At 43.7% G+C, this 72089-nt stretch overlaps 2 protein-coding genes and 1 long non-coding RNA gene across 5 annotated transcripts; all 3 read left to right on the top strand.

Annotated features, from left to right (window-relative positions):
* The first annotated feature begins 16359 nt into the window (after nucleotides 1-16359).
* Nucleotides 16360-20853, top strand: LOC125544699 (protein VTE6, chloroplastic). 2 transcript variants are annotated; one of them, XM_048708443.1, is made up of 5 exons: nucleotides 16360-16825; nucleotides 18007-18260; nucleotides 18414-18537; nucleotides 18858-18962; nucleotides 20429-20853. In XM_048708443.1, exons 1-5 carry the CDS (start codon nucleotides 16421-16423, stop codon nucleotides 20519-20521), a joined length of 981 nt encoding a protein of 326 aa, XP_048564400.1. In that variant the 5' UTR covers nucleotides 16360-16420; the 3' UTR covers nucleotides 20522-20853. The 2 variants fall into 2 exon arrangements, with proteins under 2 accessions (XP_048564400.1, XP_048564401.1); XM_048708444.1 differs by lacking the exon at nucleotides 20429-20853 and adding an exon at nucleotides 19041-20389.
* Nucleotides 20854-22657: 1804 nt separating this feature from the next.
* On the top strand, nucleotides 22658-24329 carry LOC125548595 (receptor like protein 29). The gene has a single exon (XM_048712161.1). It carries the CDS (start codon nucleotides 22857-22859, stop codon nucleotides 24210-24212), a length of 1356 nt encoding a protein of 451 aa, XP_048568118.1. The 5' UTR covers nucleotides 22658-22856; the 3' UTR covers nucleotides 24213-24329.
* Nucleotides 24330-55994: 31665 nt separating this feature from the next.
* Nucleotides 55995-58633, top strand: LOC125548594. 2 transcript variants are annotated; one of them, XR_007301130.1, is made up of 4 exons: nucleotides 55995-56366; nucleotides 56761-57500; nucleotides 57828-57905; nucleotides 58317-58633. It is a non-coding gene; the product is annotated as an uncharacterized LOC125548594 (long non-coding RNA). The 2 variants fall into 2 exon arrangements; XR_007301129.1 differs by having other exon boundaries at nucleotides 56001-57500.
* The last annotated feature ends 13456 nt before the right edge of the window (nucleotides 58634-72089 follow it).

Genomic DNA, 72089 nt, shown 5'->3' with positions numbered 1-72089 from the left:
AAAAACTAGGCCACAATAACCATGGGATAATATTTACTGTAGTGACACTGGGCCTCCTACGGGCTGTAGAAACAGTGGGCCTTCTACGGGTCGTATAAACAGTGGGTCTTCTACGGGCCATAGAAATAGTGGGCCTTCTACGGGCCGTAGAAACGATGGGCCTTCTACGAGCCGTAGAAACAATGGGCCTTCTACGGGTCGTATCATCAATGGGCCTTCTACGGGCCGTATGATCGATTGGCCAAACATGGGCCAAACAGCTCGCATTCTGGCCGTAAACGGGCTAGAGTTGGAATCATCCGTTCATGGGCCGACCATAACGGGCCATCGTTAATAGGCCGTATTTGATGACGCTATGGAAACAGCCCAACGTATTAACGGACCACAAACGGGCCGACTGTAACCACGGGCTGAATTTGGCCCACAAGCAGAAAATGACAGTAACGGGCCGTAAGTAAAAGAATGCTGGAAAATAGCCCAACAATAAATGGGCTCTGAGAAGGCTGAAAGATAACATGGGCTGGAAACGGTCCAACAGAATAACGGGCCGTTAATGGGTATAAAGTGATACACTGTTCTTTACGGGCCGGTTTCACCACGGGCCGTTAATGGGTGTAAAGTGATACACTGTTCATTACGGGCCAGTTTCACCATGGGCCGTTAATAGGCCAAGAGTTACATAGGGCCTCATATGGGCCGAAAGACGTCATGGGCCATACATCGGCCAGAAGTGAAAACGGGCTGGAATCATATTGGATGGCCCAGATGACGCTACTGGGCCTAATTTGAATAGGGCGTAATGGGCCTTGGGTTAGCAGGCTGTAAATGGGCTATATGCGAACAGGCCGTTAACAGGCTTTCCATGGGCTGGCCCGCCACCTTTTGACCAAGTTAAACGGGTCGGCCTTTTCACAGGAATGGGCCTCTATTGGGCCGTGCCATGTGTCGACGTATCATAGGCGCCTTCTGTCCAATGAGTGGATGACATCTGTCTGACACGTGTTTCCTCCAGCCAATGATGATTTTACACGTGGAAAATCCCCATTGGTCGGGGCTGTTAACGGGTTATCGGATCCAAAACCCGACCTAATAGCTAAACGGCGTTCCGTTACGGTGGATGCCACGTGTCGGTCACCCTTGACGAAAGCACTTCTGTGACGCGCGATTTATCGTCATGGAAGTGGACACTTTTGTGATGATAATTTTGGTAATGTCATGGAACACTTCTACGACAGCACAGGTATGACTATCTTGATTCTGTCATAAATTTGTCATGGATGTACATGTATGACAGAAAATGTGACCTACTGTGACAAACACGTATCATCACGGAAGTGTATTTTTTTGTAGTGAATGGCACCAGTATTGTCACAAAAGATTTTCATTAAACCCGATGCACTAGGTATTACACCTAGATCGGATATGAACTCCTTCATCCAGACTCCTTCATTTGTTGCTTCTGAAGAAGCTATGTACTCCGCTTCACCCGTAGATCCCGCCACGATGCTCTGCTTGGAACTACACCAACCGACAACTCCACCATTCAATGAAAATACGTATCCGGTTTATGACTTCGAGTCATCCGGATCAGTGTCAAAGCTTGCATCGACGTAACCGTTTACGACGAGCTCTTTGTCACCTCCATAAACGAGAAACATATCCTCAGTCCTTTTCAGGTATTTCAGAATGTTCTTGACCGCTGTCCAGTGATCCACTTCTGGATTACTTTGGTACCGCCCTGCTAAACTAATAGTAAGACACACATCCGGTCTGGTACATAGCATTGCATACATGATAGATCCTATGGCTAAGGCATAGGGAATGCCTTTCATTTTCTCTCTATCTTCTGCAGTGGTCGGGCATTGAGTCTGACTCAACTTCACACCTTGCAACACAGGTAAGAACCCTTTCTTTGACTGATCCATTTTGAACTTCTTCAAAACTTTATCAAGGTATGTGCTTTGTGAAAGTCCAATTAAGCGTCTTGATCTATCTCTATAGATCTTGATGCCCAATATATAAGCAGCTTCACCGAGGTCTTTCATTGATTTTTTTATTCAAGTATCCTTTTATGCTATTCAGAAATTCAGTATCATTTCCGATCAACAATATGTCATCCACATATAATATCATAAATGCTACAGAGCTCCCACTCACTTTCTTGTAAATACAAACTTCTCCAAAAGTCTCTATAAAACCATATGCTTTGATCACACTATCAAAGCGTATATTCTAACTCCGAGAGGCTTGCACCAGTCCATAAATGGATCACCGGAGCATGCACACTTGTGTTAGCACCTTTTGGATTGACAAAACTTTCTGGTTGCATCATATACAACTCTTCTTTGAGATATCCATTAAGGAATGCAGTTTTGACATCCATTTGCCAAATTTCATAATCATAAAATGCGGCAATTGCTAGCATGATTCAGACAGACTTAAGCATCGCTATGGGTGAGAAGGTATCATCATAGTCAACTCCTTGAACTTGTCGAAAACCTTTCGCAACAAGTCGAGCTTTGTAGACAGTAACATTACCGTTAGCGTCAGTCTTCTTCTTGAAGATCCATTTATTCTCTATTGTTTGTCGATCATCGGGCAAGTCAACCAAAGTCTATACTTTGTTCTCATACATGGATCCCCACTCAGATTTCATGGCCTCAAGCCATTTCGCGAAATCTGGGCTCATCATCGCTTCCTCATAGTTCGTAGGTTCGTCATGGTCAAGTAACATGACCTCCGGAACAGGATTACCGTACCACTCTGGTGCAGATCTTGCTCTGGTTGACCTACGAGGTTCAGTAGTAACTTGATCAGAAGTTTCATGATCATTATCATTAGCTTCCTCACTAATTGGTGTAGGAATCACTGGAACTCATTTCTGTGATGAACTACTTTCCAATTAGGTAGAAGTTACAATTACCTCATCAAGTTCTACTTTCCTCCCACTCACTTCTTTCGAGAGAAACTCCTTTCTCTAGAAAGGATCCATTCTTAGCAACGAATATCTTGCCTTCGGATCTGTGATAGAAGGCGTACCCAACAGTCTCCTTTGGGTATCCTATGAAGACACATTTCTCCGATTTGGGTTCGAGCTTATCAGGTTGAAGCTTTTTCACATAAGCATCGCAGCCCCAAACTTTAAGAAACAACAACTTGGGTTTCTTGCCAAACCATAGTTCATATGGTGTCGTCTCAACGGATTTTGATGGTGCCCTATTTAACGTGAATGCAGCCGTATCTAAAGCATAACCCCAAAACGATAGCGGTAAATCAGTAAGAGACATTATAGATGGCACCATATCTAATAAAGTGCGGTTACGACGTTCGTACACACCATTACGCTGTGGTGTTCCAGGTGGCGTGAGTTGCAAAACTATTCCACATTGTTTCAAATGAAGACCAAACTCATAACTCAAATATTCACCTCCACGATTAGATTGTAGAAACTTAATTTTCTTGTTACGATGATTTTCCACTTCACTCTGAAATTTTTTGAACTTTTCAAATGTTTCAGACTTATGTTTCATTAAGTAGATATACCCATATCTGCTCAAACCATATGTGAAGGTTAGAAAATAACGATACCCGCCGCGAGCATCAACACTCATCGGACCACATACATTAGTATGTATTATTTCCAATAAGTCTGTTGCTCGCTCCATTGTTCCGGAGAACGGAGTCTTAGTCATCTTGCCCATGAGGCATGGTTCGCAAGCATCAAGTGATTCATAATCAAGTGATTCTAAAAGCCCATCAGCATGGAGTTTCTTCATGCGCTTTACACCAATATGACCTAAACGGCAGTGCCACAAATAAGATGCAATATCATTATTAAACTTATATCTTTTGGCTTTAATACTATGAATATGTGTATCACTACTATCGAGATTCAATAAAAATAGACCACTCATCAAGGGTGCATGACCATAAAAGATATTACTCATATAAATAGAACAACCATTATTCTCTGATTTAAATGAATAACCGTCTCGCATCAAACAAGATCCAGATATAATATGTTCATGCTTAACGCTGGAACCAAATAACAATTATTCAGGTCTAATACTAATCCCGAAGGTAGATGTAGAGGTAGCGTGCCGATGGCGATCACATCGACTTTGGAATCATTTCCCACGTGCATCGTTACCTCGTCCTTAGCCAATCTTCTTTAATCCGTAGCCCCTGTTTCGAGTTGCAAATATGAGCAACAAAACCAGTATCAAATACCCAGGCGCTACTACGAGTATTAGTAAGGTACACATCAATAACACGTATAAAATAATCTTTCACTTTGCCATCCTTCTTATCCGCCAAATACTTGGGGCAGTTCCGCTTCCAGTGACCAGTCCCTTTGCAGTAGAAGCACTCAGTCTCAGGCTTAGATCCATACTTGGGCTTCTTCACTTGAGCAGTAACTTGCTTTTCGTTCTTCTTGAAGTTCCCCTTCTTCCCTTTTCCCTTCTTCTTGAAACTAGTGGTCTTGTTGACCATCAACACTTGAAGCTCCTTCTTGATTTCTACCTCCGCGGCCTTTAGCATTGCGAAGAGCTTGGGAATTATCTTATCCATCCCTTGCATATTATAGTTCATCATGAAGCTTTTGTAGCTTGGTGGCAGTAATTGAAGAACTCTGTCAATGACACTATCATCAGGAAGATTAACTCCCAGTTGAGTCAAGAGGTTGTGGTACCCAGACATTCTGAGTATATGTTCACTGACAGAACTATTCTCCTCCATCTTGCAGCTATAGAACTTATTGGAGACTTCATATCTCTCAATTTGGGTATTTGCTTGAAATATTAACTTCAACTCTTGGAACATCTCATATGCTCCATGACGTTCAAAACATCGTTGAAGTCCCGATTCTAAGCCGTAAAGCACGCCACACTGAACTATCGAGTAGTCATCAGCTTTGCTCTGCTAGACATTCATAACATCTGGTGTTGCTCCTGCAGCGGGCTTTGCACCTAGCGGTGCTTCCATGACGTAATTCTTCTGTGCAGCAATGAGGATAATCCTCAAGTTACGGACCCAGTCCGTGTAGTTGCAACCATCATCTTTCAACTCAGCTTTCTCTAGGAACGCATTAAAATTCAAAGGAACAGTAGCACGGGCCATTTATCTACAACAACATAGACATGCAAAATACTATCAGGTACTAAGTTCATGATAAATTAAAGTTCAATTAATCATATTACTTAAGAAGTCCCACTTAGATAGACATCTCTCTAGTCATCTAAATGATCACGTGATCCATATCAACTCAACCATATCCGATCATCACGTGAGATGGAGTAGTTTTCAATGGTGAACATCATGATGTTGATCATATCTACTATATGATTCACACTCGACCTTCAAGTCTCAGTGTTCCGAGGCCATATCTGCATATGCTATGCTTGTCAATTTTAACCCGAGTATTATGCGTGTGCAAAACTAGCTTGCACTCGTTGTATGTGAACGTAGAGCTTATCACACCCGATCATCACGTGGTGTCTCGGCACGACGAACTGTAGCAATGGTGCATACTCAGGGAGAACACTTATATCTCGAAATTTAGTGAGAGATCATCTTATAATGCTATCGCCGTACTAAGCAAAATAAGATGCATAAAGGATAAACATCACCTGCAATCAAAATAAGTGATATGATATGGCCATTGTCATCTTGTGCCTTTGATATCCATCTCCAAAGCACCGTCATGATCACCATCATCACCGGCTTGACACCTTGATCTCCATCGTAGTATCGTTGTCGTCTCGCCAACTATTGCTTCTACGACTATCGCTACTGCTTAGTGATAAAGTAAAGCAATTACATGGTGATTGCATTTCATACAATAAAGAGACAACCATATGGCTCCTGCTAGTTGTCGATAACTTTTCAAAACATGATCATCTCATATAACAATTTATATCTCATCACGTCGTGATCATATCACATCACAACATGCCCTGCAAAAACAAGTTAGACATCCTCTACTTTGTTGTTGCAAGTTTTACGTGGCTGCTACGGGCTTCTAGCAAGAACCGTTCTTACCTACACATCAAAACCACAACGATTTTTCATCAAGTGTGCCATTTTAACCTTCAACAAGGACCGGGCGTAGTCAAACTTGATTCAACTAAAGCTGGAGAAACAGACACCCACTAGCCATCTGTGTGCGAAGCACGTCGGTAGAACCAGTCTCATGAACGCGGTCATGTAATGTCGGTTTGGGCCACTTCATCCAACAATACCGCTAAATCAAAGTAAGACATTGCTGGTAAGCAGTATAACCATTATCACCCACAACTCTTTGTGTTCTACTTGTACATATAACATCTACGCATAGACCTGGCTCGGATCCACTGTTGGGGAACGTAGTATTTCAAAAAAATTGCCTACGATCACGCAAGATCTATCTAGTAGAATCATAGCAACGAGCGGGGAGAGTGTGTCTACGTACCCTCGTAGACCGAAAGCAGAAGCGTTTAGTAACGCGGTTGATGTAGTCAAACGTCTTTGCGATCCAACCGATCCAAGTACCAAACGTACGGCACCTCCGTGTTCAGCACACGTTCAGCTCGATGACGTCCCTCGAACTCTTGATCCAGTTGAGGCCGAGGGAGAGTTCCGTCAGCACAATGGCGTGCTGACGGTGATGATGACGTTACTGGCGCAGGGCTTCGCCTAAGCACTACGACGATATGACCGAGGTGTGTAACTGTGGAGGGGGGCACCGCGCACGGCTAAAAGATCAACTTGTGTGTTCTAGGGTGCCCCCGTCCCCACGTATATAAAGGAGGGAGGAGGGGAGGGCCGGCCGGCCCCTAGGGCGCGCCCAAGAGGGGAGTCCTACAAGGACTCCTAGTCCTAGTAGGATTCCACCAAAAGGGAGAGAGGGGGAAGGAAGGAGAGGGAGAGGGAGTAGGAAAGGGGGCGCCGCCCCCCTTCCCTTGTCCAATTCGGACTGCTAAGGGGGGGGCTGCCCTGGCGGCCCTCCTCTCTCTCTCGAATAAGGCCCATGGTGGCCCATTAGTTCCCCCGGGGGGTTCCGGTAATCCCTCAAGCACTCTGCTTTTACCCGAAACTATTAGGAACACTTCCGGTGTCTGAATAACATGGTCCAATATATCAATCTTTATGTCTCGACCATTTCAAGACTCCTCGTCATGTCCATGATCTCATCAGGGACTCCGAACAAACTTCGGTACATCAAATCACATAACTCATAATACAAATCATCATCGAACGTTAAGCGTGCGGACCCTACGGGTTCGAGAACTATGTAGACATGACCAAGACACATCTCCGGTCAATAACCAATAGCGGAACCTGGATGCTCATATTGGCTCATACATATTCTACGAAGGTCTTTATCGATCAAACCGCATAACAACATACGTTGTTCCCTTTGTCATCGGTATGTTACTTGCCCGAGATTCGATCGTCGATATCATAATACCTAGTTCAATCTCGTTACCGACAAGTCTCTTTACTCATTCCGTAATGTATCATCTTGCAACTAATTCATTAGTCACATTGCTTGCAAGGCTTATAGTGATGTGCATTACCGAGAGGGCCTAGAGATACCTCTCCGAAACACGGAGTGACAAATCCTAATCTCGATCTATGCCAACTCAACAAACACCATCGGAGACATGTAGAGCATCTTTATAATCACCTAGTTACGTTGTGACGTTTGATAGCACACTAAGTGTTCCTCCGATATTCGGGAGTTGCATAATCTCATAGTCATAGGAACATGTATAAGTCATGAAGAAAGCAATAGCAATAAACTAAACGATCATAGTGCTAAGCTAATGGATGGGTCTTGTCCATCACATCATTATCTAATGATGTGATCATGTTCATCAAATGACAACACATGTCTATGGCTAGGAAACTTAACCATCTTTGATTAACAAGCTAATCTAGTAGAGGCATAGTAGGGACACTCTGTTTGTCTATGTATTCACACATGTACTATTTTCAGTTAATATAATTCTAGCATGAATAATAAACATTTATCATGATATAAGCAAATACAAATAACAACTTTATTATTGCCTCTAGGGCATATTTCCTTCAGTGATAATGTTGGAGATTGTGCTGCCCGAGGTGCTGATCTTTTTGAGAGCATAGCAGCAGAAATTATCGGTGCGGTGATACTAGGTGCAACGATGGCGCAACGTTGCAAAATTGAAGGTAAGACTCTTGCAAAATCTCTGACTGGAATGTCGAGTAACATTGTTTCCATTTTGCTTCACTAGATGTTCTTTGGTCAACAAGAAATTAGGAACACTAGCCATAGATCTTTGCTAATATAAATGATATATTACAACAACAACAACAACAACAACAAAGCCTTTTACTCCCAAATAAGTCGGGGTAGGCTAGAGTTGAAACCCATAAAATCTCGAAACCAACTCGTGGTCCTGGAACATAGATAGCTAACTTCGACACATCCTTGTCCATGGCTAGTTCTTTGTGGGTCATTTCATTCCTTGCAGTTGCACTGTATTATAATCAGCATTCTTTACTATTGCAGACCCCTTTGGATTTATTTCGTTTCCTCTTGTGGTCCATTCTTTTGATCGGGTGGTGTCATCGGTTGGAATACTCTCACTTAGTGGCACACGTGAATCTGGATTAATATCTCCTCTTGAAGACCCCATGGAAATTATGCAGAAAGGCTATTCTATTACTATACTGCTTGATGTTGTTACCTTTGGAGTTGTAAGTCTAGTTGTTTGGTCAATGCATTTCTTGTTTGACTATTTTCCTGTCCTATATGGGTGTAATCAATTATACACTAAAAAAGATCCTTCATGGTTAAATGCTCTCACAAAGAAAACATTATAGAAGTTCTTAGAAAGGAAAGCATCTAGGCTCTAGGCCCTCTGTCTGGTAATTAGTAATCCATTATTGGTTGGGTTTTTTCGAAAAGGAGGCGTACCCCCGGCCTCTGCATCTCTTGATGCACATAGCCATATATTTATTGAAATAAAAGGTTCTGAAATAGGTTCCAACAAGCAGTCTCGAAATGAAGCAAAAAGTCTAATAGTAAGAAAATAAATGGCACAACCGGCAAAAATAGGACTAGGAGACTAGACGCCTATCCTATCATTGGACCGCCATCGAAACCGGTTGTATGTATCTCGTGCAACCATCTCCCATCGGTTGCACCCAATATCCATATGTGCCCTGTGGTCCGCATGGCTAAGTAAGGACCACGTACGGATCCAAGTAGACGCTCTGAAAGTGACCTGCAAAAAGTTTGTGATGGTTTGTATGTTAAAGGCAACATCATTCTGACAATTCCATATAGCCCAAAGTAATACACATGCTTGCTGAGGAACGTAGCATGCAATTTCAAAGAAAATTCCTACGATCACACAAGATCTATCTAGGAGATGTATAGCAACGAGAGGGGAGAGTGTGTCCACGTACCCTCGTACACCGAAAGCGGAAGCGTTAGGTTAACGCGGTTGATGTAGTCGAACGTCTTCACAATCCAACCGATCCAAGTACCGAACGTACGGCACCTCCGTATTCAGCACACGTTCAGCTCGATGACGTCCCTCGAACTCTTGATCCAGCAGAGGGTCGAGGGAGAGTTCTGTCAGCACGACGGCGTGGTGACGGTGATGGTGATGTGATCCGCGCAAGGCTTCGCCTAAGCACTACGACGCTATGACCAGAGGAGTAAACTGTGGAGGGAGACACCACACACGGCTAAGAGAACTATTGGTGTGCCCCCCCGCTCCCGTATATAAAGAAGGGGAGGAAGAAGTGGCCGGCCCTAGGTGTGGCGCGCCATGGGGGGAGTCCTACTAGGACTCCACTCCTAGTAGGATTCACCCCCTTCCTTCCAACGGAGAGGGGAAAGGGGAAAGAGGGGAGAGGGAGAAGGAAAGGGGGGGGTCGCGCCCCCACCCCTTGTCCAATTCGGATTGGGAAGGGGGGAGGCGCGCGCCTCCTCTTGTGGCCTTCCTTCCTCTCTCCACTATGGTCCATGAGGCCCATTCACTTTCCCGGGGGGTTTCGGTAACCTCCCGGTACTTCAAAAAATCCCCGAACCTCTTCGAAACCATTCTGGTGTCTGTATATAACCTTCCAATATATGAATCTTTACCTCTCGAATATTTCGAGATTCCTCGTCATGTTCGTGATCTCATCCGGGACTCCGAACAAACTTCGGTCACCAAAACACACAACTCATAATATAAATTGTCATCGAACGTTAAGCGTGCGGACCCTACGGGTTCGAGAACTATGTAGACATGACCGAGACACATCTCCGGTCAATAACCAATAGCAGAACCTAGATGCTCGTATTGTTTCCTATGTATTCTACATAGATCTTTATCGGTCAAACCGCATAACAACATACGTCATTCCCTTTGTCATCGGTATGTTACTTGCCTGAGATTCGATCGTCGGTATCATCATACCTAATTCAATCTCGTTACCGGCAAGTCTCTTTACTCGTTCTGTATTGCATTATCCCGCAACTAACTCATTAGTCACATTGCTTGCAAGGCTTATAGTGATGTGCATTACCGAGAGGGCCCAGAGATACCTCTCCGATACACAGAGTGACAAATCCTAATATTGATCTATGCCAACCCAACAAACACCTTCGAAGACACATGTAGAACATCTTTATAATTACCCAGATATATTGTGACATTTGATAGCACACAAGGTGTTCCTCCGGTATTCGGGAGTTGCATAATCTTAGAGTCAGAGGAATATGTATAAGTCATGAAGAAAGCAATAGCAATAAAACTAAACGATCATAATGCTAAGCTAACGGATGAGTCTTGTCCATCACATCATTCTCTAATGATGTGATCCCGTTCATCAAATGACAACACATGTATATGGTCAGGAAACTTAACCATCTTTGATTAACGAGCTAGTCAAGTAGAGGCATACTAGGGACACTCTGTTTTGTCTATGTATTCACACATGTACTAAGTTTCCGATTAATACAATTCTAGCATGAATAATAAACATTTATCATGATATAATAAAATATAAATAACAACTTTATTACTGCCTCTAGGGCATATTTTCTTCAATGCTCCCACACGAAAATGTGTCGCGGTCTGAGGCTCCACCCCAGCCAAACAGTTATAAAAAATATGTGCTATCGTGATAGGTGGAGTGACGTTAAACGTTACGTGAATAGTTCTCCAAAGTAACTTAGCTAGCATACAATTGGTAAACAGATGCTCGATTGTTGCAACCTGGTCGCAAAAGCAGCATCTTTTACTTCCTTCCCACTTACGCTTATCTTTAGTTAGAATCACGCCCTTATGCATGAACCACATAAACACTTTTATTTTTAGAGGCACCTTAATTTTCCAAATATGAAACGTCCTCGGGATAGTCCTGGTGTTAATCAAATCCGTGTACATTGATTTAACCAAGAAAACTCCTGACCTGGATAGCTTCCAGTGCAGAGAGTCTGGATCATCTGAAAGGTTAACCCCCATTAACCTACGCATGAGATGTAACCATCTATCCCATCGCTCACCTATAACTGACCGCCGAAACTGCATATTAAGCAGAGTGGATCCCAAAACTGAGGCAACAGAAACCTCTTTCCATTGAGCAATGCTGTAGGATGGATACTGCATGGCCAGTGGGGTTTCTCCTAGCCATATGTCCTCCCAAAACCTAGTATCTCTTCCATTCCCTACAATGAATTTAGTCTTGTTGAAGAAGGTGACCTTTGTCTTCATAACCCCCTTCCAGAATGGAGAATCAGATGGTTGAGCTGTAACCTAGGCAGGCGTTTTGGAATGGAGATATTTATTATGCAGCAACTAAATCCAAACCCGTTCTCTTTCTACTGAAAGACGGTACAACCATTTGTTGAGCAAACACCTGTTTTTCACCTCCATATTTTCAATACCCAAGCCTCCCTGGTCCTTCGGTCTACAGATTACGTCCCATTTTGCCAATCTATATTTAACCTTGTTTTCATCAATTTGCCAAAAAAATCTAGATCTATGAAAATCCAATCTTCTCCGCACCCCAACCGGGACTTCAAAGAAAGAAAGAAGAAACGATGGCATACTTGTGAGTGCCGAATTAATAAGAATCAATCTTCCTCCATATGACAAGAGTTTGCCCTTCCAGCAACTCAGCTTCTTTTCAAACCGATCCTCAATACACTTCCATTCTTTATTTGTGAGCTTGTGGTGGTGAATTGGAATCCCTAAGTATGTGAAGGGCAACAGACCTAATTCACACCCAAATAGTTGCTTGTAAGTTTCTTGTTCTTCTTTGGCGCATCCAAAGCAGGACAGCTCACTCTTATTAAAATTAATTTTCAGTCCCGACAACTGTTCGAAAAGGCACAACACTAACTTCATGTTTCTAGCCTTAGCAAGGTCATGTTTCATGAAAATAATGGTGTCATCGGCATATTGAAGAATGGAAACCCCACCATCTACCAAATGTGGGATAAGACCACCTACTTGGTCATCTTGTTTTGCTCTATTAACAAGAACAACCAACATATCAACGATGACATCAAAAAGGATTAGAGACATCCGATCACCATGTCTCAGTCCTTTTAGCGTCTGAAAATAATGACCAATATCATCATTTACCTTGATTCTGATGCTACTTCCTTGTACGAAGGACTCGACCTGTTTCCTCCATTCCTGATCAAACCCTTTCATACGCAAAGCCTGATGTAAAAATGGCCATTTCACTTTATCATAAGCCTTTTCGAAATCCACTTTAAAGACCACTCCATCGAACTTCTTCGAGTGAATTTCATGCAAGGTCTCATGTAAAACGACCACCCCCTCGAGAATGTGTCGTCCTAGCATAAAGGCAGTCTGGGTTGGCTGCACCACCAAATGTGCAACTTGTGTCAAACATTTAGTGCCAACTTTAGTGAAAATTTTGAAGCTCGCATTGAGCAAACATATCGGTCTGAATTTCTCAATGTGAATTGCTTCCACCTTCTTTGGTAACAACGCGATGGTGCCGAAGTTTAACTTAAAAAGTTGAAGATGGCCATTAAACAAATCATAAAACATAGACATCAAGTCACCTTTAATAATACCCCAACATTTTTTATGGAATTCGGCAGGGAAGCCATCTAGACCAGGTGCATTATTATTTTTCATTTGTGATATCGCTTCAAACACCTCCTTCTCAGGAAAAAGGAGCAATGAGTACCTCGTTCTCATCATCCGACAGTTGAGGAATGTCATCCACCATGCTCTCATCGAGGGCGACATAATTCTCTGTCGGGGCCCCAAACAAAGTTTTATAATAGTTGGTGATATACGTTTTTAGATTTTCATGACCAACAATCGTACCCTCATCTTGTTCAAGTTGAATAATTCTCTTTTTCCTATGTTTCCCATTGGCAAACATATGGAAAAATTATGTGTTATTATCTCCTTGAACAACCCGGCACACTTTCGCTCTAAGTGCCCATTTTAATTCCTTTTCTCTAAGTAGCTTCGCCAGACTCACCTCTGTTTCTCTTTTATTCACTCGTTCATCCATGTCCAGCGAGGTGCTTTCAGCCTTTATGTCAAGGTTATTAATGATCTTCAACAATCTTTCTTTCTCTTTCCTACAAACTCCATTATTACTGTTAGCCCATCTCCTCAAGAACTGTCTAAGATGTCTAATTTTATACTGTCATTTATCAATATTCGACTCTCCCCTTTGTTTCACTGCCCATTCCCTAGCTATAAGCTCAAGAAAATCCTCCCTCTCGAACCACACAGCCTCAAAAGAGAAGACATTCTTGTTTCCCCAGTGTACCGCTTCACCGGAGTCTACAAGAGGAGTATGATCAGATATTCCCCTTTGTAACACCTGCACCATCATTAAAGGAAATTAGTCGTAAACCAAGAACATTTAAATTAACAGGAGAAGAAAACTATAAAAGATAAGACAGTTTATCCCACCAATGAGCACAAGCAATGGTTGTGGTGCCATGGCTGTAACCGGTTGTGGTGTCATGTGGCTAACTTTAGGCCTCTAGCATTACATTCTTTTGCCCTGAAGTTGTTTTTGATTAGTTACCTCTGTCTTGTTTCTAGTCTACTTGTTGGCTCCTGTACACTGAATAAGCACCATGGTTTAATTTTGACTTCTGTGTCTTGGTGGGCATCATCACATGGCTGATAAATCAACTGCTACATCTATTAGAATTTGTGAGGATATCCCTGTTGTAATTGCTAATGTTACATTGTTACTTTATTACTCTTGATATACCTGAGGACGATAATATATTGGTTATCCATGGTAGACCTTTTCTTAATATTGTAAGAGTTGTTATTGATTGCAACAAAAACAATATCACTTTTCATGTCAATGGTAATGAGCATATGCTATATTTTTCGAAGAACAAGTATCAAGTAAGTAGTATCAACTCTATCGAAAGAATTATGACAATTACTATTGAAGGTTTTAAATTTCCTCTTTCGACTCTATTGAAAGAATTATGTCAACGGTAATGCGCAGACGGTATACTGTTTATGTAATATAATCAGTTGTACAGATTCGAAGCAGTCTAAAATTTCTTCCTGCAACGGGCTGTAAAACAAATCTAGCATTTAACTATTCATGCTTATAGATGGGTTCTAACTATTTATGTTATCACTTCTCACCATCCTAACACTGATTGAGTAAATTCCGCAGCCTGAAAGTGTTAGGGAAATCACGAACATTCTGGATGCTGTGGGTAACACAGCAAAAAAGCTACTACAAAGGGATTTGCTATAGGGTCAGCAGCACTGGCTTCCTTTCTTCTATTCAGTGCATATATGGATGAAGTTGCTTTTGCACAATTATAAGTAGATGAGGTAATTTGCCATATTGGAAGAGAGAATCAGTGGTGCCGATGTTGATGGTGCCCGTATTTCATTGTTACTATTGGACAAAGGATACAAAGCTGGAGAATATACTGTGACATAATACTAGATTAGTAGATTAGAATGGACTTCAAAAATCCATGATTGGGTAACACACAAGCCTCTTAAAATTTTCTTCCCGAACTTTCATATTCACTTCACCAAAAACCATCCCTTAAATAGAGCACAATCTGTATTCCATTGAAGTATCAGTTGATAGTCAATGCTTTTTTTTGAGGTACGCTATCAGCCAAACGCGGTTCTAATGTGGGCACTCTTGGAGCAATCAAACTGATGCGGTTTGAAACAGGAGATCAGGTCACAACATTGCAGCAATCAAACTGAAGGGAATATTTTCGGAACTGAACCTACTTCATGGTAGGTTTAGGTCAGTTTATCCGGCTATTATTGATATGTTAGGGGTGACACTTTTGGACTAGTATCAAATCTAAGGATGTGAGCTAGCTCTGGTGTGAGACAAACAGGTGATGCAAGAACAAATATGCCACTACTTTTGCCTGCTGTCCATTTGTAGTTTTTGTCATCTTACATGGTCTGGAATAGCAGTGGAATTTGGTTGAGTTAAACTTCGCGAAGCCGATAGAATTACTCTGAAAACAATTAAGACATACCAAGTCCATACAAATTACACCGAAAAACAATGTCTAGTGCTTATGGTTGTACAACACAGAAAAACAGTGCAAAATATCTACAAAGTACTTGGGTACCAAATTGCCATCAGGAGGGATGTCATGTAGTTTTAATCTCACAGCATTAGCACAGAAGTGCCAACCAAATTGCTCAAAGCCCTTGCGCAATAACCCAAACATCACTTGGCAACGGAAGATTTTGTGAAAGTAAACGAGGGCAAAAAGGCGCCAGATTGTTAATTCCAAAACAGAGCAAAAAGAAAGAACTCGGAACGGCACGATTTTCTTGCTCAACCGCATATAACCATCATCATCAAAACGAAGGGGAGAGAGACGAACGAGGTGCTGCCATCAGAAGGGATGGTAAATAACTTGTGATCTCATCGCGTCAGGCAGAAACCATGCCGTGAACTGCTCAAAGCCCTTGCGCAATAACCCAAACATCACTTGGCAGCAAGAAGAAGAAGAAGCACGTCCTTTCCGGGAGGCAAGAAAGAGTCAAGAAACGCGCACGAGATATCCGAAGAAAACACCGACGAAACGTATCAGGAACCGGGATGCGTCGACGCAGATAGCCATCTGCGATGGCGGCTAGGGTTTGAATAGAACAGCGGGCGGCGGCGTCGCCCAGGGCTGGAAGGGGGTGCGGTCTTTATACCCACGCCCGACACGCCTAACTGGAAACGTACTTTCTGAACTCCGTAAACCCAACCAGAAGACGTCTTCCAAGCGCTACCACAAACCATGTGCAAAGGCGTATTTCGTGGTATGCGTCAGCACTGACCTGGACCTGGAGGCTGAGGAGTGAGGAGTCTCGCACGGTTGACAGAGTCGACGGTGGCGAATCAAAAAAAAAAAAAGACTAGACGGTGGCGGAAAATGGCGTGCGGTCTCCTGCCGCTGCTCCACGGCCCCCTCTCCTCTCCGCCTCGTCCCCTCGTCCCCTCCCGCTCCTCCTCCCTCCTCGCGCCCGGGACCCTGCCCCTAGCCCCTCGCCGGAGCAGGGTTTCGCGTCACCTGTCCCCTGCCCCTCCGCGCGCGCTCCCGGACATTGCCGCGGCGGCGGCGGGCCTCCGGGACGCGGTCGCCGGCGCCTTCCAGGCGTCCCCGCCTACGTGGAGCTCGGCTGCCACAACCAACGTCGCCATCTTCGTCGCGGGCACGCCGCTGCTCCTCTCCGGCCTCTCCGCCTCCGGCATCGCGGCCGCCTACGTCCTCGGCACCCTCACGTGGCGCGCATTTGGGGCCCGGGCTTACCTCCTCGTCGCCGCCTACTTCGTGGTGGTGAGTGGATCGGGTGCTGCTTTGCCTGAGATGCTGTGATAAATCTGAAATTTAGCAATACGGCCGTTTTTGTCACGGTTTTAGAATTACTGTTGAGGCGTTGTCGCCGACCGATGATCTTCATTTCTTAATAGGACATGTTTCATCGGTGTTCTCTCTACTCCCTGCCCAATAAATATTATTTTAGCGATTGCGGTGTCTTCTAGCGGATTACCTAGCCTTGGTAATGGTACCGGCAAAATCGGTGCTTTCTGGTGTCTGTCAGCAATTGATGCAAAGTAGCAATTTCCCACAGCCAAGTTTGTCAAAATTGTAAGGGATAAACTAGCTTTATAGACATGATTACAGACAAGATAGTTTCATATTTCTGTCTTGCTCAAGTTGTACATGAATTGACCGGAAATCTGAATTACTCTAGTTTCATACCCATACAAATCTGTATATCAGTGGTGGAGACAGAACCTTTTCAAAGCCCAGGCAAACCGCAAGACGAAGTGCCTATAAGATAGAATGCCATTTTTGGTGCAGGCTGCTGTGATATTCACCCAGGTAGATCATCCTGATGCCAGCAATCTGGAAGGGGAGGTTTCACCTCCCCTGCTATAGGGAGAGAAACGGGCTAGTAAGGGGGTCGCTCTTTTCCGATGCTGCCTATATATTGAAATAGGGAAGTCTTGATTTGGCAATCTTGCCAGTTAGGAAATCCAGGCTTTGCCAAAACTTCCAAACTTCCTTTATTTGTTCTGCTCTTTAGAACCACAGATGAATCATGAATGAGTGATCATCACATGTTTTAATCTTTCAAATCAGGTGGAGGTTGTGCATAAGAGACACTTTTCTCCAGTTTATGATTTGCCCTTGCTAAAGGAGAATTGAGATTGGTATTTCCTGTGAAATTATTTAAATATGTATTGCCAGAAAATAAATAATCACAATGTATGATTATTCTGTTCAAGTGTTCATTGATAGGCAATCTTTGCTATGCAACTTCCACTGCCTGTTCGGAAAGCTAGCAGTTGTAAATTTATGGATGTATGTGTTCTGTCGATTGTGGGACATAGTTCCATGACCCTCCTTAGGCTGGTTGCACTACCTGACAAAGGCAACTAATCTGCTGTATCCATCATGTCAATCCCAGTACATCATCAGTCTAGGTTATTTATTTTGCTTTTAATATGCAGGGCACAGCAGTGACCAAGTTAAAGATAAAACAAAAAGAAGCTTTGGGAGTGGCTGAGAAAAAAGGAGGAAGGAGAGGTCCTGGTAGTGTTATTGGTTCTAGTGCTGCTGGTTGTGTCTGTGCTCTCCTATCAGTATATAATGTGGGCGGGGGAGCATTCGCGGAACTCTGGACACTTGGCTTTGTTGCAAGTTTCTGTACTAAACTCAGTGATACAGTTTCCAGTGAAATAGGGAAGGCATATGGAAGAACAACGTAAGGTCCTGGTCATTTACCACTCTATTTGCATGACCTTTAGATAGTTGATGGTCTATTTGGTGCTTACCTGTGCAAACTTAATAAACTGTACTAATTGTTAAAGCTTCAATATCATACTTAGAGCTCAGTTCTGTTCTTTTTGTAGAGTAGTTACCTAGTGACAACATTTAAGATTGTTCCAAGAGGTACAGAAGGTGCAGTCAGTGTTGAGGGCACTCTTGCTGGAATTGTAGCATCAACGTTTCTGGCAGGGATTGGTTATATTTTGGGGCAGGTAAACAATTTTTAAAATTATGTACTATGGACATCTTCTCCAGTTATTTAACTGTAATTAGACTTGCATGTGTCATGTTGTTTATATGCCTACTATCTCATGCTCTTATAATCTGATAGTGTCAATGGCTAGAACACATATTAGAGCAATGTTGGGAGCATACGACCTGCAATGTTAAGCTCCTTGCATTTGCATCTAGGAGGATAGTAATCAAAATTTTGATATGGAAGTGGCAGTAATTATTGTACTTTTTTTTACCTTGGACTGTAACTCAGGAATATGGTTATTGAAAAAAAAAAGAAAAATGATTTGCTTTACAGGTAAATCTACCACAGGGTGTGCTATGTGTTCTTGCATCCCAGATTGCAAATTTTGGCGAGAGTTTGATTGGCGCAACGCTGCAGGATAAGGAAGGTTTTGAATGGGTGAGCCTAAACTTTCAGATGCTGAATGCTGATGCTTTATATATATTGTTGTTAAGAGATAGGTTTTTTTTTCTATAGAAGGCCTTTGGATCATAAGAATCGGTTCACCAAATTTCTATGGAATCCATTCCTATACACTCCATTCCATAGGAATTACAGCATGAACTCAAACCTCATTTTATTTTTTCCTAAGTCCAATGCAGGTGCACTCATTCTCTCTACTCTCTCTCAATCCTCTAAAATTCTTGTGTTTATTACCTGTGCACCATCCAAAGACATCTCTTATAAAATTCATGTTTTTCGAAATCCTGTAGGAATTCATAGTAGTTGACATCAATCTGTCTTACATTTTTCCTATCCCTGCAATCCAAAAAAGGCCTTAGTTTCCCTAGTAAAGCTGTGTTTGCCTTTTGTGTTCTGTTATACTCTTGTTGTTGAAAGTTTAGCCTCATATTTGCATCACCAAGTTGGCCTGCCTGAACACTGTGAGTAACTAGGCAAAGTCTCCTTTTGGCATTGTGATGGATTGTGATAATCTTATTTGGTTGGACTCCTTTTGGAATCTGAGTGTTTGGGCTGGCTAGATTGTTCTTGATCTAGTTGCTAATAAATATATTATTGCACTCTGAAACTCACTAGATCAAATGTGAGAAGACAATTATGGAATAGCATAACTTTAATTCGATTTAGCAAACATTGTAATACTGAGAGCTATGAAAAATAAGTACAGCCGTCACAACAACCACAAATTGCCCAATGCTATGGTGAAAATTTTCAAACAGGGGAATCTTGCATGTGCCAGTTATATTTATCTCTTTTGGACAATCATCCTCTCTTTGTACTCAACATGCATTCCTAGGTCGTTTGTAGCCTAAATGATGGCGGGTATTTTTCAGCATATGTCATGGTGTAGTTGCCACCATATAATCCCCATTCAGTGGTGCGTGTCTCTGTAATGTAGGTTCATGAAGGCCTGAACGATATTTCAGCCTATGGCATAATGCAAATGCCATTGTAATAAATAAATTAATAGGCCTATTTTTTGGTATTGGCTGTACCAATTGATGCATAGTCCAGAAATGCATATTGTCGAGGCTTGCGGGTGCAGAATCTACCAATTTAATATCCACGTTTCTGTTTCACTAGGGCATGTGGTTTTGGAGAAAAAAAATAACCCCAGAATCATTGATGTCTGTACAGCACTCTTGATCCCTCTTCTTTTAGGTGTGTCAAGTAAAAATCTCGGGCTAATTAGATATGGAACATTCAGTTAACAGAATTAGTGTAGACCCATGTCTCCCGAACAATAGTAACCAGGATAGTGTCATCCGCATTGATGTATACTCTTATTTAAGCTGTTCTTTTGGTTTACTTTTCAGGGTCACATTATCTGCACATTATATAGTTATATGTTGACACCAGAAGTTCCCCACAAAGCTAAAAAAAGTGTATATTTCTCTATGCAGCTGAACAATGATGTTGTCAACGTGGTCAATATCTCGGCCGGCGCCGTTTTGGCTGCTCTAATGCGGCAACTGCTAGTGAGCTGGCGCTCATGATCTTTGTTTCCTGACTTTTCTCCAGTGCATCCGCTCTCGTAGTTTCTTAGCGGTATAAGCAGCTGGCATTTGCTTGTGGAACTCTCAAGTCGCAATTGAGTGGATGCACGTGCTTCTCCTTTGTGACACATCTTCCTGTACTTCTAATTCTAGCTTAAGGCCTGTTCCCGTTCGCTCCACTCCGCGGAGCTCCAGGAGCTCGGTTTGAGCTGCTCCGTGGAAATAAGCTGCAGTTTCCTCCGCTCCGGGGGCGCAGTCCAGGGAGCGGAGAGGAACCGAACAGGCCTTTAGTAACATTGATTTGTGGAAGTAAAACACTCTCTGCCAGAGCATCATATGTTCAAGAAATACTGAGCTGGCTGGCGTGCTACTAGCTACTACTCCAAACAATGATCATTCTACACCAGTTAAAACTCGTGATTGGACAAGTTGCATGGTTTATGATCCATGATCACAAGATGATGAAGTTGCAGGCCCCTTCAGCTGCAAGCCTGCAAGCATCACATGGCGTCTTGCTTTTGTAGGGAATCCTAACTTGATCCATCACCTCGACCTGCCATACGGCGGGCAAGCACGGATGCACGCCTTCCCACTATTGGATGAGCCAGACATCTTTACGTCACGTTGGCCAGGACGTGTTGTCACGGCACACACCCGAGTGAGCGCATGGTACAGGCCATAGCCTCGTACGAGCTCACTTTCGCTCCGCCTTGGTCTGTGTGGGCTAGATAATGCACTTCTAGCAGACCAGCATGTGCTTTCTTGCAACCGTGCGACTTTCTGTCTCATCGGACTCTTACTTTTGTTTCTGCTTAGGTTTGTTGCTATCGATTGGAAACACGAGTATTGAGCAGAAATTGCTTTTGGAGTCCGAGCTCATGGAGGACTCCAAATGCAAAATTTAAAATTCTTGAAAATTCATATTTTTACAATCCAGAAAAGAACTGGAAAAAAAACATAGATAGATGAAGGCATAGTGCATAAATGTGTAAATTTTCAGAACAAAATACTCCCTCCGTCCCAAAATTCTTGTCTTAAATTTATCTAAATACGGATGTATCAAGTCACGTTTTAGTATTAGATATATCCGTATCTAGACGAATCTAAGACAAGAATTTTGGGACGGAGGGAGTACGTTGAAACAAGGGTTGTGCGAAAAAGACAAATCTAGGGCTTTTTAACGCATGATGCTATTTATCCTTTTCAGACATGGATTTGTCTTTTTTGTACAGGTCGCATTTTAACGTATTTCATTCCGAAATTTTACACATGTACGCCTCACATCATTGTTTACTTGTACAAGCAAATTCAGAATTTTTTTTGAAACCGAAATTTTGAATTTTTCAAAAAATCGGCATCCATAGAGGCCGAGAGCTAACTAAAATGCCACTCTCAGTATGAGCTTCTTTAATGCCTTCTGAAATGTTTGAGTGCTACTACCTCTGAGTTTAAGCTGAAGCGTCAAAACGTGTTACATTTAGAAAGAAAGGGTGTACTGCATTTTGATTTTGATATTTACATCTGACTATCTGAGTTCCTTTTGTTTCGATGCTGCTAGTACTCTCTCCTTCCGAAAATACTTGTCATTGAAATGGATGTATCTAGATGTTTTTTAGTCTAGATACATCCATTCTCATCCATTTTGATGACAAGTAATTCTGGACGGAGAGAGTATTATTTTTGTTAATGCTATGTTTGCTATTTGCGGAGATGGCTTATGAACTTCTGCCGACCGAACAAAACATGTTTCCTTTCTGTCACTTACACTTAAATTAAGTACCCTTCTCTGCTAGCTGTGTCAGCAGCACCACGCCTTTCTGATGGATGAACACCAACACGCAGGCATGCCATGCAGGTATTACTCGTCCAAAACTCGCAGCGCTGAGGCCCCTCTCTCTTGTACTTGGCCTGATAACCCAGTTTTACCCGGCGACTTAACTAGTGCCTCACCAGTCAACCTATCTTATGTAGCAGTAGTAGTACTGCTAGCCCCCGTCCTTCGGTAGCGAGGACCATATGCGCGGTTCCTTGTGGAAAACATGACGTGCCACACTGCGTGCACTGCGCTTTGGTGCCTCCCACTGTGCGGACAGCAGCCTCCTGTGCGCTGCTCGTACCGCTAAATCGTGCGAGGCCGAGGTTCTTCCCGGCGTCCCGAACGCAAACCTCTCTTTGCACGATGCTCTCTCTGCCCATGGCCGGTCACGTCACGTCAATCACCGCACCGCGCACTGGCCCCATCTGCGTCGCCCACGCGGCCGACCCCTGCTGCTCTTAAACCCCGGGAAAACCACGCTCGTCAAACGCATAGCCTCGGAGCAAAACGGACGCCACGATGCCGGCCTCCATCGCGGTCTTCCTGTGCCTGCTCTCGGCGGCCGCGGCCATGGACGCGGCGGAGAGGGAGACGCTGTTCCTCGTCATGGACGCCGTGTCCTCCGACCGGGACTGGCGCTCCGAGAGCCCCGACCCCTGCGGCGCGCCCTGGCCGGGGCTCGAGTGCAAGCCGGCGCCGGGCACCGCGGCGCCGCTGCACGTCACGCGGCTGGACTTCGGCGTGGAGCCCAACCCGTCGTGCAAGGACGCGGCCGCCTTCCCGCCCCAGGTGCTCACCCTGCCCCGCCTCCAGTCCCTCTTCTTCGTCCACTGCTTCAACAACCCGGCCGCCGTCACCGCCCTCGTCCTCCCTTCCGCCAACCTCTCGTCCTCCACCCTGCAGCAGCTCAGCATCCGGGCCAACCCCTCGCTGTCCGGCGTCATGCCGCCGCAGCTCGTCAGGCTCAGGTCCCTCCAGGTGCTCACCATCTCCCAGAACGGCCTCGTCCGTGGCGAGATCCCGCGGGGCATCGGCGAGCTCAGGTCGCTCGTGCACCTCGACCTCAGCTACAACTCCCTCTCCGGGCCGGTGCCGACCCGGATCAGCGAGCTCAAGGGCTTGGTCGGCCTCGACCTCAGCTACAACGCGCTGTCCGGCCCCATCCCTGGCCGGATTGGCGACCTGCGCCAGCTGCAGAAGCTGGACCTGAGCTCCAACAACCTCACCGGCGGCATTCCGGAGACCGTCGCCAACCTCACCTCCCTCACCTTCCTGGCGCTAAGCAACAACGGCCTCAATGGGCACTTCCCTCCTGGCCTCTCCGCTCTCCGGAATCTCCAGTACCTGATCATGGACAACAACCCGATGGGCGTCCCGCTGCCGTCCGAGCTCGGCAGCCTCGCCCGTCTTCAAGAACTCCGGCTAGCCGGCTCCGGCTACTCGGGGCCGATACCGGCGGCGTTTGGACAGCTGGCGAGCCTGACGACGCTTTCGCTCGAAGACAACAACCTCACGGGCGAGATTCCCGCGGGGCTGAGCAGGCTGCACAGGATATACCACCTGAACCTGAGCAACAACGGGCTGGGCGGGGCCGTGCCGTTCGACGGCGCGTTCCTGCGGCGGCTCGGCCGCAACCTCGACCTCAGCGGCAACTCGGGGCTGTGCCTGGACGTCGTGCGGGACGTCGGCGTCGGCGTTGCTGCCTGCCATGGCGGCGGCGGCGGTGATGGTTCCTTGGCGCGTGACTCGGTGAGCAGTGCTGCCAGGGGAGTGATGGCGAGAGGCTCCACGGACAGTTTCCGGTTTCGCCTGCTCGGCTCAGTGTGCGTGGTAGTGATCTCCTGCATCTTTTTTCCTCCGAATGGGTATGCGTAGTGTTGACAGGATTCGTGTGTTGGTTACTGCCCATGTACGTACTTGTGTGTTGTAAAAGTTTTGTAATGCTAATTTGTCTACGGCGAGGCTTGTAGCAGAGTTGTAGAAAGCTGTTGACTCTCAGGCTCGAGCACGGCGGTTTATCAGTCGCCGTAAGTTCATTTCCAAAGCGCCCCCTCCGACGTGCTGCGCAATCTATCGAGGGCCTATATTGGATCCGCCGAGCAGTTCAGACATGCTTTTTCACGAAAAACCAAGATAAACTGGGGCTTTGCGGGAGTCCGAATAGCAGACACGTAGACCTGGAACCGTGCGCCTCCATACTCTTCTTTGTTTTTTCTCTCTTGTCCTCGCCATCGCTCAACATCCCGGCCGTCCCGCCACACCCCTGGCAGAACTCGACGAGTCCGTCACCTTTAGCGGTACACTCTAACTCCAAGCCGCTTCTCCGTCAGCGTTCCACACATCTCCTTCGACCGTCGCGCAGGTACCGCCAGCTCCTACGATACTCACCTTGCCTAGCAACTTTTCAACAAAATGCCCATGCTAAGAGGATGTTTGGATTGGTGCTGATGGATGCCCGACCAAAACTTTGGCGTTGACCAAAGGGCCGGCAACCATTTGGATGGGCTCCAATTATTTGGTTCGCCCCAAGACCAATAAGCTTTAGCATTCAATTCGTGACCAACTTATTGGATAGGCGTGGGCAGCCGATTCCTCCGCCAAAATATTGGTACACGGCACACGCCCCTCGTTGGTAGGGCGAGCAGGGGCCAACGTCTCTTCTTCTTTGAAGCAATGGATTTGGATGTGAGTACTATGTTGAGTCCACCGACGGCTCGTCCGACAAAGAGAACTACACGGATGAGACGGTAGTGATGCAAGCAGTCCTTGCAGACGCGGAACATGCGGAGGAGCATGTTCTCAACTTCAACGGTTCGATCAAGGGTCATCGCATGCTCAACCGCAACCAAACGCGCGTCCATTTGACGTTGATGGATGGCTACTTTGCCCCGAATGTCCTCCTCGTTGACATTTTTCGCCTGTGTTTTTGGATGCGCAAAAATGTTTTCGATCGTCTCTACCATGACGTCCGGTCCTTTGATGACTACTTCATCTTGAAAAAGGATGTCGTGAGAAGGATTGAGTTCTCTGGTTATCAGAAGTGCACGGCCGCACCGCAGATGCTTGCATATGAAACAATCGATGATTCGTGGCACGAGTACCTACGGATGTCTGAGACCACATGAAGAGATGACATGATCAGGTTTGCAACTGTCGTGGTCTCGCTGTTTGGACCTCAGTACCTAAGAGAACCAGCAGTGCCAGACACCGAGAGGCTCTTGGCAATCTCAAAAGTAAGAGGGTGGCTAGGTTTGCTCGGATCTCTTGACTGTATCCATTAGAAATGGAAGAACCGCCCAAAAACTTTACAATGACAATATCAGGGTCATGTTAAGAAGCCCACCATCATTTGGCAATATCAGGGTCATGTTAAGAAGCCCACCATCATTCTTGAAGCAGTTGCATCACAAGACTTTGGATTTGACACATTTTTTTTGGCATGCCTGGGTCTCACAAGGACATCAATGTGATGCAGCGTTCACTACTGTTTGCTAGGGTGACTGAAGGAAAAGCTCCTTGCCACTATACTGTCAATGGTCATTAGTAAACAGGGGATGCTATCTGGTTGACGGTATCTATCCTCTGTGGGCTACCTTTGTTAACACCATCTCTAACCCAATTGGTTAGAAAAAATCTCACTTTGCCCAACAATAACCAACTAGAAAGGATGTTGAGAGGGCATTTGAAGTTCAGCAGGCACGTTTTGCAGTTGTTTATGGACCTGCTAAACAATGTAATCTGGATACCATGTGAGAGGTGATGACTTGTTGTGTGATCATGCACATATAATTATGCAGGATGAGGGTGAGAATGCTGCCGCAGGTTTTGAATTTGAGAACATGGGTGATCCTTTCAAAATTGCAGACCAGAATCCTAAAAGCCTATGTTTTAAAAACTAAAAATCCTAAAGAAAAGTAGACATACAAAACTGTGTAAATTTGCCATGTGATAGATTAAAAAAATCATAACATTGCCATGTGCACATTATTAAATTTATAAATCCGCCATGTTTGGAAAACAAAATGCTATGAATTCATAACAGCTGCGTTTTTTGGTCTGCTCTTGGGAGATGCTCTAAACGCCGGCGAACGGAAAACTCCATCGTCGTACTCACACACTTTGCCATCGCATTGCAAGTACCTTGCTCCCAGAAGGCAGCACGTGAGTAATAATACTGCTGTTTAGACGAAATGACAACTCCCCGAAGGGGCCCCGGCGGCCGGGACACCTCGGGTTCGGCGAGCTACCGGCGGCAGACACGGAGAGAAAGCGAGCCACAGTTGCCAACTGTGGGCGGTCGCTGCGTCTGCGGATGGACGGGCACCACCGGTACCCAACCCAGGCCCTCCCTGCTCTCCTGCCCGTGGCGCTTCTGTTTGATCAGCGAGTGGTACGTAAGGTAAACTGCATGGACTTGACGTGCTGCAGTGGCAGCCGAGGCGTGCACGATCAGCGGCGGGGCGCCGTGGGACACACCCGCACGGACGGAGAGAAGGGGTGTGCAGCACTGATGGCGGTAAAGTGGAGGGAGACGGGCCAAAAAGGAGCAGTGTTTGAGTGGATCGATGTATGGTGTCCTTGTATCAGAGAAGTGATTTTCTAGCCAACCGCCCGTGGTGTTTGGAGATTCGGATCCCGGTCCTTGGATCGTGGCGCTCACCCCTTATGTACATAGGGACATCCTATCCTATGAGCATCTTCAAAAATGCATATTATTTTGGGATTGAAGAAGTCATCACATGCGTCTCATAGTTAAAGAAAACGTCTTTTCTCACTGAACGTGCATCGCTGGAAGTCCTGAAATAAATTCAGGATAATGCGAGCACCAGGACTTGAACCCTAGTGGTTGAAAATCACTGTCCTCCTAAACATCCAACCACAGATTGATTCGCTTTGGTATATGCAAAAGATCCTTCTCAAACGAACTCCTTCGCTGAAAAAAATGTGAACCCAACTCAACGGCCCAACGGGCCCAATATTAGACCTACCAAACACCACTGTGAAAAGAAAAAATAAATGCAAAAGTAGTCCAATCTAAAAAACCGATGTCATAGCCAAAAAACTGCTAGTGTGTAAGGCATGAAAATTTAGTGCATGGCTATGCCTCGCTTATAGCGAAATAGCCTTCCGACTCGCTGAAGGTGGCGAGCATATGGGTCGACCAAGTGCACGACAGAGGGAACCCTTGTGTGAAGGGAGCCCAAGATGGGCCGGCCAGGCGCACGCAAGACTACAACCTCGTTTTTCTTTTGGGGTTTTCACGTTTTCTGTTTCTTTTTTGCTTTTTAAAAAAATGTTTTTATTTCTCTAATATTCTAATAATATATATTACAAAAAAAACCTGTACATAAAACATTAGAAAAATTGTTAAGCAAGCATTTAAAAAATGTTAAATGTGCATACAGAAAATGTTTATCATGTATACAAAAAATGTATATGAATAAAAACAATGTGTATGAAAAAAAGATCATGTATTTCAAAAAGTAAATCAAGGATTTGAAGAAAATGTAGACCTAGTATGTGAAAAATCTTTATCTAGCATTTGAAAAATGTTAAATGTGTATAGAATTTTTTTTTTCATGTATTAAAAAAATTATAATCTTGTATTTGATTTTTTTTAATCAAGCACTTGAAAAAATGTTGAACGAGTATCTGGAAAATGTTAATCAAACATTTGAAAAATGTTAAATGTGTGTAGAACAAATGTTGACCATGTATTAAAAAATTAATCTTGTATTTGAAAAAAAATCAATAATTTGAAAAACGATGAAAAAGTATGTGAAAATGTTAAATGTGTATAGAAAAAAATGTTAATCTTGTATATGCAAAAAATGACAATCAAGCATTTGAAAAATGTTGAACAATTACGTGAAAAATGTTAATCAAGCATTTGAAAGATGTTAAATATGTATATGAAAATGTTGACCATGTATTAAAAAAATGTTAATCTTGTATTTGAAAAAAATGGTAATCAAGCATTTGAAAAATATTGAACAAGTATGTGAAAAATGTTAATCAAACATTTACAAAATGTTAATTCTGTATAGAAAATATGTTGACCATGTGTTAAAAAATGCTAATATTGTATTTGAACAATGCTAGTCAAGCATTTGAAAATGTTTAAATAGTGTGTATAGGAAAAATGTTAACCATGTATTGAAATAATGTTAATCTTGTATTTCAAAATGTTAATCAAGCATTTATTTTTTTAAATGTGTATAGAAAAAATGCTGACCATGTATTCAAATAATGTTAATCTTGTACTCCCTCCGTTCCAAGATATAGTGCTTCCTCTATTTTTGTGCTTCAACTATGACCATAAATTTAACCAACGAGTCCGACCGCGATGGAAGCAAAAGTTATACCAATGAATTCATATTCAAAAGAAGTTTTCAATTATATTTTTTTCTCCCGCCACAGTCGGCCTCATTGGTTAAATTTATGGTCAAAGTTGGACCTCGGGAAGCGTGGGCACACTATATTTTGGCATTGAGGGAGTATTTAAAAGTTCTAATAAAGAATTTTGAAAATATTTAAAATGTGTATAGAAAATATTTTATCATGTATTAAAAATGTGAAATTTGTATTAGAATTTTTTAATCAAGCATTTGAAAAATGTTTAAAATGTGTATAAAAATGTCGTCCATGTATTGAGGAAGTGTTGAATTTGTATTGGGAAAATGTTAAACGTTTATTAGAAAAATGTTATTGACATATAAAAAAAGTATAGAATGGAAACCAAAAGAAACAAAGAAAAATAAAAAAACGAAAATAAAAAAATGAACAAAGAACCAAAGAAAAAAAGAAATGACAAACAAATGGAAAGAAAAAAAATGCAAAAACAATAGAAAAACCTCGAAATGAATAAAGAGGGAAAGAAAAAAAAACATTGAAAACAAAGAAAGAAAGAAAGAAAAAAGAAGAAAAAAGAAGGAAAATGAATAAGAAAGAATAACAATAAAAACAGTTAAAGAAACAAAGAATAAATAAAAAAATGGAGAAGAAATAAGGAAAGCAAACCAAAAAATAAGAACACAAAAAAATAACCCGAAAGAAAACAAAATAGAAATGAAGAAAAAAGAAAGAAAGGAAAAAATCAATAAAAACAGGAAACCGTGAAAAACCAGTTGAAGCCGGCAGTTTCGCCTCAAGTATTTCACGCCCTACTATACTTCGTCAGAAACGCTCACTTATTTCTTTTAAATGTTCGAGAGTGGGCTGGCCCATTACTGTAGACACTTCACACAAGAGATCCTTCCGTCTCGCGTGAAGTGAGATATAGCCTTTGATTGAAAATTGCCAGGTCATAAGAAAAAGCAGAAACTTGAAATTGAGTTTGCCATGGTGCACTACCTAGAATTGGCATGAACCTAATAATATATTTGCTTTGTGAAGCGAAGAGGAGAGAAAGAGATACGGTTGGCATCATTTAGTAATTTGTTTCTAAATTTGCCGTGTATAGCCCGAATCTTTAAAAAGTATCTATTTTATCACAGAATTTAAAAAAAATGCCATATGAAAATTTTACAAAAAATGTCAAATATTATTGTGTGGGTAGTACAAAAATAATTGTAATTCTTGAAATACTAAATTTTCTATCCAGTAATACAAAACTAACCATACAAAAAAATTAAATCGCCACACAAGCGACAGGGAGAATTAAAATTAGAGATCTAAAACATTTTTATTCTCTGAAAATGCCATAATGAAAATGAAAACACAAAAAATGTAAATTTACCATGTGCCTAATATAAACATGATCCTAGAAGCCTATGTTTTAAAAACCAAAAATCCTAAAAAAGTAGACATGTGAACGTTGCAAAAATGAAATTCATAACATTGTCATGTGCACATTATTAAATTTTATAAATCTCTCAGGTTTGAAAAACAAAATGCTATGAATTTTTCATGTGACCACTATATTTTCTTTTTTAAAAAAAATTTGCAATGTGTATAAAATGATTTTCCTTAGAAAATAAAAAAAATGTAAAATTATCATGTGACGAAGTAGAAACAATTAGAAAAATTGTCATGAACAAGGGAGAAAAATCTGTAAATTTTACCATGGGAGAGTTACAAAACGTCCTAATTTGCCATGTTTGGAAGACTAAACTGTTATGAATTTGCCACGTGACCAGTAGAAATATTTGTAAATTTGCCATGTGTTAAAAACAACTTTTCTTACAACAAGCATAAACAAATATCTGAAAATTGCCATGTAACTATTAGAAACATTAGTATGTATACACGTGCAATGGACGTCTTAGTATTGTGAACTGATTTTAGTAAATCAGAAAAATCACTTTTAGGCAAATAAATAATGATGCATTAATGATATTAGCTATTATAAAACTAGGAATTAGTATACAAACTCTTTTTTGTGAGGGAAAATTAGTAATACAAACTCTCTTGTTTGGTGGCATGGAAAATTCAAAAAACGTACATTATTTTACTATCTCTTTCGCCATACTCCCCTCCCAGGCATTGTGACGCTCTTTGGACTCAAATCGTATTGCACTCAAGCTACAACATGGCCCATGAGACACCAATTGACCTTTTTATTTTCAGGAAAGGGCCAAGTGAATGTTCTAGAATACATTGGATGCACAAGTGATGTACTATTCAGTGTACTGTTCACTGCGAATCCTGCTGCTCTTAGCCGTTCGTTTTAGGAGACCAACAGTTAGGATTGATGCTCTAGCTCTAACTTATCGTCGGTGGCGGCGGAGGCGAGGTGTTCCTCCGGGTGCACAGCGGCCATCAGCTCCTGGCGGGGGGGGGGGGGGGGGGGGGGGGGGGGGGGGGGGGGGATTTGGAGGCAAGAGGATGTTTCGCAGACGCCATTTAAGCAATCAGGCCGGGGACGTGATAGAGATCGGTGGGTTACTTGACTGGATCCGAGCAGAACGTAGATGTGGTTGCGGCGGCGGCGGTTTGAGATGCTGGTAGGGGGAGGCACGAGCGAGGGGGGATACTGAGAGAAAGGGGATGTGGTTGGAGGATAAATTCTGAAGTCGCGCGCCTAATGAAAATTCCGGTGCGAAATTTGAAACTTGGGCGGGAGAAACACACAAAGCAGACGAAGAGCGTAAAATACTCGCGTGCGAGAAAAAAGTGAAGGAAATATGCCCTAGAAGCAATAATAATGTTATTATTTTATTTCCTTATATCATGATAAATGTTTATTATTTATGCTAGAATTGTATTATCCGGAAACATAATACTTGTGTGAATACATAGACAAACCAAACGTCAGTAGTATGCCTCTACTTGACTAGCTCGTTAATCGAAGATGGTTATGTTTCCTAATCATAGACATGTGTTGTCATTTGATTAATGGGATCACATCATTAGGAGAATGATGTGATTGACATGACCCATTCCATTAGCTTAGCACCCGATCATTTAGTATGTTGCTATTGCTTTCTTCATGACTTATACATGTTCCTATGACTGTGAGATTATGCAACTCCCGTTTACCGGAGGAACACCTTGTGTGCTACCAAACGTCACAACGTAACTAGGTGATTATAAAGGAGCTCTACAGGTGTCTCCAAAGGTGAATGTTGGGTTGGCGTATTTCGAGATTAGGATTTGTCACTCCGATTGTCGGAGAGGTATCTCTGGGCCCTCTCGGTAATGCACATCACATAAGCCTTGCAAGCATTACAACTAATGAGTTAGTTGCAAGATGATATATTACGAAACGAGTAAAGAGACTTGCCGGTAACGAGATTGAACTAGGTATTGAGATACCGACGATCGAATCTCGGGCAAGTAACATACCGATGACAAAGGGAACAACGTATGTTGTTATGCGGTCTGACCGATAAAGATCTTCGTAGAATATGTAGGAGCCAATATGAGCATCCATGTTCCGCTATTGGTTATTGACCGGAGACGTGTCTCGGTCATGTCTACATTGTTCTCGAACCCGTAGGGTCCGCACGCTTAAGGTTTCAATGACAGTTATATTATGAGTTTATGAGTTTTGATGTACCGAAGTTAGTTCGGAGTCCCGGATGTGATCACGGACATGACGAGGAGTCTCGAAATGGTCGAGACATAAAGATTGATATGTTGGACGGCTATATTCGGACACCGGAAGTGTTCCGGATGATTTCGGAGAAAACCGGAGAGCCGGAGGGTTACCGGAACCCCCCCGGGAGAAGTAATGGGCCATATGGGCCTTAGTGGAGAGAGAGAGGGGCAGCCAAAGGTGGGCCGCGCGCCTCCTCCCCCCTGGTCCGAATTGGACTAGGAGAAGGGGGGGCGGCGCCCCCTTTTCCTTCTCCCTCTCCACTTCTTTCCCCCTCCTAGTAGGAGTCCTACTCCTACTAGGAGGAGGATACTCCTACTAGGAGGAGGACTCCTCCTTGGCGCGCCATAGGGGCCGGCCCGCCTCCTCCCCTTGATCCTTTATATATGGGGGCAGGGGGCACCCCTAGAGACACAAGTTGATCCAGGTGATCATATTCTTAGCCGTGTGCGGTGCCCCCTTCCACGATAATCCTCGATAATATTGTAGCGGTGCTTAGACGAAGCCCTGCGACAGTAGTACATCAAGATCGTCACCACGCCGTCGTGCTGATGGAACTCTTCCCCGACACTTTGCTGGATCGGAGTCCGGGGATCGTCATCGAGCTGAATGTGTGCTAGAACTCGGAGGTGCCGTAGTTTCGGTGCTTGATCGGTCGGGCCGTGAAGCATACGACTACATCAACCGCGTTGTGCTAACGCTTCCGCTGTCGGTCTACAAGGGTACGTAGATCACACTCTTCCCTCGTTGCTATGCATCACCATGATCTTGCGTGTGCGTAGGAATTTTTTTGAAATTACTACGTTCCCCAACAGTGGCATCCGAGCCTAGGTTTTATGTGTTGATGTTATATGCACGAGTAGAACACAAGTGAGTTGTGGGCGATATAAGTCATACTGCTTACTAGCATGTCATACTTTGGTTCGGCGGTATTGTTGGACGAAGCGGCCCAGACCGACATTACGCGTACGCTTACGCGAGACCGGTTCTCCCGACGTGCTTTGCACAAAGGTGGCTAGCGGGTGACAGTTTCTCCAACTTTAGTTGAACCGAGTGTGGCTACGCCCGGTCCTTGCGAAGGTTAAAACAGCACCAACTTGACAAACTATCGTTGTGGTTTTGATGCGTAGGTAAGATTGGTTCTTGCTTAAGCCCGTAGCAGCCACGTAAAACTTGCAACAACAAAGTAGAGGACGTCTAACTTGTTTTTGCAGGGCATGTTGTGATGTGATATGGTCAAGACATGATGCTGAATTTTATTATATGAGATGATCATGTTTTGTAACCAAGTTATCGACAACTGGCAGGAGCCATATGGTTGTCGCTTTATTGTATGCAATGCAATTGCGCTGTAATGCTTTACTTTATCACTAAACGGTAGCGATAGTCGTGGAAGCATAAGATTGGCGAGACGACAACGATGCTACGATGGTGATCAAGGTGTCGCACCGGTGACGATGGTGATCACGACGGTGCTTCGAAGATGGAGATCACAAGCACAAGATGATGATGGCCATATCATATCACTTATATTGATTGCATGTGATGTTTATCTTTTATGCATCTTATCTTGCTTTGATTGACGGTAGCACTTTAAGATGATCTCTCACTAATTATCAAGAAGTGTTCTCCCTGAGTATGCACCGTTGCGAAAGTTCTTCGTGCTGAGACACCACGTGATGATCGGGTGTGATAGGATCTACGTTCAAATACAACGGGAGCAAAACAGTTGCACACGCAGAATACTCAGGTTATACTTGACGAGCCAAGCATATACAGATATGGCCTCGGAACACAGAGACCGAAAGGTCGAGCGTGAATCATATAGTAGATATGATCAACATAGCGATGTTCACCAATGAAACTGCTCCATCTCACGTGATGATCGAACATGGTTTAGTTGATTTGGATCACGTAATCACTTAGAGGATTAGAGGGATGTCTATCTAAGTGGGAGTTCTTTAGTAATATGATTAATTGAACCTAAATTTATCATGAACTTAGTACCTGATAGTATCTTGCTTGTTTATGTTCGATTGTAGATAGATGGCCCGTGCTGTTGTTCCGTTGAATTTTAATGCGTTCCTTGAGAAAGCAAAGTTGAAAGATGATGGTAGAAATTACACGGACTGGGTCCATAACTTGAGGATTATCCTCATTGCTGCATAGAAGAATTACGTCCTGGAAGCACCGCTGGGTGCCAGGCCTGCTGCTGGAGCAACACCAGATGTTATGAACGTCTGGCAGAGCAAAGCTGATGACTACTCGATAGTTTAGTGTGCCATGCTTTACGGCTTGGAATCGGGACTTCAACGACGTTTTGAACGTCATGGAGCATATGAGATGTTCCAGGAGTTGAAGTTAATATTTCAAGCAAATGCCCGGATTGAGAGATATGAAGTCTCCAATAAGTTCTATAGCTGCAAGATGGAGGAGAACAGTTCTGTCAGTGAGCATATACTCAAAATGACTGGGTATAATAATCACTTGATTCAATTGGGAGTTAATCTTCCAGATGATTGCGTCATTGACAGAATTCTCCAATCACTACCACCAAGCTACAAGAGCTTTGTGATGAACTATAATATTCAAGGGATGAATAAGACTATTCCCGAGCTCTTCGCAATGCTGAAAGCTGCGAGGTAGAAATCAAGAAGGAGCATCAAGTGTTGATGGTCAAAAAGACCACTAGTTTCAAGAAAAAGGGCAAAGGGAAGAAGAAGGGGAACTTCAAAAAGAACAACAAGAAAGTTGCTACTCAAGAGAAGAAACCCAAACTTGGACCTAAGCCTGAAACAGAGTGCTTCTACTGCAAGCAGACTGGTCACTGGAAGCGGAACTGCCCCAAGTATTTGGCGGATAAGAAGGATGGCAAGGTGAACAAAGGTATATGTGATATACATGTTATTGATGTGTACCTTACTAATGCTCGCAGTAGCACTTGGGTATTTGATACTGGTTTTGTTGCTAATATTTGCAACTCGAAACAGGGACTACGGATTAAGCGAAGATTGGCTAAGGACGAGGTGACGATGCGCGTGGGAAATGGTTCCAAAGTCGATGTGATCGCAGTCGGCACGCTACCTCTACATCTACCTTCGAGATTAGTATTAGACCTAAATAATTGTTATTTGGTGCCAGCGTTAAGCATGAACATTATATCTGGATCTTGTTTGGTGCGAGACGGTTATTCATTTAAATCAGAGAATAATGGTTGTTCTATTTATATGAGTAATATCTTTTATGGTCATGCACCCTTAAAGAGTGGTCTATTCTTATTAAATCTCGATAGTAGTGACACACATATTCATAGTGTTGAAGCCAAAAGATGCAGAGTTGATAATGACAGTGCAACTTATTTGTGGAACTGTCGTTTGGGTCATATCGGTGTAAAGCGCATGAAGAAACTCCATACTGATGGGCTTTTGAAACTACTTGATTATGAATCACTTGGTACTTGCGAACCGTGCCTTATGGGTAAGATGACAAAAACACCGTTCTCCGGTACTATGGAGAGAGCAACAGATTTGTTGGGAATCATACATACAGATGTATGTGGTCCGATGAATGTTGAGGCTCGTGGCGGATATCGTTATTTTCTCACCTTCACAGATGACTTAAGCAGATATGGGTATATCTACTTAATGAAACATAAGTCTGAAACGTTTGAAAAGTTCAAAGCATTTCAAAGTGAAGTTGAAAATCATCGTAACAAGCAAATAAAATTCCTACAATCTGATCGTGGAGGAGAATATTTGAGTTACGAGTTTGGTGTACATTTGAAACAATGTGGAATAGTTTCGCAACTCACGCCACCCGGAACACCACAGCGTAATGGTGTGTCCGAACGTCGTAATCGTACTTTACTAGATATGGTGCGATCTATGATGTATCTTACTGATTTACCGCTATCATTTTGGGGATATGCTCTAGAGACGACCACATTCACGTTAAATAGGGCACCATCCAAATCCGTTGAGATGACGCCTTATGAACTGTGGTTTGGCAAGAAACCAAAGTTGTCGTTTCTGAAAGTTTGGGGCTGCGATGCTTATTTGAAAAAGCTTCAACCTGATAAGCTCGAACCCAAATCGGAGAAATGTGTCTTCATAGGATATCCAAAGGAAACTATTGGATACACCTTCTATCACAGATCCGAAGGCAAGACTTTTGTTGCTAAATTCAGAAACTTTCTGGAGAAGGAGTTTCTCTCGAAAGAAGTGAGTGGGAGGAAAGTAGAACTTGACGAGGTAACTGTACCTGCTCCCTTATTGGAAAGTAGTACATCACAGAAACCTATTTCTGTGACACCTACACCAATTAGTGAGGAAGCTAATGATAATGATCATGAAACTTCAGAACAAGATACTACTGAACCTCGTAGATCAACCAGAGTAAGATCCGCGCTAGAGTGGTACGGTAATCCTGTTCTGTAAGTCATGCTACTAGATCATGATGAACCTACGAACTATGAAGAAGCGATGGTGGGCCCAGATTCCGCAAAATGGCTTGAAGCCATGAAATCTGAGATGGGATCCATGTATGAGAACAAAGTATGGACTTTGGTTGACTTTCCCAATGATCGGCAAGCAATTGAGAATAAATGGATCTTCAAGAAGAAGATTGACGCTGACGGTAATATTACTGTCTACAAAGCTTGACTTGTCGCAAAAGGTTTTTGGCAAGTTCAAGGGATTGACTATGATGAGACCTTCTCACCCGTAGCGATGCTTAAGTCTGTCCGAATCATGTTAGCAATTGCCGCATTTTATGATTATGAAATTTGGCAAATGGATGTCAAAACTGCATTCCCGAATGGATTTCTGCAAGAAGAGTTGTATATGATGCAGCCGGAAGGTTTTGTCGATCCAAAGGGAGCTAACAAAGTGTGCAAGCTCCAGCAATCCATTTATGGACTGGTGCAAGCCTCTCGGAGTTGGAATAAACGCTTTGATAGTGTGATCAAAGCATTTGGTTTTATACAGACTTTTGGAGAAGCCTGTATTTACAAGAAAGTGAGTGGGAGCTCTGTAGCATTTCTAATATTATATGTAGATGACATATTACTAATCGGAAATGATATAGAATTTCTGGATAGCATAAAAGGATACTTGAATAAAAGTTTTTCAATGAAAGACCTTGGTGAAGCTGCCTACATATTGGGCATCAAGATCTATAGAGACAGATCGAGACGCTTAATTGGACTTTCACAAAGCACATACCTCGACAAAGTTTTGAAAAAGTTCAAAATGGATCAAGCAAAGAAAGGATTCTTGCCTGTGTTACAAGGTGTGAAATTGAGTAAGACTCAAAGTCTGACCAGTGCAGAAGATAGAGAGAAAATGAAAGATGTTCCCTATGCTTCAGCCATAGGCTCTATCATGTATGCAATGCTGTGTACCAGACCTGATGTGTGTCTTGCTATAAGTCTAGCAGGGAGGTACCAAAGTAATCCAGGAGTGGATCACTGGACAGCGGTCAAGAACATCCTGAAATACCTGAAAAGGACTAAGGATATGTTTCTCATATATGGAGGTGACAAAGAGCTCATCGTAAATGGTTACGTTGATGCAAGCTTTGACACCGATCCGGACGATTCTAAATCGCAAACCGGATACGTGTTTACATTAAACGGTGGAGCTGTTAGTTGGTGCAGTTCTAAACAAAGCGTTGTGGCGGGATCTACATGTGAAGCGGAGTACATAGCTGCTTCGGAAGCAGCAAACGAAGGAGTCTGGATGAAGGAGTTCATATCCGATCTAGGTGTCATACCTAGTGCATCGGGTCCAATGAAAATCTTTTGTGACAATACTGGTGCAATTGCCTTGGCTAAGGAATCCAGATTTCACAAGAGAACCAAGCACATCAAGAGACGCTTCAATTCCATCCGGGATCTAGTTCAGGTGGGAGACATAGAGATTTTCAAGATACATACGGATCTGAATGTAGCAGACCCGTTGACTAAGCCTCTTCCACGAGCAAAACATGATCAACACCAAAGCTCCATGGGTGTTAGAATCATTACTGTGTAATCTAGATTATTGACTCTAGTGCAAGTGGGAGACTGAAGGAAATATGCCCTAGAGGCAATAATAATGTTATTATTTTATTTCCTTATATCATGATAAATGTTTATTATTCATGCTAGAATTGTATTATCCGGAAACATAATACTTGTGTGAATACATAGACAAACCAAACGTCACAAGTATGCCTCTACTTGACTAGCTCGTTAATCGAAGATGGTTATGTTTCCTAACCATACACATGTGTTGTCATTTGATTAATGGGATCACATCATTAGGAGAATGATGTGATTGACATGACCCATTCCATTAGCTTAGCACCCGATCATTTAGTATGTTGCTATTGCTTTCTTCATGACTTATACATGTTCCTATGACTATGAGATTATGAAACTCCCGTTTACCGGAGGAACACTTTGTGTGCTACCAAACGTCACAACGTAACTGGGTGATTATAAAGGAGCTCTACAGGTGTCTCCAAAGGTGAATGTTGGGTTGGCGTATTTCGAGATTAGGATTTGTCACTCCGATTGTCGGAGAGGTATCTCTGGGCCCTCTCGGTAGTGCACATCACATGAGCCTTGCAAGCATTACAACTAATGAGTTAGTTGCAAGATGATGTATTACGAAACGAGTAAAGAGACTTGCCGGTAACGAGATTGAACTAGGTATTGAGATACCGACGATCGAATCTTGGGCAAGTAACATACCGATGACAAAGGGAACAACGTATGTTGTTATGCGGTCTGACCGATAAAGATCTTTGTAGAATATGTAGGAGCCAATATGAGCATCCAGGTTCCACTATTGGTTATTGACCGGAGACGTGTCTTGGTCATGTCTACATTGTTCTCGAACCCATAGGGTCCGCACGATTAAGGTTTCAATGACAGTTATATTATGAGTTTATGAGTTTTGATGTACCGAAGTTAGTTCGGAGTCCCGGATGTGATCACGGACATGACGAGGAGTCTCGAAATGGTCGAGACATAAAGATTGATATATTGGACGGCTATATTCGGACACCGGAAGTGTTCCGGGTGATTTCGGAGAAAACCGGAGAGCCGGAGGGTTACCGGAACCCCACGGGAGAAGTAATGGGCCATATGGGCCTTAGTGGAGAGAGAGGGGCAGCCAAAGGTGGGCCGCGCGCCTCCTCCCCCCTGGTCCGAATTGGACTAGGAGAAGGGGGGCGGCGCCCCCTTTTCCTTCTCCCTCCCCACTTCTTTCCCCCTCCTAGTAGGAGTCCTACTCCTACTAGGAGGAGGACTCCTCCTTGGCGCGCCATAGGGGCCGGCCGGCCTCCTCCCCTTGATCCTTTATATACAGGGGCAGGGGGCACCCCTAGATACACAAGTTGATCCAGGTGATCATATTCTTAGCCATGTGCGGTGCCCCCTTCCACGATAATCCTCGATAATATTGTAGCGGTGCTTAGGCGAAGCCCTGCGACAGTAGTACATCAAGATCGTCACCACGCCGTCGTGCTGACGGAACTCTTCCCCGACACTTTGCTGGATCGGAGTCCGGGGATTGTCATCGAGCTGAACGTGTGCTAGAACTCGGAGGTGCCGTAGTTTCGGTGCTTGATCGGTCGGGCCGTGAAGACATACGACTACATCAACCGCGTTGTGCTAATGCTTCCGCTGTCGGTCTACAAGGGTACGTAGATCACACTCTTCCCTCGTTGCTATGCATCACCATGATCTTGCGTGTGCGTAGGAATTTTTTTGAAATTACTACGTTCCCCAACAAAAAGAAAGTTGGCAGATCCCATCTTCAAAAAAATGTACACGTGTACTTGATTTTTTCGGTCAATGGTACACCTGGTTTATTAGGAAACATGACACAGGTAACTGACTTATGGGTATTAACGCAAAAAAACGCAGATGAGTATGGCATAGAAACCGTGTGTTTTGTGATCTTCTAATGATTAACGCAAAAAAACCCGCACACGGGCACACATGCTAATCAACGCCCAAAGCCCTCAAAGAATGCTCTTACCGACATTGTACATTAATACTATAAACTTAAAGTACTATTGGTAATTTGATCAAATACTACAAACTTAAACTACTTCTCACATGCTGCCATCAGGGCCTGCTGGTCAGACGTCGGCGTTCTCCTTCCCGGCCTTGTAGGCGGCAGCCCACCGTGCTTCGATCTCCGCCAAGCTTTCCTCACCACGGCGTGCGACCTCTTTTTTCTTGCGGCGGCGGAACTCTCTTTTCTTGACTACTTTCTACCTTTTCCGCTCCTTCTGTGCGGCTTTGGCCGCCTCTAGATCCACCACCCATTCGGTCATGGCAGTCTCAAAGTCTGCCCATGTAACTGTCTGGCAGCCGGCGGCGATGAACTCGGCGCGGTGAGATGCCATCGCTTCTTTACCATGTGTGTGGTCGCGGGCGGCGAGGAACGCGGCGCGGCGGGATGCCATCGCTTCCTTACCAGTTACTGTGCGCCGCGGTGCCATGGACGACGCCTGGAGAGACCTCTGGGATGGAGGGGCCGGGAAGCTATACAGTGCGGTGGTATTCAAGAGCTCAACGACAAATGACAATAGAAATTTGGCTTCCCTTACAATTTTGCTCGTTCATTATCGCACACGGTCCATCTCCGTCGCTTCCGGAAACAGTGTGCACTGAGCCTATTGTGTGTTGCGTTATGATTGGTCGGAACCCCAGCAACACGGATCGCGCGTGTGCACCGTAGGATGCGCCGTGATTGAACGACAATCCACGTCCCTTACATCACACCCGTGCACCTGTAGCCGGATTGGATTTATATGCGCTAAATGCCTAGAAAATGCACATAATCCCCTAAATATGGTAAATGAGCCCGAAAAATGCCAAATTTGAACACGGTGATTTGCAGGGTGTATGTTCGTCGTAGAAAAAAACTCCAGGGCAAAGAACAAAGAAAATTTGAATTCCCCTTCAATCTTGGGGATTTCCCTCTCGAAAGCATGGAACTTCCTCGGCGTTGGTTCGATTTATGAAGGGCGTGCATGACGACATAAGCCAAACCTTCTCAAATTTTTACCAGGGCATGGTGAGGTCATACCATGGCACCATGCTAGGCGTCATATTTTTTAAGCATTTATTTCATTTTTTAATAGTTGAAAACCCAACAAACAAACATTTATGGTTGACTATTGCCACACATTTCATCAAAATATTGGTCCATTCCTTGTAAAAGGCATGAGAATTTACTAAATGGCACGAGCATGGTTTTCTAGGCTGTTCTTGTGGACCCTTTCATCCATCGATTGTTTGAACTTGAATTATGCGGATTAATGCCTAGAAAATGCACATAATCCCCTAAATATGACAAATGAACCCAGAAAAGTGCCAAATTTGAACACGGTGATTTGCAGGTTGTACGCTCATCATAGAAAAAAACTCGTGGACAAAGGACAAAGGGAATTTGGACCCCCCTTCAATCTTGGTGATTTCCCCCTCGAAACCATGAAACTTCCTCGGTGATGGTTCGATTTATGAAAGGCGCGCATCACGACATAAGGAAAACATTCTCCAATTTTTACCAGGGCATGGTGAGGCCATACCATGGCACCACGCCAAACGTCATGTTTTTCAACCATGTGTTTCATTTTTTGTATAGTTGGTAACCGAGTAAACGGCGCGTTTATGGTTGACTATTACCACACATTTCCTTGAAATATCTGTCCATTCCACGTAAAAGGCATGAGAATTTACTAAATAACACGAGCATGGTTTTTCAGACCGTTCCTGTGCACCTTTTCATGCACCGATTGTTCGGATTTGAATTATGCCCATTAATGTCTAGAAAATGCACATAATCCCCTAAATATGGTAAATGAGCCCGGGAAAATGTCAAATTTAACACGTTGCATTTGAGGCGGTATGTTGATCGTTGGAAAAAAAACGAATGACAAACTAGGACGGAAATTTGTATTCCCCTTCAATCTTGGGGATTTCCCTCTCGAAAGCATGGAACTTCCTCGATGATGGTTCGATTTTTGAAGGGCGTGCATGGCGACATAAGCCAAACCTTCTCAAAATTTTACCAGGGCATGATGAGGTCATACCATGGCACCATGTCAGGCGTCATATTTTTTAAACATTTATTTCATTTTTTCTATAGTTGAAAACCCAACAAACAAACATTTGTGGTTGACTACAGCCACACATTTCATCGAAATATCTATCTATTATTCCTTGTAAAAGGCATGAGAATTTACTAAATGGCACAAGCATGCATGGTTTTCCAGGCCGTTCTTGTGGACCCTTTCATGCACCGATTGTTTGAACTTGAATTATGTGCATTAATTCCTAGGAAATACACATAATCCCCTAAATATGGCAAATGAAGCTGGAAAAGTGCCAAATTTGAACACAGTGATTTGCAGGTTGTATGTTGATCATAGAAAAAACTCATGGACAAAGGACAAAGGAAATTTGGATCCCCTTCAATCTTGGTGATTTGCCCCTCGAAACCATGAAACTTCCTTGGTGATGGTTCGTTTTATGAAAGGCGTGCATGACGGCATTTTTATGAGGGCCCGATGAGGTCATGCCATGGCACCACACCAGGCGCCATGTTTTTCCAAGCATGTATTTCATTTTTGTATAGTTGTAACCCAGTAAACGACGCGTTTATGGTTTACTATTGCCACACATTTCTTTAAAATATCTACCCATTCCTTGTAAAAGGCATGAGAATGTACTAAATGGCACGAGCATGGTTTTTCAGACCGTTCTTGTGCACCTTTTCATGCACCGATTGTTCGAATTTGAATTATGTGCATAATTAATGCCTAGAAAAATGCACATAATCCCCTAAATATGGTAAATGAGTTCGGGAAAATGTCAAATTTAAACATGTTGCATTTGAGGTGGTATGTTGATCGTTGGAAAAAAACTGAATGACAAACTAGGACGAAAATTTGGATTCCCCTTCAATCTTGGTGATTTCCCTCTCGAAAGAATTGAACTTCCTCGGTGATGGTTCGATTTATGAAGGCCGTGCATGACGACATAAATCAAACCTTCTTAGCTTTTAACCAGGGTAAGGTGAGGCCATACCATGGCACCGTGCCAGCCGTCATGTTTTTGAAGCACATATTTCATTGTTCTATAGTTGATAACCCAGTAAATGACACGTTTGTGGTTGACTATTGCCACGCATTCCATTGAAATCTCTGCCCATTCCTTGTAAAAGGCTTGAGAAATTACTAAATACCATGAGTATGGTTTTTCCAAACCGTTCTTGTGCACCCTTTCATGCATCGATTGTTTGAATTTGAATTACGTGCATTAATGCCTACAAAATGCACATAATCCCCTAAATATTGTAAATGAACCCGGAAAAGTATCAAATTTGAACATGGTGATTAGCAGGGGTTTATGTTCATCGTAGAAAAAAACTCATGGATGAAGGACAAAGGAAATTTGGATTCCCATTCAATCTCGGTGATTTACTATCGCACACGATTCATCTCCGTCGCCTCTGCGAACCGTGTGTGTTCACTCACACATGCAAAAGGAAAAAAACCTCGCCCACTTCGTCCTCACTCACTTGTCGTGGACTCCTCTACAACTCTGCACCCTAAACTCGACGGCTGTTGGCGGTGGGCATAGGTCGCGCTCCAGACGGCACCGGATTTCGCCCCCACCGCTTTCCGCCGCCTATCTGCACTCACATTCTAGACTCTGGTCGACTGGGGTTTTCTGCGGGATTAGGCCGGAGATTTTTCTCATGGAGAAGGTAATCAACTTAATTAGCGAAATATTCACTCATCTCTTATCGCAGTCCGTCCGTCGCTGTTAATCAACCGGCGGAAATCGCCGTAGAATCATTTTTGTTCTAACTGATTCATGGGTGTTCATTTATGTGTCCATAGTGCAAGCACAAATCGGGCAACTGTGGTCGTGGCCAGTCGGGAAACGAAGTTCTATCTCACCATTCCGGATGACAACCTACCACGGTCGGCATGGCCTAAATTTGTGAACATATACCGTCTGTTGCTACATTATCTATATATTTGCATCAAATCTTTGTTACATTATCTATTTTTAATTCTATATTTTTGTACTTTGCTTTCATATATATATATGGATCTATTCTATCAGTTACTCCCATATTTGCATCTTACTCTGTTATTTCAATATATCTAATTTACGATCTTAATTTTCATTTCAAGCAGTACATCCCTTGCTTTGCAAGAACATGGGTAGAAGGAAATCTTGGGCTTTACTTTGCTGCGACGAAAAGTCACGTCTCAGAACAGAAGGGGTAGACAAATGTGGGGAACCGAGAACCACCTGCTCTCTTCTCTAAGAAACCCATGGAAAGTCAAGAAGTAAACGGATTACAAACCGCTTTACTAAAGAAAGTGGGTTCACTAAGAGGGGAGAGACAAAGGCGGGCAACAAGAAGGCGGTCGCAGGCAGTAAGTAGATGGACGGCTCTTCGACAGGAGGTAGTAAAATTGCCAAACCTAAGAAGACCATTTCTTTGCGACATGACTCCCAGGATGTCATATTGACGACGCAACATGGATTTACAATGACGGTTAGCGTAAAACTTGATAAAGATGGTCACTCCTATTTTAATGCGGACCTTTGGAGAAAAATGTCTAAGTGTTATGAACTGAAAGCTGGCAATAAAATTCTAGTGCGTGCACCACAGCCTGGTCTAATTAACATGGATGTTTACTTCCCCAACGTCATCAGCCGATCAAAGTCTGATCGAGGTTAGTGTCCTTTCAACTTTCTCCTTGCTGTCATATTACTATTTAAGCAACCAATTGATCACTATTTAAGCAACCAATTGTGATATCATATTCTGACTCTGTTCCTAGGCAGTAACAAATTCTATTTACCAATTTATGCGCACTATATATTCTTCTGCCATGTTCTGAATAAATAATACTTTCCACCTTTTAAGCATGATATGTTGGATGCATAGTGAACAATCTGTATGTTACTAAACGTACCAAATTTCACTGGAAGGACTTGAAGCATGCCATAAACTTTGTTGATAATCTGACGGAGATAGCACAACGTATGAACGCTGGATTTTGGATGGGATTAATTAGACCTATGGTGCGCACACTCAACAAGACCAATTGTGTGCACAAAACGCTGGTAAAAAGTCTTATTTTAATGTTGATGCTCATAAACTATATATATCTTCAACGATATGTTACAATTGTTTTTTATTCTACATGTCAACAGAAATTGCCCCTGTAACAGTTCCTGGATCGATTTCCTGACGTGGTCGAATTACACTTGTGCCTGCTAATAACGCCAAAGTGATTGCAAGGTACTGCATTTCCCGCAGAAATGGAACCATTCAAATTAACAAGTTCTTGCTTCTCGTGACAATGCATCCATATTGGAAAATTGGAGACACTGTTCTACTCATGATCTACCAAGGCAGAGGAGGGCTCTTCCTTTTCATTGACGAGATGTCGAGTTGCCGTGATCAAGCTGCTTCCAATGGAGAGTTGTGGTTGTTGGCCCCCAACCTCTTCAAATGTGCTAGCTGTTATTATATATGTTAAGTATGTAGATATGGACCATATGGTTGTTGGCCCTTAGCCTCTTAAAATGTGATAGTTGTTACTATGTTAAGTATGTAGATATGGACTATATGGTTGTCAAAACCATGTTACGAAGATCCTCCTTTTGTCGAATAGTGTAACCACTATATATATGTTACTCAAATGTTGTTACCAAAGTTCATAAATTTTCATGGAAAGTATTAGTATCATACACAGTTCATTGAGTTTAAGCGTGTGCCCGATGACCAAAAGGCATTTGCATATTAACTGTCCATATCGGAAATTCACACACATGTTAACATAAGGAAACGTATGTGTAACATACTAATCATCGCACACGAGTACTCGCAGACGCATTATGTGCGATACTCCGCCACCGCAAGCAACTAGTTTGCATTTTTCAAAGTTTTTTATACACACAGAATCGCACACGAAGTAACTGCATTAACCGTCTGTGTTGTAATTTCTCATCGCAAACAGTTCATCCGAGTCAGCTGTTTGCCACGTAGCACACACATCTTGTTTACACGACTCGTTTGTGTTCTTTTGGCTCATCGCAAACAGTTCATCCATGTGAACTGTATGCCGCATATCACGCACATCTTGTTAAGTTGAACCATTTTTGTTGTGTTCCTTAATCAAAAACAGTTCGCCCGATTTAACCGTATGCCGTATATTGCACACACATTGATATGGCTGCCCGTTTCTGTTATTCTACCTCATCGCGAACAGTTTGAATGGATTAACTGTGTGTACTGCATCACCCACACATTGTTATGGCTGCCCGTTTTTGTTGTTCTGCCTCATCGCAGACAATGTGAATGGATTAACCGTGTGTCATGCATTACACATGCAACTAAAATCCAAATCGTGTTTGATGGCTCCGCCATTGCAAACGTTCCACCTTTTTGATGGTTTTTTACACCACCGTTTGCGATTATTGCATCGCACACAGTTTCGGGAAAGGGTCTCTGATCATAGTGTCGCGTTAGAAGTATCCTGCAGTAATGCTTGATTGCAAATGTTTTAGTTAGAACACCCGTATGCAAACCGACAGCTTCCCCAGGAAGCCAAGAGAAAATGTGCCGAGCAGGATTTCTGCAGCTCTTGATCACAAACGTTTTAGATAGAACACTTGTATGCAAAGTGAGAGCTATGGTCTTCCCCCTTAAGTCGAGGGAAAATTCGCAGTGCAGGATTTGTGCATCCTTTCAACGCAAATGGTTGTTTTGGATGACCCATGTGCAACCACGTACAAACAACTTGGTAAGATTTTCATTTGTCATATTGGGTATGTTGTCATTTGTCAAACTGGAAAGATTGACATTTGTTGATCTAGTAACATTGCCATTTGTCAATCCTTGTAACACTGCGATTTGTCAAAATATGCAGCTAAAAATCACTAGCACTATCTAATTTTTGCAACTAAAATTGAGTAATTAAGCATATATTTCATTCATAGATTAAGCAGTCATTCTTAATTTATACAAACAGTTCAACTCGACAACTGAACCAATCAAACTTTTGCCCAATTGTTGCCAACCACGTACTGAAATAGCTAGTTCAACTATATATACTAGCTAATTTAAAGTACGTTGTACAATTTCACTACACATCTATAGTCAGATGAACTGAACAAAATAGTGCCTAAATACTACTACTACTACTACTACGGAGGGGCTTTGTGCTACTTCCGGCAGACTCTCCTCTACCGAGCGCGCTCAGTAAGAGGCAGAGGAGGAGGAGGAGCCTACCGACGAGCCGGACAAACGCAATACGGTGCCTGCCGCTGCTGCACGTTCAGCGACGCTCGTCAGCTCGAACGCCCACTGCCGCTCTAGATCCCTCTCAAAGCGGCCGGACTGCTCATAGATCTCCTGATTCCTCGCCTCTATGTCAGCGTGTGCAACGGCCACGGCTGTGGTAAGGCTCTTTGCGTGCTCGACGAGGCGCTCCTCCTCCTCCCGCAGGAACTCGATGTAGCGAGCAAGGTCGTTGACGCACGTGTGGGCCTCTACCTCCTCCTCCCTCCTTCGGGCGGCGGTGGTGAAGCGGGTGATGATCCCGGCGGTCGACGGTGGGATGGCGGCCACGACGGCCGGCGATGGGTGGCGGCCATGACGGCCACCTCCCGCCTTCCGGCTGCGGTGGCGGAGCGGGTGATGGCCGACAGTGGGGTGGCAGCCACGACGGCCACCTCCCGCCTTCGGGCCGCGGTGGCGGAGCGGGTGATGGCCGACAGTGGGGTGGCGGCCATGACGGCCACCTCCCGCCTTCGGGCCGCGGTGGTGGAGCGGGTGATGGCCGACAGTGGGGTGGCGGCCACGACGGCCACCTCCCGCCTTCGGTCGCGGCGGCGGAGCGGGCGATGGCCCTGGCTTTCGACGGTTGTGTGGAGGCAACGGCGGCCGGCAACAGCTGCCAACGGGCACCGGCGGTGGAGCGTGTGGTGGGTGTTCCGCCCACACCCAACAGGGACGCCACGCGCACTACACTACGCCTGGGACTGAGCCGCCGCCGCGGTGTAGCCTCCCAGATAGATCTGTCCTCCAATGATGGCGGAGTGGCTGAGCGACGATGACGGACCAGTGCCATTGGCGATTGTGGGAGAAGCATACAAGATAAGCTACAGGGAGGGAGGGGAAAAGGCGACGCAGGACTCGCCGGCCGTGAGGGTTTATATAGCAGGCCGGTAAGCATTGGGATTTTGGGGGATTTCACTGAATTGGGCGGGAAGCTTGCGCGGGAACCTGCGAGGTTGCACGGGAACGGGCTCACTGAAGATTCATTGGCGCCACTGTTTGGCCAAAAGAACGCCCCCGCGCGCTGCGCAAGCTTGCGCTGTAAGCCGCCTGCGGCAGCGGGGTGAAAAGACGTGTGAGAGGAGGACGAAAGGACATGTACACATACGATTAATACAAAAAATGTTTGCGATTTAATTACCTACTATACCCCGTCCTGGTTTATAAGTAGGATTTAACTAATAAAATATGAATGCATGTCGCCAAAGATTATATCGTTGGATTCGTATTTGAACATAGTTTCCAGTTATACAATTTTTGTAACATGCACTAACACTTTTTTGGTTAAATTTAAGGTTATATACTAGCAAGCATTTTCCCGCAATGCACACGGCTTATTCCATGACAAACAGCTCGGATGGATCAACTATATGCCACGCATCGCACACGCAACTCTAATTTGATTCGTGCTTGATGTCTCCGACATCGCTCGCACAGTTCATCTTATTTGCCATGTATCACTATGCCGACCTCTGCTTGCGTCCCTCGGCAAGCTCTGCTCGCCATTAGGCGCCGCAGCGCACTGTGCTCACCGTTAGGCGCCGCGGCGCGCTCGGCCAGTGGTCAGCTTTTCCTTGTGTGTTCAACTGCTATATGCATATATATATATAGGTAAAACTGTGTCTACCATAGCTTGCCACAGAACTAGTTAAGTGTCCCTAAACTTTTAATGGTTCAAAAGTTATCAAAAAATATGAAATAAATATGGGAGCATCTCTCTAATGTAATAAGATGATCCAACAGAGGGATTGTCAAAATATGCATCTATGTGTCCTCGGCAAAAATAATAAGCATTTCAGCTCACTGCGACATAAACATATACTGAACTATTTGTTTTTTTGTCCAGGACACATACAGTCATATTTTTTTAATCCCTCCATTGGATCATGTTATATTATAGGTGTGTTGGTTCAGTATTTTTTTCAGAATTTTTGGGAACTTTTGCACCGTTGAAACCCTTAACTAGTTCTGTGGCAAGCACTTGTAGAAAATCCTACTCCTATATATATATACCACGGAGCCCTCTACTCGCGTCCCTCCGCGCACGCTCTGCCAGCGATTGGGCGTGCGCATGATCATGTCGGGCGCCCATATGCATGCGGTTGCGCCACGCGCGTTGCCACACGATGCAGTTACATGCGGCATGATGGAGTTACGCGCTGCAAATTAGAACTACCATCAAGGCCTGCCAATATTCCTGGCTGTCCGGCTTCCCCTTTAATTCCTGCGGCCATTATAACCTTAGTCTCTTCAACCTTTTGATCACGCCCCACAACACAACAAGCACACCCACGACGAAACATAGAGAGGGGATGTCTAGCGGCGCTCCAATGGTGTTCGGCGAGCATAGAGTGGAGACCCACGCGAGGGAGACTGATCTCTCGGTGTTGTACACCATCGACCCGACCGTGGTGGATGACTACATCAATAGAGTTGAGCAGTTGCTTGCTAGAGACAAGTACAAGGTGGTCGACATCGACCTCCAGTACACCACCGGTCGTCCCAGCATAGATCAGAAGGTTGCCGTTGCCCAGTTGTGCGTGCACCATCATTTCCTCATCTACCACTACTGCATGGCCACAGAGCCTTGCGACCATTTCAACAAGTTTTTCAACAGCATCGACTACAAGTTCGCCATGGTGGAAACCACCGACGATGTAAAAGCGCTCAATGTTACGGGCTTGGCCTGCAAGAACCTTGTCGAAATCCATGAGTACTATAGGGTCTGGGGTAGCACGAAGAAGGATTCCCTGGTTGTACTCGCCTCGGCCATCATCGACCCCTACTACGTAAAGATGAAGAAGGATGCCCAGAGAACAAGTCCCGTATCCTGGCACAGGGCCTGGATGCGGCAACTAAATGAACCTCACCACAGGTTTGCGGCCAAGAGCGTGTACACATGCTACGAGATGCACATGCAGATCGTTGACATGAGGAAGTGCATCGTTACCCAAATCGACGAGACCGGATCGAGCCACAATAAGTAGAGCAAGCGTCACAAGAAGTAGATGATGATCAGATGATCGTTTATGCTAGTTAATCATGCATGTAATATATAGTTTACTTTATTGGGGTGTGGAAATGTCATGTGTGTAGTAGGCACCTATGTAATTATGCATGTAATAGTTTACTTTGGTGTGTGCAAATGCCATGGTTGTAGCAGCCACCTATGTAAGTGGATGTTTAATTTGGTTATGCAACCATGTCCCTATAAGTGTGTATATATATGTTGTTGTTCTGTATGCAATCCCATTGCACAACACACACATCTTATTAGAAGCAATCTTTTGTGTTATTATCAGTCATCGCACACATTTCTGATTACTGACCTGTTTGCCGCGTATCACACACATCTTGTTATATTGAACCGTTTCTGTTCTCTTGTCTCAACACAAACAGTTCATCCGAGTGAACGGCATGCCATATATCGCACACACCTTGATCTGGCTGACCATTTCTTTTGTGTTGCCTAATCACAAACAGTTCATCCGAGTGAACCGTATGCTGTATATCGCACACACCTTCATCTGGCTGCCCATTTCTTTTGTTCCTCCTCATCGCAAACAGTTAATTGAACTGAACCATATGCCCTGCATCGCCCAGGCAACTAAAATATGAACCATGTTTGATGCATCTGTCATCACAAACGTTTTGCACCTTTTTTGACGGTTTTTACACCATAGTTTGCGATTATTGCATCGCACACAGTTTCGTCGAAGGGTCTCTGATCGTAGTGTCACGTTAGCAGCATCCTGTTGTAGTGATATATGAAAATAATGGAGCAAATAACTACGAGAGGAGGCCCACCAGGTGGGCACAACCCACCTAGGCACACCAGGCAGCCCAGGCGCGCCCTGATAGATTGTGCCCTCCTCGGCCAACCTCTGGTGCCCATCTTCTGGTATACAAGTCATTTTGACCTAGAAAAAAATAAGGAGAGGACTTTCGGGATGGAGCGGCGCCGTCTCGAGGCGGAACTTGGGCAGGAGCACTTTTGCCCTTTGGCGGAGTGATTCCGCCGGGGGAACTTCCCACCTGGAGGGGGAAATCATTGTCATCATCATCACCAACAACTCTCCCATCTTGGGGAGGGCAATCTTCATCAACATCTTCAACAACACCATGTCCTCTCAAACCCTAGTTCATCTCTTGTGTTCAATCTTTGTACCGAAACCTTAGATTGGTACTTGTGGGTGACTAGTAGTGTAGATTACATCTTGTAGTTCATTACTATATGATTTATTTGGTGGAAGATTATATGTTCAGATCCATTATGCTATCTAATACCCCTCTGATCTTGAGCATGATTATCATTTCTGAGTAGTTACTTTTGTTCTTGAGGTCACGGGAGAAATCGTGTTGCAAGTAATCATGTGAACTTGATATGTGTTCGATATTTTGATGATATGTATGTTGTGATTCCCTTAGTGGTGTCTTGTGAACGTCGACTACATGGCACTTCATCATATTTGGTCCTAAGGGAATGCATTGTGGAGTAGTTATTAGATGATGGGTTGCTAGAGTGATAGAAGCTCCCTACTTTATGCGCTACTTCGTAAGGGACTGATTTGGATCCAAAAGTTCAATGCAATGGTTAGATTTTATCTTAATACTTTTCTCATAGTTGTGGATACTTGTGAGGGGGTTAATCATAAGTAATAGGTTTTTTCAAGTAAGAACAACACCTAAGAATTGGTCCACCCACATATCAAATTATCAAAGTAGCGAACACGAATCAAACCAACATGATGAAAGTGACTAGATGAAATTCCCGTGTACCCTCAAGAACGCTTTGCTTATTATAAGAGACCATTTTGGCTTGTCCTTTGCCACAAAAGGATTGGGCTACCTTGCTGTACTTTATTTACCATTATTGTTACTTGCTCGTTACAAATTATCTTGCTATCAAACTACTTGTTACCGACAATTCCAGTGCTTGCAGAGATTACCTTGCTGAAAACCGCTTGTCATTTTCTTCTACTCCTTGTTGGGTTCGACACTCTTACTTATCGAAAGGGATATGATCGATCCCCTATACTTGTGGGTCATCAGAACCATTAGCAACATTATCTCGGAAACCATTAGAATTCACAAACTTGCACATTGTCATGATCATAAATCTAATGGATCATTTGCCCTAGGTGATGATTACATACATGATTATGATATTGAGCATGGATATTATGATGAAGATGAAGAATCCAACATCGAACATTAAAATACTATGAGAAATCTTAGTCTCATGGCTAATCTTTGGAACTACATGGCCAGAGGAAAAGAGTGGATTCTCGATAGTGGTTGCACCGATCACATGACAGGAGATAGAGACAAGTTTTGTGAGCTTGGTCAAAATGATGGTCCACACAAGTATGTCACTTTGGAGACAACTCCAAGGGTAAGGTACTTGGCCTTGGTAAGGTGGCCATATCCAATGATAGCTCCATTCAAAATGTTATGCTTGTTGAATCTCTTCGTTACAATCTTCTTTTCATATCTAGACATGTCGACTTTGGTTTCATTGTTCTACTTACTGAAGTAGATCGCCAAGTGTTTTTTCTACACAATCATAATTTCACTACTCAGGTTGCTGCTAACGCGGAACTATGACCAGAGACCCTTTGACGAAACTGTGTGCGATGCATTAATCGCAAACGGTGGGGTAAAAACCCGTAAAAAAGGTGCAAAATGTTTGCGGTGATGGATGCATCAAACATGGTTCAGATTTTAGTTGGGTGTGCAATGCAGGGCATACGGTTAAGTTCAATTAACTGTTTGTGATGTGGCAGAACAAAATAAATAGACAGCCAGATGAAGGCATATGCGATATATAGCTTACGGTTCACTCGGATGAACTGTTTGTGATTACGCAACACAAAAGAAACAGTCAGCCAGATCGAGGTGTGTGCGATATACGACATATAGTTCACTCGGATGAACTGTTTTAGATTAGGCAACGCAACAAAAACGGTTCAACTAGATCAAGGTGTGTGCAATGTAGGGCATACAGTTCATTTCGATAAACTGTTTGTGTTGAGCCAAGAGAACAGAAAAGTTTCACATAAACAAGATGTGTGTAATACGCGACAAATATCCAATTACATAGGTGGCTAGTACACACATGACATTTCCACACACCAAAGTAAACTATTACATGCATAATTAACTAGGATAAACGATCATCTGATCATCATCTACTTCTTGTGCTAGCTCGATGTTCCTTCTATTATAAGTTTCCATTAATTGATGGAATTTTATGAACACGCCACCATTTCCCGCCATTTCCTCACCGATTTCCCGCCACCCAGCGATATTGCGCGTAAACCTAGGTGGCGCGCGACGCACTGAGGTAACAAGCGTAGCCTGTAGCACACCCACCTTTTCCAAGCATGCGAACCCACCAAAGCGCCACCTTTGCCATCAACCTCGTCGATGAGGAAAACGAGCAGGTGCCACGGCCCGTCGAGGTTGAGGCGCTCCCCGGCAACGCGATGGACGATGCTGTGATGCGCGCCATCACCAGGGTTAAGCAGACCCTTGGCGCATGGCGCTTCAGCGCCGCAGATCAAGATAGGCATGTCAGCGTCGAGAGGCTGTAGCTCGCCGCACAACATGATCGATGGCGCGCCGCAGAGTAAGCTAGGCGCGTCCGCGGCGATAGGCTGCAGCTCACCGCACAGCGAGACCGTTGGAGCGTGTAAGTGCATCTAGTGCCACCCCTAGTTGGTTTTGGAGTATTGACGACAAACTTGGTTGAGGGACTAATGTGTTTGTGAGAATTGCAGGATAACACAAGTAGTAGTCCCTTATTGATTCGGTTTACCTACCAGAGATGACCCCTAAAAATATGTGAAGACATTGAAGACAATGGTGGTTTGTGAAGACATTCACAGTGAAGATTATGACATGAGAAGACATTCATGTGAAGACTATGGAGTGCGAAGACATAGTTGTTTCGTAGTTTCATTTTCTTCTTTATTGAGTCATAGGAACCACCGTACTGTTAAGTGGGGTCCAAGTGAAGAAAGTTAGAGTGACTGAAGTGATGTTCAACCAAAATCCTATGTCTTCGAGCGAAGACAATGAGAGTAAATCTTATCTGGAGCCGGATGAGTCAGCTTTGCTTGTAGCCCAAGTAAAGCAGTCGCATGTGTTTGAAATCCGACCGTTGGACACGTGTCAGTTCCTTATTGACCCAGGGTCATTTCGGAAAAATTAGGCTAGGTTGCCTCCTGGCTATAAATAGCCCACCCCTACACCATAAATTGGTCGCTGCTCAAAGTTAGTACATGGATTTTGTCATTTGAGAGCAACCCACCTCCAAAGCATTTGAGAGAGAGAGAGAGATCCTTACGAGGACAAAGCCCAAAACACCCAGAGCCAAAGAGTGTTAGGAATCACTGAAGTCTTTCTGTCCGTGTGACCTGAAGACTTGTTACACTTGAGGACTGTGAATCCTCCAGCTGGTTAGGCATCACGTTCTGAGCATCCAAGAGCCATTGTGGATCGCCAGTGAACGAAGTCTGTGAAGGTTTGGAAGTCTACCTTGAAGACTTAGCAGAGTGATTGGGCGAGGACTGGGTGTCCTTATCTCAAGGGGAATATGGTGAAGATGCGGTCTACTGAGTTAAATCTCAGCCTCCCTAACCAGACGTACAGTTGTCATAGCAACTGGAACTGGTCTACCAAATCCCTGTCTTCACTAAGCAACTGGTTCTATCTCCCACTTCCCTTTACTTTACAGTTTGTCTTCGTGAAGTCATTGCCTGCTTGTATGATCTGATTGACTTCACTGAGTGAAGACTGTTTACAGTTTGGCTTCATACTGTCTTTCATCCTGATCCATACTACCTAGCTGCTGATATTCTTCATGCTTTCACTTCATTGACTACTTGACTATGGCTTGTCTAGTGTAGTCTACCTTCTGCTGCATATCAATAGGTTCATTTCTACTGTTTGTCTTCAAAGACCTCGAGCTTTGAAGACTTTCATAAAAATCGCCTATTCACCCCCCTCTAGTCGATAACTATCACTTTCAATTGGTATCAGTGCAAGGTGCTCCCTTGTTCTGTACACTACAACAAGAACCCCCATATAGCAACGCATGTCTACCAATGATAATAAAGAATGCATTATTTAGTTAAACCTCCCACCTCCCCACTTAGCGTTGATCTCCTCGTTCCCTTCAAAATAGCAGCTAACTTCCACGTGCTCACCTCCAGTATTGTACCTCTTCCGTCCAAACATTGTTAGAAAAACAAATTTCCTTATCCTTCTCTTCCCCCCTCCCCAATTCCTCTCCTACCATAGCTCCATAACCACGACGCCGTATCCGCCGTCGCTGCCTCCTATGATTTGGGCGAGCTCTAGCGCTCTCCCGCGACATAGCTCACCAACTCTGCTACCCTTAGTGCTCCCAGCCAATACTCCACTTCCGCGACGTCCTCAACGCCCCTGCCCGTGCCCCTGCATCAACCCTAGTCACCATGGGTTGAGGGCGCAACTCCTGCCCCTCCGGTTGGTCGGCTCACTACCGGCGCATCTCTGGACGGGCGGTTGCCTCCACAGGCTGGACGACACTGGTCCGCAATGTCTACCTCGACTCCGGCGCCAATAGTGAGACACTTCTCCCCTATGTTCTTATCCTCTTTGGTGCTTTATGTGGCATGGCTACCAAGGGTTTGTCATCGTGGCATCATAGATGACGGCTGGATATACCAATACCTATAGCCGCTCTCTCCCAGGGAGGCTGCCATGGTCGCCTACTGCCTACCTCATCGCTCACCTGGATTATCTCCCTGAAGAATGTGACAATTCTATTATTTTCACTAATTTGTTCCCCCGAATTTAACAACATTGTGGCTTCTATAATTCCATTGGCATTTGGTTCCCTAGCTTCTCTAACCTTCCACTTGTGCCATGGGTGGACCAATTACTTTATTAAATTTATGGCTAGTGTTCGCTTTTTTTGTTGTTGAAGGAAACCTGATGCTCTAATTTTGCTATGCAGGTTTCTGCTAGTGATCTTCTGCTGTAGTTGTTCAAACATAATCGTGTTTGCATATCCATATGTACGTATTTCTCTGTATGTATATCATACTCTAGAGTGCTAGATTACACTGCAGAACAAAACAATTAGTTGTCCACCAGTCTTGTTTATATCAATGCTTGCATTCTCCGAGGCTTATCAGAAGAGAATCTAGTTTTCCATGGAAACAAGGGTGATCGTGCATTATTTATTCACTCATGTTACTAAAGCTTCTGTTGTCAAGGAGGCAGTAATATTCCAAGTGCATGACTACTTCTTATTCAGTAATATTAAGCATGATTATACAAAACTACACATTAAAAAGGTATATGAATCATAGTCTAGACATCTCACACTTGCTAGCATGCGTAAGTGTGTATGTAAATTTGATCAATTTGATGATTTTGTTTAACTTTAGGTACTTCTAAATTCTCATATGTTTGTATTTATTCGCATATTATGATGAACTGCAATCTTTTTTAGATCAGAAGAATGCATAACAACAAAAAATGCTTCACGAGATGCCACTTCACATCTTTTTTTCTCACCAGTATGTGAATTTTAAGTTTTTACTTAGTGAACTATAGTCTTGCAGGTTTACACATAATATTAAAGATATAAATCTACATGATGTAATCAGATTGTGCATTTGAGTGAGTGCTGCAAGCTGGGAAGGTAAATATGACCAGCGATGATGGCAGCACGTCAACGACGTCATGGAGGTGTGGTGTTCATCGATCCCTTCTCTCTTTTTGTTTGTGTGGGCGGCGTGTGTATATGGATTCATATTTATATGTCATGTTAATTGTTCATTTAGATCGATATCCCTCTTCGAGAATGTTTGCCCCATGTATTTGATATCATCTTAGAAAAGATTGATTAGTTTTGTTGCCAACTCTTTCTAGATTATTTCAGATGTGATGTCTTGATTAGAAAAATAATATCACTAGAGGTAATTTCTGTTGTAATTTGTGTATATGTTTTTCATGTTGTGCAATATTATTTTTTTCTTTCTCAAGAATCTTAATTATTGATGCATATGATTGTAGGATAATTAACTCTAACAACTGCTCTGTGCCTGTGCCTATTCATATGCTCTGACTTCGGAAGTGCAAACCAATAAGAAGGTAAGCTCCAAACATAGAGCCCTTTCTAATTCGTATTTTATTTCCTACAATTTCTGATGACTATAAATGTGAACATGACCCAATATTTTCAAGCATAAGTTGTGGTTAGCTTTATCATCTCTTCCACATTTAGCACAATCTGTTCACTCATTGTAATGAACATTATTAATTGAATATGTGGCTGGGCATTCACTATACCAAATTACAGGAATGTAGCCTCAACTAAATTTTGTTACTTGTATGTTTTGTCTTTGCTTATATTGTCTGAATCTAAATTTGTACATAACTACAAAGGGATAACCTCGAAATAAGAAAGAAATTCTTGGCTGGTACATGCACTGAAATTCATCGAGAACTTATTATTACCCAAAGTGCTATATTAACTATTCATATTTCATTCATTGCTAGCAGAGAGATGAAGAATATGCAGTTTATTATAGCTGCAATTGGCCTGAACTATATTCAGGATATGGAGTTATGGATGCCAAGGGAAACTGATCATTTTGGTTTTAGTTAATGAAGGTTGAACATGTCAGTCTAGATGCTCATGTGATGAGCTTAGTTTTTTGTTTCCTTCAATGAAGCTTCGATCTATTTATGTGTAGAGTGCACATGTTCTTGTAAAACACATGTGTACAAGATGATGGTGTAAAGCAACAATGTGTTCTTTGGATGGTGTTCTTTGTAAAACAACATTGTTGATTTAATATATGAGGTCTTTCTTACTATATTCCATCTCCTGTATACTAGCAACATTTCCTAATATTCTACTCCCTCCGTTCCTAAATATATGACGTTTTGGTAGTTTGAATTGAACTACCAAAACATCATATACTTGGGAACAGAGGGACTACGTAACAACTAATTCTGGAGTTGCAATGATTTATTTTCGCCAATTGAAAATCCATTTGTGCAGGGTAATCACCAATGCATATGATGTGTTGTTAGGCTTTAGTTTAATACCTTGTTGTCTTACAACACTTATACACACCAGTTACCAACGCATGTGTACACGTGGTTGTAGACCCTTCCAACGCCACCAACGGCAACGCATACAAATCCGTTGGTGTAGACCATAGCAATGCCTATATGAACAAAAGGAAACACATCGATGCGTTGCTGAAGGGGGGTTCCTGTTGTAGTGTGCGATTCGGTTTAACCACCTGGAGTTTTAGCTATGTCGACTGGAGGGATAATCAAGGTCTCCGTTGCATGCCCAGTCTTCGATGGCACTGATTACCCCTACTGGAAGAATAAGATGCGCATGCATCTTGAAGCCATTGACGTCGACCTTTGGTATGTTGTCAAGAATGGCGTTCCCAAGGTCGATGAAGGTGTCACAGCTGCTGATGTCAATAGGTTCATTCAACTGGATTCAACTGCCAAGAACATTATCTATGGTCATCTGACCAAAGGACAGTACGGCCGTGTGAGTGCACTGGAGACTACGAAGCTAGTCTGGGACTGGCTCTCCAAGGTCAACAAAGGCGTCTCAACTTAGAAATATTCAAGGATTGATGTTCTTCGCAACCACTTCAAGAGAAATGACAATGAGAATGTCCAGCTCACGTTTGATCGCCTCACTGATATCACAAATGAGCTCCGCGCACTTGACGCCACTGAGATCACCAAGCACGAAATCATCAAGAAGCTACTGAGATCACTTGACAGCTCATTCGACACCCTGGCCTTGATGATTCAAGAACGTCCAGACTTCAAAGATCTCGATCCGTGTGACATACTTGAGAGGCTCAACATACACGAGTTCCAGTTATATGAGAAGAGAGACATCCATGGCCCCAACTATGGCCGAACCAGGGCTTTGAAGGCAAAGGTGGTGTCCTCATCTGAATAAGAATCTGACTGCAGTTCTGGGGATCCTAAAGACATTAGAAAGGAGCTAGCTATGATCGTTAAGAAGTTCCAGAAGTTCTCCAAGAAGAAAGGTTTCAGAAAGTCTTCAATATCCAGCTCAAGAAATGATGAAGCTTCCACTCATGACCACAAGAAGAGAACATGCCACAAATGCAAGAAACCTGGTCACTACATCTCTGAGTGTCCTCAATGGGATAATGAGAGCAAGAAGAATAAGAAGAGAAAGGAATATGATTATGATGACAACAAGAAGAAGAAATCCTCAAAGTCTTCTTCAAAGTCTTCATCAAAGTCTTCATCACACAAGAAGAGCTCATCAAGCAAGGCTCGTGCGTTTGTTGGCAAGGAGATGGATTCAGAGGAGGAGTCTACTTCTTAGGAAGCGGAGGTAGAGTCTGAGGAGGAGTCCGATTCACGTGTGGCAAGCCTGGCTATAGCTTCAGCTTATGTCGCCAAGTCCATCTTCAACACTGAAGACAATGACCTCGTCGCCGACGCTGATGCTGATGATGAGGATGACTCTGCTCCTACCTATTGCTTCATGGCACGTGCTGCGAAGGCAAACTCACGCGATGCTTACTTTCAAACATCCAGTGAAGATGACTCTGAATGTGAATCTAAACCTAGCTACAAAGCACTTGCTAAAATTGCAACGAAACAACAAAATGCTATGGAACATATTCAAAAGTTGCTAGACAAAAGCGATGACCTGTTGGACGCGGAAATGACTCGAACTCAGTCCTTAATTGAAGACATTAAAAATCTTCACATTAAGTACGAAGAACTTGAAAGTCGTCATGAAACACTCGCAACTACTCATGAGAAGCTTTCCTATGATTATCTTCAAAGGAAGCAAGAACTTGAGAATCTGAGAGCGTCTCATGAAGATCTTCAAAAGGAGAACGAGTCATTTCGCGCTCAATAGATCAATACCGCTCAGGAAGACTTTGAGCCACCATGTTTAAAATGTCTTGAGTGTGATAATGTTGTCTCTATTGCTGAATGCTCTACTGCTACTACTATTGCTATATCTTTAACTACGGATGTGGCAACTAACCCCTCTTCTGAGGATACCACTACCATTGCTGATGAGAATGCTAGGTTGAAGACATTGCTTGAAATAGGGATGTACAAAAGCCTCAAAGGGCATCAGACACTATGTGATGTCCTCAAGAAACAGATTCTGAACCGAAACCCTAGGAAAGAGGGTATTGGATTCGAGAGGAAAATGAACGTTGATGGTTCATACTAGAAGCGTGAGCAGTACCCCAAAACCACATGGGTTGCTGCAAAGGGACATTCAGTGGACCTATCTACCTTATCTGGCTTCACTTGTGCTCACCCGATTATCATTGATGAATCCTTTGATGCAAACTATAAACTGTTTAAGAATCAGAATGGTGAAGTGTTCGCCAGGTATATTGGTACTAACTACAGGAATGGACCACCTTTGAAGAAGATCTGGGTGCCCAAAAGTTGTCTTGAGAAGCTTCCTGTGAATGTCATCATGACACCACCTGGGAAGAAGACAAACCCCAGACCAAAGGCTTCATATGGTCCAAAGGCTTCATATAGACAGAGCACCCACCAGGGTCACCCCAACGCCAATGTTTTGCAGGGAAACCATACTCAGACTTATGAATATGAGCGTGTTTCATTAAACCGCTATGTTCATAAGAGCAAGAACTTTTCTGCTTATTCTTATGAGTATTATTCACCCCTGGAAGGCTATTTGCTAGGACTCCAAAGCCAAAGTTCTCAGATGCTGCACTTAGACTCATTGCTTCTAAGCCACCTCTGAAGATGTGGGTGGTTAAGAAAAATTAACTTTCTTTTCCAGGGAAAGGTCTCCAGCCGGAAATCAAAGGCTTCTGATGCTTATGCTGGGGACCTAAAACATCTTGTGGGACGCAAGATAAAATGCCAGAATGGTCTAACTATGTATTTCATCCCAAGATTTCTTGACGAACATCCTATCTACCCTAACAAGGATCTGAACTTTGATAATATGCTTGTTTGTCAAATGTTTATGCTTCACATTTCCCTTGGTGAAGCCTATCCCCCAAACTGCACTGTAGGGTACGACACCAAAAGGCTTCTAAGCGGATTATGGACAGTGGATGCACTAACCACATGACTGGTGATCGAAGTCTTCTTATGGATTCAACCCTACTCCCGTCTGACAAGAGTCACATCACATTTGCTGACAGTGGTAAAAGCAAGGTATTGGGCCTAGGTAGAGTTACAATCTCAAAGGATCAGCACATGGATAAAGTGATGCTTGTTGAATCCCTTGGTTTAAACTTAATGTCTGTCTCAATGCTTTGTGATCTGAACATGATTGTGATATTGGAAAATATCGTTGCCTTGTGCTTATGGAATCTGACAAATCTCTAGTCTTCGAAGGATATCGAAAAGATGATCTGTACATGGTAGATTTCTTCGCATGACCACAGCTGGCCATATGTCTTCTAGCAAAAGCTTCAGAGTGCTGGCTCTGGCATCTGAGGCTAGGGCATGCGGGCATGAGGAACTTATACACTCTCGCGAAGAAGAAGCATGTCATAAGCATCGAGGGCATCAAGTTCAAGAAGGATCATCTATGCGGCGCCTGTGAAGCTGGAAAGATGACTAGGGCCAAGCATCCCTCGAAGACAATCATGACGATGTTTCGTCCCTTCGAGCTGCTTCACATGGACCTATTTGGCCCTACTCGCTACTCTACCCTTACTACCACTGCTTGCCTCTATGGTTTCGTCATTGTTGATGATTACTCAAGATATACATGGGTGCACATAATTCTCTACAAGACTGAAGTGCGGGATGTCTTCAGACGATTCGCCCATCGTTCCATGGCCAACTATGGCATCAAGATCAAGCACATCAGAAGTGACAACAACACTGAATTCAAGAACACCGGCCTCGACACTTATCTTGATACATTGGGCATCACATATGAGTTCTTGGCTCCATACACACCTCAGCAGAATGACATCATGGGGGCGCAAGAACAGAACCCTCACTGAGACGGCACGGACGATGCTTGATGAGTACAAGACTCCAAGGAAGTTCTGGCCTGAAGCTATTGATACTGCATGCCATGTCATCAACTGTGTTTATCTTCACAAGTTCCTAAAGAAGACATCATATGAGCTCCTGACTGGTAAGAAGCCAAACGTCGGCTATTTCAAAGTATTTGGTGCTAGGTGCTGGATCAAGGATCCACATCACACTTCAAAATTTGCACTGAAAGCACATGAATGTTTTATGCTTGGCTACGGGAAGGACTCGCACTCCTACATAGTATTAAACCTCTTTCACTACAAAGTGGTTGAAACTGTGGATGTATGGTTCGATGAGACTAACGACTCGTAAAGAGAGCACCTGCCAAATGTGCTAGATGAAGCTACACCAAGTGAATCAATCAAGCTTATGGGTACTAGAGAAATCATACCTTCGGAGGCACATGCTGATGAGGACATCATCATTTCTGCACCTAATCAGCCTGAAGACTCTGCTCAGCCTGAAGCCAATGCTAAAAATGAAGACAATGATCAGCAAGGGAAAAATCTTCGTCCAGTTCATCCTCATGTTGCAAATGAAGTACATATTGAGAAGATAATTGATAGCATCAATGCACCTGGTCCACTCACTCGTTCAAGAGCAACACAGCTATCAAATTTCTGTAGGTACTTTGCATTCGTCTCTATATCTGAACCCAAGAAAGTTGATGAAGCCTTCATGGAACCTAAATGGATTCAAGCTATGTAAGAAGAGCTTCAACAGTTCGAGCTGAACAATGTATGGGAGCTTGTAAAGCGTCCAGATCCTCGCAAGCACAACATCATCGGTACCAAACGAATCTATCGCAACAAACAAGAAGAGCATGGTCAAGTTGTCAGAAACAAGGCTCGTCTCGTTGCTCAAGGTTACACACAAGTTGAAGAGATTGACTTTGATGAAACATTTGCTCCTGTGGCTAGGCTTGAAGCCATTCACATACTGCTAGCCTATGCCAACCACAATAACATTCTTCTGTACCAAATGGATGTAAAGAGTGCCTTTCTCAATGGCAAAATTGAAGAAGAAGTGTATGTTGCACAACCACCTGGTTTTGAAGACCCAAAGCGTCCTGACATGGTATACAAGCTCAACAAGGCACTGTATGGCCTCAAACAAGCACCTCGCGCTTGGTATGACACACTCAAAGACTTCCTGAAGAGCAAAGTCTTCAAACCTGGTTCTCTTGATCCCACTCTCTTCACGAAGACATATGACGGTGAACTGTTTGTATGCCAAATCTATGTGGATGACATTATCTTTGGCTGCACTGACAAGAGATACAGTGATGAGTTTGGGCATATGATGCAAGAGCAATATCAGATGTCCATGATGGGTGAGATGAAGTTCTTCCTTGGTCTTCAAATCCGTCAGCAGAGTAATGGCATATTCATATCACAAGAAAAATACCTCAAAGATTGCCTGAAGAAGTTTGGAATGCAATACTGCAAAGGGTACACGACGCCAATGCCAACCAAAGGCCAATTGGGCCCCGACGACAATGGTAAAGAGTTCGATCAAAAGGTATACCGCTCCATGATTGGTTCTTTACTCTACTTATGTGCATCTAGGCCTGATATAATGCTTAGCGTTTGCATGTGTGCCTGATTCCAAGCGGCACCAAAGGAATCGCATCACTTAGCTGTGACGCGAATTCTTCGATATTTGGCTTACACCCCAACACTAGGATTATGGTATCCAAAGGGCTCAGAGTTTGATCTAGTTGGATTCTCATATGCTGATTATGCTGGTGACAAGGTTGATCGCACGTCCACATCAGGCACATGTCACTTTCTTGGACAATCTCTTGTCTGTTGGTCTTCAAAGAAGCAGAACTGTGTATCACTCTCCACTGCTGAATCCGAATACATTTCTGCTGGATCTTGCTGCGCTCAACTTCTATGGATGAAGCAAACTCTCAAGGATTGTGGCATCCACCTGAAGCATGTGCCACTCTACTACGACAATGAAATCGCCATTAAGATTGCCAACAATCCAGTCTAGCACTCGAAGACAAATCACATTCAGACCCGTCATCACTTTCTCAGAGATCATGTCATGAAGGAAGATATTGATATCATTCACGTCAACACTGAAGAGCAATTGGTAGATATCTTCACAAAGCCCTTGGATGAGAAAAGGTTTTGCAAGTTGCGGTGTGAGCTAAATATCTTAGAATCCTCAAATGTCATGTGATTGGACACACATCCTAACGCTTATGCATGTTGATGACTTAGGTGTGCAACACACGAAGTACGTATATCTTCAATCAATGAAGACTTATCCTCTAAGTGTGAATACATTAACGCGCAATTTGACTTCTGAGCACCACGATAATTGTGCGCCGTGTCTGGGTCTAATACTTCCTATACGGTGGGTAACGCCACCACCAAACTTTCTCAAAGATTTTCATCCGGCGTCATGATTGCATTATCTTCGCTTTTTGGTTTGTCTTCAACATTGATTTGACTTCAAGGTTTACTTTCGCAATGTTGATTTGGTCTTCTCTGATATATAAATCTATATATGTTCTGTCCTCTATAGCATTCACTTATAGCTATGTCTTCAAACTTGCCATTTTCTGAACTAAGTGAATGTGATCAGACCCTAACCCCTTCCATGCTTCTTCCTCAAATTCTATCTATCTAGTCATATGCATTCTGTTGAAACGTGTCGAATGTCTTCACTAGGTCCTTGTCAGCTGAAGATACAGAGACACACATTTAAAACTACTTTCAATGTTATATCCTTTTGCCTAAATACCGGAGAAGCCGGAACGACCACCCGACAAACCAGGCGTGCGTGGGAACATGGAACAACTTTCAATGAGTTGCATGCATGCCACGTGTCCATCAGATGTGAACCGCCAGGGGCACCTGCGTAATTACGCTGCGCAGCCCTTTACCCTATAAATACACATCCATGTGCGGTCATTATCTCCTCTTCCATCTCGCCACCTCGCTCAAACCCTAGCGCCACCGTTAGCTCACGTCGACGCCGGAGATGAAGCGCTTAGCTGCCGCGACCTCTTCGATGCCATCCTCACGCCAGCCGCAGACCTCGTCTTGCCTGCCGCCGCCATAGGTGTCTTCCGCAGCCAAGTTAGGGTGCAGGAGATTGGACTACTCAGCCTCCCTTCTCCCTCATCTAGCAGTTCATTTGGGGTAAATAAATCTCACTTTTTACAGTCTTTTTGATCAGTCAAATCCATCCACTTCAACCAAAAGTGGTTTCTACACTTCCAAATCTGGACCTGTCTCTTTCTGAATCTCATATCTTGCAAAGTATATTCACTTATGCTTCATAACTAGTTAGATTCCTCACTTGTACTTATTCATGGATTCGTACAAATCTGGAACCAACTCACTTCAAATAATTGAATGTCTTCGCACTATGAGGTCCATGTCTTCAAACTGATTTATCTTCAAAATCTTCTGAGAATGCATATGACCTCTTCCCCTTCCCTCGCATCTCTAATGCTGTCACAGGTACATGTCCGTGGGAGAATCCCTTGGTTCTCATACTCTGCATTCATTTGCAGAATTCTTACAACATCATATTCACTCCCCTGAAGGCAGTTCTTGCTTGACAAGCAGACGGAAGCCTTTCACTATTCTGAAGCCTATCTGTCTGAATATCATGGCCACTGAGAAATCTGCTAGGAAGGGTGGTAGACAGTGACGTGGAAATACTGCTCTAGATTTGCCTCCGGATTTGCATGAACTGTACAAGACTGATCCTGGGGAGAACTAAAATCAACACAAGACCTGGATTCAATGGATATGAAGATATTGGGCAGAACAGTGGTTCAAGTACAACTTTGTCACTGCTGAATATGCTGAGAAGAATGCCATCAAGCGCCCATGGGGCGATATTCTCTACAAGAATGTGCAACCCAAGTCCAAGCCTGAAGCTATTGCCCAAGGCTTCTATCCTTGCATGGTTAGAGGACCACAACCTGAAAATGCCGGCCCATCATCTTTGTTATGGTGTCGTGACGACAATCTCTTCAAGCGCAACTACCAGTTCACAAAGGAGTCAGCTGCCAAGAACATAAAGGAGCTCGGACTCAACTTCAACCCCGGTCCGTCTGCTCCAAGACACGATGGCTCACATGAAGCCAATCCCAATGTCATCGGCCCATTCACTAGCTTCGATGGGCTCCTCTCTCACATTGCTGCTCAGAGGGCCACCGTGGATCACTCTGCTGATGATGCAGACTCTGAAGATGTTCCTGCACCACCAAAGCAGAAGAAGAAGAAGAAGAAGAAGTAAAAAGCTTCGACTGTGAAGCCATTGAAGGCTGCACCTCCTGAACCCAGTGTGCAGTCTTAAGACTTGTCTCGTGTCTCTAAGAGGACCAAGAAGCCCAAGAAGTCTTCAGGGCAGGACCTGACTCCTATTGTCGTTCTGCGCAATGAGGAAGACACCATTGATCTATCAAGTGATGAAGATCTTGGTGATGAAGCTCTAGAGATGCTGATCAAGAGCAAGCAAGAGGCGGAGATCTTCAATGATCTGCCCCTCTTTGATGTTGATATTCTGAACAACTTCTTCGATGAATGGTTTGAGGACCAAAGCATCAATATTGATGATCTGCAGCTGCCAGTGGACATCAGCGTCACGTTTCACGGAGCCATTTCTAATGAACTGGCCTTGGCTCAGAAAATCGTCGAAATCAAGAACAAGATTGATTATGAGAAGGCACACTTAAAGAAGCACATGGCCAAGCTCAGTGTGGCAGATGTGCAAACCTTCAAGAAGATGATGAATGACCTCAAGGCCGAGTTCACCAAGAAGCGTGAAGAAGCCAAAGGCTCACGCGAGCGCATGAAGTACTATGCGCAGAAATGCGTTCAAGCGCAGAATGAGGCTGAGAAGCGAAAGGCTCTTGGGCGTCCTGGCATCGACCCCAAGATGGCTGCCAAGCAAAAGAAGAAGTTTGCTGAAGCTCAACCCGAAGCTCAACGGCAGGATCGACCAAGCATTGTCTTCCCTGCTAGCATGACTGGCTCGAAGCCAAAGGTCCCCTCAGCAGCTTCAGAAATGAAGAAGACAAGGCAAGCTGAGGCCGAAAACAAGAAGAGGAAGGTCAAGGACACCTCTGATGATGCTCCCTCTAAGAAAAAATTGAAGACAAAGCCTTCAAAGTCTTCAAAGAAAGAGCATGCTGCTTCCCTAGAGCCACTCATAGTTGAATGTAGCGACCCGACCTCAAACGGTCAAGTCTCTATGCTTCAGTGTCATCCCTGGATCGGTAATGCTGACACACACAGTACTCGAGGATTTATAACATAGTAGCAATCACACACTTATTACATCGAATGTCTCAAAAGAGAACTTATTACAATAAATATGGCTTAAGGCCATCTAATACAATAACAGCGGAAGGCTTGGAAGATAAAGTGAGTCCATCATCTCCAACGGCATAGCTGAGCTCCACGGCAACGACCTAACGAAACATTAACTCCTTACTCCGGGCAGACCATACCAACCTACATCCCTCTACCTGCTGATCCACCTCTTCAAGAGCTCATGCAACTTACTCAACTATGCTAGAGCCCATAATAGCATGTGGCTGCACACGGAAGTGTCTAGCATGAAATATCTCAGTTCCCTTTGAGCCTGGGTAGCGGACCTCAGGATTATCACACGGGTACTCCGGGATATCCTAGGACAACACTGGATTCTCCAGGTGCCCAACAAACAATCCACCCAGATGTGTATTTAAGTTGCCACCTTAAGTTGAACCATTAATTAGTAATCTCACATCTGTCATGGATTCACTCGCCCAAACCACGTCTACGAGCATAGCATAGCAATATAAGCAATACGTAGAAGTAACTCTCAAGGGTTTGATAATAACAGGGCAATAGGTTCTACCTCATCAACTACTTCCCAACCCACATGTTAAACACATCCTAATCATGCAATGTTTGAGGATTGGAGATAATGCATAAAAACTGGGTATGAAGAGAGTATGATCAAAGTGTTACTTGTCTTGCTGATGATCCGCAAAACCTAGAGACTCGTAGTAGCATGCTTCACACTCCGGGTGTTCTATCGCAAACAAACAATAGCATGCATAAGCAATCAAGCTACCTCATCAACTACTTCCCAACCCACATGTTAAACACATCCTAATCATGCAATGTTTGAGGATTGGAGATAATGCATAAAAACTGGGTATGAAGAGAGTATGATCAAAGTGTTACTTGTCTTGCTGATGATCCGCAAAACCTAGAGACTCGTAGTAGCATGCTTCACACTCCGGGTGTTCTATCGCAAACAAACAATAGCATGCATAAGCAATCAAGCTACCTCATCAACTACTTCCCAACCCACATGTTAAACACATCCTAATCATGCAATGTTTGAGGATTGGAGATAATGCATAAAAACTGGGTATGAAGAGAGTATGATCAAAGTGTTACTTGTCTTGCTGATGATCCGCAAAACCTAGAGACTCGTAGTAGCATGCTTCACACTCCGGGTGTTCTATCGCAAACAAACAATAGCATGCATAAGCAATCAAGCTACCTCATCAACTACTTCCCAACCCACATGTTAAACACATCCTAATCATGCAATGTTTGAGGATTGGAGATAATGCATAAAAACTGGGTATGAAGAGAGTATGATCAAAGTGTTACTTGTCTTGCTGATGATCCGCAAAACCTAGAGACTCGTAGTAGCATGCTTCGCACTCTGGGTGTTCTATCGCAAACAAACAATAGCATGCATAAGCAATCAAGCAAAGAAACGCGGGTAAAACTCAAAATAGAAGATCTAACCAGAAAGTTCAACTTAAGAACTCCGGTTTGCAAAAAGAATCAAATCAATCAGAGCAACGAAACTCAACTACGAAGGAAACAAGATCCGTTTACTAATCCGGACTAAAGTCAAATTTTATAGTACCAAAATCTTGTTCAAGTTGGTTAAGAAGAAAGAGGGTTTCAAGAAAAAGATCTAGGCGCTTGAATCGCCTGATTCCGATAAACGAGTGAAAAGATAAACTAAAACAAAAATCGGATCAGAAATCGCGATCGAAAATAATCGCGGAAAATCCGAGAAAAAGAAAAACTGACGAACAGGCTAACGAACGAACATTCGCTGTCTGCGGCTAATGTGTGAACACCGTTCGTTAAAACAAACGTACGAACAAACGTCCGCTAAATAAACTAAACCGGAAAATCCAATCTATTCTAAAAAAACGAACCTAGGGTTTTCTAAAAAAACCGGATCGTTTTTTTTAAACCGAACGGCGGCTTATACCTCCGGCGAGGTCCGGCGAGGCGGGGCGGCTCCGGCGAGGCGGGCTGCGGCGGTGGGGTGTGCGGGGCGGCGCAGGCAGCGGCGTGATAACCCACAAGTATAGGGGATCACAAAAGTTTTCGAGGGTAAAGTATTCAACCCAAATTTATTGATTCGACACAAGGGGAGCCAAAGAATACTCTCAAGTATTAGCAGCTAAGTTGTCAATTCAACCACACCTGGAAACTTAATATCTGCAGCAAAGTGTTTAGTAGCAAAGTAATATGATAGTAGTGGTAACGGTAGCAAAAGGTAACAGTAGTAAAACTAATGTTTTTGGTATTTTGTGGTGATGATAGCAATAGAAACGGAAAAGTAAATAAGCGAAGAACAATATATGGAAAGCTCGTAGGCAATGGATCAGTGATGGAGAATTATGCCGGATGCGGTTCATCGTGTAACAGTCATAACCTAGGGTGACACAGAACTAGCTCCAGTTCATTGATGTAATGTAGGCATGTATTCCGAGTTTAGTCATACGTGCTTATGGAAAAGAACTTGCATGACATCTTTTGTCCTACCCTCCCGTGGCAGTGGGGTCCTTACGGAAACTAAGGGATATTAAGGCCTCCTTTTAATAGAGTACCGAAACAAAGCATTAACACATACTGAATACATGAACTCCTCAAACTATGGTCATCACCGGTAAGTATCCCGATTATTGTCACTTTGGGGTTAACGGATCATAACACATAATAGGTGACTATAGACTTGCAAGATAGGATCAAGAACACTCATATATTGATGAAAACATAATAGGCTCAGATCTGAAATCATGGCACTCGGGCCCTAGTGACAAGCATTAAGCATAGCAAAGTCATAGCAACATCAATCTCAGAACATAGTGGATACTAGGGGTCAAACCCTAGCAAAACTAACTCAATTACATGATAGATCCCATCCAACCCATCACCGTCCAGCAAGCCTATGATGGAATTACTCACGCACGGTGGTGATCATCATGAAATTGGTGATGGAGGATGGTTGATGATGATGATGGCGACGGATTCCCCTCTCTGGAGCCCCGAACGGACTCCAGATCAGCCCTCCCGAGAGGTTTTAGGGCTTGGCGAAGGCTCCGTATCGTAAAACGCGATGAATTCTTGTCTCTGATTTTTTTCTCCCCGAAACACAATATATAGAGTTGGAGCTGGAGTCGAAGGAGCTCCAGGGGCCCCACGAGGTAGGGTGGCGCGCCCTAGGTGGTTAGGCGCGCCCCGCCCTCGTGGATAGGTGGTGGGCCCCCTAGCCTTCATCTTTTGTAGGTATTTTTTATATTTTCTAGAAAGTTGCTCCGTGAAGTTTCAGGTCATTCCGAGAACGTTTGTCTCTGCACATAAATAACACCATGGTAATTCTGCTGAAAACATCGTCAGTCCGGGTTAGTTCCATTCAAATCATGCAAGTTAGAGTCCAAAACAAGGGCAGAAGTGTTTGAAAAAGTAGATACGATGGAGATGTATCACGGCGGCAGGCGGCGGCGCGGCAAAGGGCGGCGGCAGCGCGAGGCTAGGCGACGGCGGGCTCGGGTGGGGTGGCGGTGTGGGGTGCAGGGGCCGCGTATAAATAGGAGGGGAGGGGGCTAGCTTGGGGGAGGGGGCAAGCGGCGCGGGGGAGGAGTCCCGGCCGGACTCGGCTTCGGCAGCGGCGGCTCCGCGTCGGGGACGAGGCGGGCGGCTCGGGTGGGCTGGCTGGGCCGGTTGACTGGGCTTCGTCCCAGTCGGCAAAGGAGACTCTTTTTTTAATAATTTCGCCAAAACTAAAATAAATCATAGAAAATAAAATAAAAATTTAAAAATGCCAAAACAAATTTTCACCGTCTAAATAAAATATTTAGAACGAGATGAACATTTTCTTGGCCCTAAAATGCAACTTTGAAAAACGTACAATTTTTCTAATTCAAATAAAACAACAATAAACTCTGAATAAAATCAA

The sequence above is a fragment of the Triticum urartu genome, chromosome 3, assembly GCF_003073215.2.
Source record: "Triticum urartu cultivar G1812 chromosome 3, Tu2.1, whole genome shotgun sequence".
NCBI lineage: Eukaryota > Viridiplantae > Streptophyta > Magnoliopsida > Poales > Poaceae > Triticum > Triticum urartu.
This window is presented reverse-complemented; position numbering and strand designations above follow the sequence as displayed.

Bases quoted from the DNA above. Each gene is read 5' to 3' on its own strand.
- LOC125544699 (XM_048708443.1), top strand. From the start codon at position 16,421: ATGGCGTGCGGTCTCCTGCCGCTGCTCCACGGCCCCCTCTCCTCTCCG. The intron at 18,538-18,857 runs GTAAACAATTTT...TTTGCTTTACAG, and splicing joins TTGGTTATATTTTGGGGCAG to GTAAATCTACCACAGGGTGT. The intron at 18,963-20,428 runs GTGAGCCTAAAC...TTCTCTATGCAG, and splicing joins ATAAGGAAGGTTTTGAATGG to CTGAACAATGATGTTGTCAA.
- LOC125548595 (XM_048712161.1), top strand. From the start codon at position 22,857: ATGCCGGCCTCCATCGCGGTCTTCCTGTGCCTGCTCTCGGCGGCCGCG.